This window comes from Triticum urartu, chromosome 5A (genome assembly GCF_056163025.1).
Source record: "Triticum urartu cultivar PI428250 chromosome 5A, HENAU_Tu73, whole genome shotgun sequence".
In the NCBI taxonomy this organism is placed as follows: Eukaryota; Viridiplantae; Streptophyta; class Magnoliopsida; order Poales; family Poaceae; genus Triticum; species Triticum urartu.
In genome coordinates, this window is record NC_141877.1 from 215808690 (window position 1) to 215880778 (window position 72089).

Below are 72089 nucleotides of genomic sequence, written 5' to 3' on the forward strand. Positions count from 1 at the left end.
CACCCGTCCAGGACACGGCACAACGGAGATACAGGCGCAGACGTGCAGCAGGGACCCGCCCAAAGGTTTCTTTTTAGATTAAGACCCTGTGTAAACCTTTTTTACTGTATCTTGTTGCTCACATCCTCTGGATACTCCACACAACCGAGAAGGATGCTGGCGTTATTGGCATGTGGACATGCCAAAATTTTGCACGTACCTGGACATATGGGGTTTCTTATTAAGGGCATTATTTAGCCCGGTATATGTTATAAAGACCGAACACCTTAGGGAGTGTTCGGTGTCGCGAGTTTGGCCCTATATGCATCAGCTCCGAATCATGTCTTTGGTCAAATGTTGGGTTTGCCCGGCTCCCACATTTTGGTACCTTACGTTCCGTTATATCGGCTAAGGTAGCACTGGGAGAACTACTGCGATTGTGCCCTGGTTCATTCGGGTGAGCACCTCAGTAGAGAAAGCCAAAAACTGACTGTCATGATATAGCAAGAGACTGGTCAACCACTCGATGACTCATCGGAATCTTCGGGATTCCTCCACATTAACGAAGGGCCGTTTCCCGGTCATGTACATACGTGACCCGTATTTGAACGAGCGCAGAAGTACCATGGGCTATATAGTAGCCCCACTGTCAAACTCCTATGGCTAAGTGAAAGTGTTAAAACAATATAGTCTGATTGCCTCGTTCACTGCGCTATCACCTCCTTAACGGACCAAGACATTGGATCAAGTGTGGATATGCATCTTTTGCGAACACCCCCGCATTATATGCGTGGGGGCGGAAGGCGACGACTGCAAACTTTCAGGTTATACACATATATACATAAACGGCCGCACAGGAGGCATCATAGTACTTTCGGGCAAAAGTATAAATACAGCCTTGATAATTCAATAAAACATTGTTTTTACAATAGGAATACATGTCACTTGAACATAACATTCTTCGAGCACTGAGCTTCTATTGAACGAGCGCCTTCAAGAACTTCTTCAAAGTAGTGCTCGACAGCCACTCGGCCTACGGCCAAACCCTGTGTCGCAACAGTGGTGGCCTCCATCTCCGACCAGTATGTCTTGACACGGGCAAAGGCCATCCGCGCACCTTCTATGCATGCCGATCTCTTTACAGCATCGATGCGTGGCACAGCACCAAGGAATTGTTGCACTAAGCTAAAGTAGATATTCGGCCTTGGCCCTCCCGGCCACAGGTGATCCACAACGAACCTCATGGCAAGTCCGGACAATCTATGGAGCTCGGCCCACTCGGCCAATAGCTCATTCAACAGCAGCAGACGGACTGGAGCGTGAAACTATGACCAGAACAGCTTTTCCACTTCGGGACCTTTCTGATCCTTTAAGTACTCGGCCGCACTAGCAGCACTTGCAGCCAAATCCATGTATGTGTCTGCAGAACTCCATAGCCGGTATAGAGGAGCATACTTCGGATCTCCGAACTTAGCTCGCAACAAGAAGGGCTTCCCAGACACTATATCTGCAACTTGATTCAGCTCCTCCTTCGTTGCTCTAATTTTGGTGCGGGCTTCCTTGGCAGCCACCCGGGCCTTCTCCAGGTCCGTCGCCTTCGACCGGTTTTCTTCTTCAAGAAGCTGGTAACGGTCAGCGGCATCTTTTAACTCTACATCCATCTTGGCTATTTTTTCCTTGCTCTCACAATGCGCGGCCTGTTCGGCCCTTAACTCTTCGGCCGCCTTTAAAGCGGTCGCATTGCAACTCCTTGCTTGCTCCTTGGCTCGGGCAAGCTCCGCCCGAAGGTTCTCCATGATGGTAGCTCCATCTGCAGTCACAACATATTAAAGATACTAGCATCATGCTACTCTTATTATGTGACGATCACCAGAAAAATCACTCACCCTGTGCCTCGTCAAGCCGCTTGTTGACAAGCACGATGTCGGCATCTGCCGCATGAAGTTGCCGCTTTAGCTCGGCAAACCCATCAGTCCGGCTAGCCACCGGAGCTTCAGCCACCTGCACATAAAGGCGGTCTAGTTATTACCTGGTACTATGATCCTCTATTTGCCGCCATTTTCGATGACAACCAGAGTCTCAGGGGCTACCATCTGCATAGGGGATATCTAACGTATGCGGTACTGTTAAAAACATACATTATTTCACGTACCTCGAAGCCTTTCAGCAGACTCATAAATGCTTCATGCAAACCCCTTTTAGCGGATGAAATCCTTTCAATTACCGTGCCCATTAGCGTACGATGCGCTTCCGAGACGGCAACTTGCCCCAGAAGATCCTTCAGTGTGTCCGACCACACACTGTACGAACCCTTGCTGTCGCTCTCCTTAGGATCCGGATACTGACATCCGGAGATACCCTTTGCGACGACACTTCAAGGTCTCCCGCTTCTTGAGCCGTGGTGTCCAGGGGAGGCGTTTCGCTCTCCATCATCTCCGGAAGAAGATCCCCCGAAAATGAACTCTGTCGAGAAGGGCTGCCATCCGGACTACAATTTATAAGCATCGGTTATTGTCTTCGGAAGTAAGGTAGGATGTTTTCACTATTAAGTACTTTTCGATTACTTACAGCTCGGTAGAGGGCTGATCCCCGCGGGCACATTGTGCGGCAAGAATACCCTCCGAGGCAGGACCCTCCGATGAAGATTTCTTCTCCCGTTTGGATACCTTGGTTTCCAGATATTCATAGGTAGTCCTCTTCCTTCCCCGGGGAGAGAGAATGTCAGATTCTTCCCTTTGATCGTCCTCCCTCGTGGAGGTGCTACCCCATTTACATATAAAGTTTGTTAAAAACCGAGTTACGGTTATTTAGTTATGAAATAAAGCATTTTAGCATGGCATTAGGAAAAATAATGCAAACATCATTTTAAACATTTTAACATGGCAAGAAAGTTGGATATTATTAAACTAGACAAGATTCTAGACATATTACATATAGAGATCATTTTAATCCGGTGCACGGTTAATTAGTTATTAAATGCATGAACTTGAAGGGCTTTTCTATAACATAGCCAAACAACGGTTTTCTAGGACAAGGTGGGTTAGAGGCTTGGTTCAACAATATGGGAGGCATGATAAGCAAGTGGTAGGTATCGCAGCATAGGCATAGCAAAAGAGCGAGCAACTAGCAAGCAAAGATAGAAGTGATTTCGAGGGTATGGTCATCTTGCCTGAAATCCCGCAAGGAAGAAGAATGAGTCCATGAAGAAGACAAACGGACGTAGACGAATGGGTCCTCACAAACGCGACGTTATCGGAACCAACCCGAAGAAGCAACACCGGAAATAAGCACACAACATAGTAAACAACCAATACATGAACATGGGATGATGCACAACCAAGTATGATGCATGTCCGGTTTAATGAAGCATGGCATGGCAAAGTGCACAAACAAAACTACAAGTTAAATGGAGCCCAATATGCATCGGGATGCATATTGGCGGAACACCACATCAATTATTTAGTTCTCTCTTGGTTATGTACCCAACAAGATTAAATGTTGTTAGCATGGCAAGAGAGTGAAGCAAAGCAAAACTACCTATCTAGTAAAGTTTAAATGAGGCCGGAAACAACGAACAACAATTCCGGAAACTCCTCATGAGCATATTTTGGTTATGGTACTGTTCTGCCCCTAAATCAAATTTTATAGTTGTTAAACATGCAAAGAGATGCCACCATGTTAAACTAGGCAAAATTCTACCCCATTTACATATAAAGTTTGTTAAAAACCGAGTTACGGTTATTTAGTTATGAAATAAAGCATTTAGCATGGCATTAGGCAAAATAATGCAAACATCATTTTAAACATTTTAACATGGCAAGAAAGTTGGATATTATTAAACTAGACAAGATTCTAGACATATTACATATAGAGATCATTTTAATCCGGAGCACGGTTAATTAGTTATTAAATGCATGAACTTGAAGGGCTTTTCTGTAAAACTGCATTCTCTGGAATAACAGCTAAATTCCCAGATCTGAAAAAAAACACAGCAGGCTGAAACTGGGCGGACTGGGCGCTCACCATGGGCCAAGCCCAGTTAGTGAGGGAGGTTGGCGGCGGCCTCACGGGCAGGCCGGCTTAGGCGCGCAGCTGGCCTCACCATGGGCCTCGGCCCAGTACTGTGGAGAGGTGCCAGGAGGCCTTCTGGTGCGGCTGCTGGGCCGGCTCGCAGGTTGCGGCCCAGGCGATGGTCAAAGGGAGCGAGACAGCGGTGCGCTGGGCTTGCTCCTAGTCGTCTCCTCGCACGGGCACTCGAAGCAGGAAGCGGCGGCGGGGCACGACAGCGGCCACGACGGGTCTTGGCAGAGGGGTCTTGGGGCTCCGGCAGTGCCGGAAATGGCGAAGATGGGCGGATCCAGGAAACGGCGGTGTGGACGAAGCTTAGGGGCGGCTCGACGAGCGTCCATGGCGTGGGACTTGGAGAGCTTGGATGCTGGGCTCCGGTGACGCGGAGAAAGGCAAGGGAGGCCGGAGGCTGGCCGGGGATGGGTGGATCCGGTGGGTCGGTGCCAGGTCAGGGCAAACGGCAGCGCGGAAGGAGGACCTCTTGGGCGGAGCTGCTTGTGTTTCCCCATGGCGGCTCCTGCGAGGAAAACAGCAAGTGGAAGCGAGATGTGAGAGGAGAAGTATGGGACAGGGAAAGAAAAGGGAATGGAGAGGGAGAGATGGCGCGACGGAGGGTGGAGGCGCACGGGATGCAGTGGAGATCGAGCAAGAGTGGCTGGCGGCGGCATGTTCGAGCGGGGGAGGAGCTCGAGTTTGTCTGGTGTTGAAAACGAGAGGGATTTGGGAGGGGGTGGATTTGGATCGGGAGGAGATCCCGAGGAGGAGGAGATAGTGGGCTGGCCGCGGCGGAGGATGGGACAAGATCCCTAATTTCTGGGGTTGGACAATATATATATATACACCAGGTGGATTAGGTTAGGGGCTACCTCATCCCTACGACTGTAATCGGACGGTCGCGAATAAAATAGTTAGGGAGTCCAAATAAGAAAACGGTGATGTTTTGTAGATGTTTGGGGATGATCCGGACACAACGATGACGACCGCTCGGGTCGGGTTCGGGGGGAGTTACGGACGCGCGCGCGAGGAGGGTCGCGGGATGACGAGAGAGGTTAGGTAGGGCCTGGCGGTGAGAAGTGGACTGTGTAGACGGACTAGAGAGGAAAGAGAGGGAAAACCCGGCAACTGTTTTCGGAGACCGAAAACGTCCGACGTTAGACCGGCTACTATTGCCGCTATATTTATCCGTTGGGGCGTCAAACGGACTCCGAATGCGATGAAACTTGGCAGGCGGTCTACTGACAGCAAAACAACATTGCATGCCAAGTTTCAACCCATTCCGAGAACATTTTCCGGCCACTTATAAAATACTATTTCGGACATGCCGCGGGCGCGTGCAAGTGTGGTTGGACTCAGAACGGACAACGGAGAGAACTCGGAGAACCCGGACGAATGCAAGTTTTAAAACATGATGATGCAATGCACATGATGACATGATAAGATGCAACACCCAAGCAAATGACAAGGCAACAACATCGAATAACTGGCGGACACCTGGCACATCGGTCTCGGGGCGTTACACAATGCCCTTAATGAGAAATCCCATGTGTCCAGGTACGTGCAAAATTCTGGCATGGCCACATGCCAATAACGCCATCATCCTTCTCGGTTGTGTGGAGTTATCCGAAGGATGTGAGCAACAAGAGACAGTAAAAAAGGTTTACGCAGGGTCTTAATCTAAAAAGAAACCTTTGGGCGGGTCCCTGCTGCACGTCTGCGCCTATATCTCCGTTGTGCCGTGTCCTGGACGGGTGTAGCACAATTGTCATCTGCAAAAGGAAAGAACTTAAGTGAAAGTTGCCGTGCCAAAAAGAAGAATTGGTTATGGTCAATGAACTATCAAAATTCAAGAGAAGCCTAGTTGATCCGTGCTGGCCCTGATTACATGCGTGAAGCCCATGGTATCATTTTATGAGGGTTCGAAAACAAATCCCATGTATATATGATGGAACCGTGTCCGTGGTCTTGACGACCTGCCATTTTTTCTGGTTGGTGAGGTCGTCTAGTTAGCGGCTGTTAGAGTCGCCGCGTCCTCTTCCGTATGTAAAAAATGTTCGGTATTTCCACTAACTGTGATGATGCCACGTGGACCAGGCATCTTGAGCTTGAGAGAAGCATAATGTGGTATTGCGTTAAAATGAGCGAAAGCCGCTCTTCCGAGTAGTGCTTTATAATCACTTCGGAATGGAGCGATGTGAAAAGTTAACGTTTCTCTTCGGAAGTTATCTGGAGAACCAAATACCACCTCTAGTGGTAGAGAGCCCGTACAACGGGCCACTTGGCCTGGTATTACTCCCTTGAAGGTAGTATTACTGTGGCTTATTTGTGTCAGGTCTATCCCCATTTTGCGGACCGTGTCCTGATATATCAGATTGAGATCACTGTCGCCGTCCATGAGGACTCTTGTGAAATGGTACCCATTTATTATTGGGTCTAACACCAAGGCCGTCAGTCCTTCGCGCCGGACATTTGTATCATGATCCCTACAATCAAAAGTGATCAGGCAGGCCAACCAGGGGTTGAACCTAGGGGTGACGGGCTCTATGGTGCGTGTGCATCGGAGTGCATTATTGCTTCTCCTCTTTGTCACATGGATCACATTTACTGTTTTAACCTCTGGTGGGAACTTTTTCTGTCCTCCGGCGTTTTGCTGGCAAGGTTCATCCTCGTCTTCGCTTGGTGTCTCTTCCCCTTTGTGTTCGGCGTTTAGCTTACCGGCCTGCTTGAAGACCCAGCATTCTCTCTGGGTATGATTTGTAGGTTTGTCTGGGTGCCGTGAATCTAACAGAGTTTGTCAAGAATTTTGTTTAGGCCAAATTGTCCTTCTCTGCTGCATTTGAAAGGCTTTTTCCGCTAAACTGGTCGGGAGCCCCTGAATCCGGCGTTTACTGCCGTGTTATCTGGGCTACCTTCTTTATTTCGACCCTTGTTTTTGTTGCGTCGTTGTTTACCATTGCCATCCCTGACTTCGGATGTGCTTGGGTCACAGGTGCTGCTACGGGCCAACCAGCTATCCTCGCCCATGCAAAAGTGGGTCATGAGGCTTGTTAGGGCTGCCATTGTTCTCGGTTTTTCTTGACCGAGGTGTCTGGCGAGCCATTCATCTCGGACGCTGTGTTTAAAAGCTGCTAAGGCTTCGGCGTTCGGACAGTCGACGATTTGGTTCTTCTTGGTGAGGAACCTGTTCCAAAGCTTTCGGGCGGACGCTCCAGACTGTTGGATTATATGACTTAAATCGTCTACATCCGGAGGTCGGACATAAGTCCCTTGAAAATTGGCCCGAAAAGTGTCCTCAAGCTCCTCCCAACTTCCAATTGAGTTTTCGGGGAGGCTTTTCAGCTAGTGCCAAGTTGGCCCTTTAAACTTGAGGGGCTAGTATTTAATGGCGTGGAGATCGTCTCCATGAGCCATATGAATATGGAGGATGAAGTTCTCTATCCAGACTCCAGGGTCTGTGGTTCCGTCGTACGCCTCTATGTTCACCGGTTTGAATCCCTCCAGGAATTCGTGATCCAGCACCTCATCAGTGAAACATAAGGGGTGTGCGGCACCCCTGTATTGGGATGTGCCATGGTGTTCGGACGGTTGTAGTATTCGGTGTTGGTTGTGTACCATAGCGCGCTTCCTAGATCCATAGATAGATCTGGTCGCGCCGGATTTTTGACGCAAGTTCTCACATAGATCGTGTGTTGACTTATGCGCGACTTTGTTAGCCGCTCTATTGTGTTCACAGGGTGGTGGATCCGGCCGGTTGGCTGTATCACTTTTCGGCTGTATGGGCTCTAAGGCCTCATCGTCGAATTCCGGTAATAGCTTGCGCTTTGGATAGCTATTTTTATGGTAACTTCCACCATACTTTGTTTCTTTGTTCCACTTTCTGTTGAGCGTATCTTGTGTGACCTTGAGCGTTTGCTTCTGTTTCTTCAGGCTCCTCGCTGTGGCAATAAGCCTTCTGCGGAGGTTCTCTTGCTCCAAGTGTGTTTTCTTCCCTAGACGGGGATTGATGAGGCTTATCTTTGGCGTTATCGTGTTCAGACGTTGGATCCGTACTATGTTTGCAGTTTGCATCTTGATCGTGTTCTGACACCGGGGTGGTGCAGTTGTCGTTTCTTCCGGAGTCGCGTGGACTATTATTTCCTCTTGCGCTGTTATCGTTGTTTTTGCTATGGCGGGACTTAGCGCGGCGCCGCTGACGTCGGCGCTTGGGTTCCTTTGAGGGTGCATCCTGCGTTGTCTCTTCGCCATTGCCCTCTCTGGGTGCATCCACCATGTATACGTCATGTGATGAAGTAGCGGTCCAGCGCCCTGTGGGCGGTGGTTCCGGTTCGTCTCCTGCATCGTCGTCCATACCATCGATGTCTTCGGGGTCGAAGTCAAGCATGTCGGTTAAGTCGTCGACAATGGCTACTAAGTGGGTGGTGGGTGGGCAGCGAATTTCTTCGTCATCCACATCCCATTCTAGCCGGACGTAGTTCGGCCAAGGTTCTCCAAACAGGGAGAGAGACATTAATGAATTTTGCACATCTCCGAAAGGTGAGTTCTGAAAGATATCCGTGGAGGTGAACTCGATGATCGGCGCCCATTCGGATTCGATGGGCACGGATGTGAATGGCTCGGAGTCCATGGCCGGGGATAAATCCAGTGGTTTGGCGACGCGGCTCTCGAAAGGGGTGACGTCAGTATCTGGCTCTATCGCCGCTGAGAGTGCGGTCTCCAAGGTGGGGTCTATCCCTCCACTCTCGGATGGCGCGATTTGCTCCGGATTAACGGCCGGAGTAGCTACGGATGCGATTTCCCGAACACTGACTGACAGCAGAGTTACGTCTTGCTCGTCGCGACTGTGCGGCGCGTCCGACATGGGCTCGAATCCGTCGAAGGTCAATTCTCCGCGAATGTCGGCCGTGTAGTTCAAGTTTCCAAATCTGACCTGATGGCCAGGGGCGTAGCTTTTGATCTGCTCCAGATAGCCAAGCGAATTGGCCCGCAGTGCGAAGCCGCCGAATACGAAGATCTGTCCGCGGAGGAAAGCCTCACCTTGGACCGCATCGCTAGCGATGATCGAAGAAGCCATCAAGCCTTATGGTGACGACACAGTGGAACTCTCAATGAAAGCACCAATGTCAGTGTCAAAACCGGCGGATCTCGGGTAGGGGATCCCAAACTGTGCGTCTAAGGCGGATGGTAACAGGAGGCAGGGGACACGATGTTTACCCAGGTTCGGTCCCTCTTGATGGAGGTAATACCCTACGTCCTGCTTGATTGTTCTTGATGATATGAGTATTACAAGAGTTGATCTACCACGAGATCAAAGAGGCTAAACCCTAGAAGCTAGCCTATGGTATGATTGTCTGTTGTCCTACGGACTAAAACCTCCGGTTTACATAGACACCGGAGGGGGCTAGGGTTACACAAGGGAGGTTACAAAGGAGGAGATATACATATCCGTATTGCCTTGCTTGCCTTCCACGCCAAGTAGAGTCCCATCCGGACACAGGACGAAGTCTTCAATCTAGTATCTTCATAGTCCAACAGTACGGCCAAAGGATATAGTACGGCTGTCCGGAGACCCCCTAATCCAGGACTCCCTCAACCATTGATAGGCTATCCATGGACAAGCTCTTCATTCAGCATAGAACATAATATTAACACCAAAGTGTACTCCAAGATGATATTTAACTTATGCGCACAAATGAAAAATGAAGATTACAAAAGTGTACATGGATAATATATAGTACCTGAATCAGTGTGGAGCCAAACACCATCATGAACCATTTAAACGGATCACGAATTACACCCAAGGTGTCCAGTTTAGGCGCAGAGACCACAGTTATTTGCGAAGGTTGATAACAAGAATCATGGAGCAATCTTTGTAGTGAAGGGGCATCTTCAATGGTGAGCTCCTGTCCTTGGAAACGAATTACAATGCTTACAAGGTGAGGCGACTTAATTTTGAGACAAGGGATGTAGATTCCTATTCCAAAAACAAGCACCAAGCACTCTAGGGCAGGGCAGCTGGAGTGGATGATGTTGTGCAGTGAGTCCTCCGACAGATCAACTACCATAAGCGCAAGTTTTTTAGAAGTGGGATTCGAAGCATTTGTACCAGATTGTCCGCTAGATGGCACTGGGTGAAGGTAGCGGTGGGAGAGAGAGGAGGAAAACCATGATATGGTCATTAGTGGCGAGGGCACATATGCATCAGTTAGTTGTATGTTATTTTCATATTTATGGTAGAACTCGAGCCGCAGGAGTTTTCCGAATTGATGGGATGTCAGCCAGGCATCCACCATCCAGGGTATGTCCAGCAGATAGCATGCTAGGATGTAGAGGCATTGAACGAAGCCCTGATGGGATAAGATGATGGCTCCGGGGAGTTTAGAATCATCACCGACAGATAGCTGACAACATTCAAGATTAAGAGGCGCGGCGCGCCACAGAGTGCACCACTGAGATGCGAGGACTTGTGTGTAGTGGCCATCCTTGGTGGGGAGAAGGGAGATGATCTCCCCAAGGATGGCATCCGGGAGATCCCTAATGTAGTCCTCCCGAGATTCTATGGGTTCCTCAGACCCAGGGGTACCATTGTCGGTGTCAAAACCGGCGGATCTCGGGTAGGGGGTCCCGAGCTATGGATCTTGGATCAATGGGGAATAAGGGACGAAGGACACGATGTTTACCCAGGTTCGGGCCCTCTCCAATAGGTAAAACCCTATGTCCTACTTGAGTATGTTGAAGTGTATAGGATGATTACAAAGTCAATCTACCACAAGATCAAATGAAATAACCCTAGGAGAATAGGATGATGGTTGTTGTTCTAGCCTCTACAGACTAAACCCTCTGGTTTATATAGATACCAGGGGTACTAGGGATACACATAGTTTGCTACAAGGAAGGAATAATCATGCCGTCTCTTCTTATCTTGACTTGGAAGACACACCAAGGCACAAAAAACTCCTATCCGGATACAAAGCCGCCTCACGGCCTTCTAGCAGTTGCAGTGCGGCCCACCTGTCTGGCCCATAAAAGATAGGTTAACGCCTCGAGAGCCCCCTACTCCAGGACTCCCTTAGTAGCCCCTGAACTAGCCTCCAACGATGGCGTCTTATAGCTTCCTGAGTTCTTAGTGTACCTGAAGTCTCCGGCTTGCGGGGCGAGTTCTTCTCCGCCTCTATGTTCGGATTAGCTCCCGTTAGCCAAGTCTCCAAGAGTTACTTTAGCTAGGTTCGGGTATGTGTTGACCGGGTTGTATTCGGGACCCGGACTGTAGATATTACATAGCTTCAAAGGCCAATCTCCCAAGTGTGAGCAGTGCCTGATAGCTTTTAGCGAAGGGTCATAGCCGATCACCAATATTGAACAGTTGTGCAAACTAGATTCGCGGTTTGAGGTAGTGCCTCCATTGGCATGTCCCATCAACATGGACATCGTGCCCGTTTTTTAAGAGATATGATCAATGATTTTGGTTATCCCACTCGCATTTAACATCATGATTATATCGGGAAGTGGCATGGCCCACAGCGCAGTAAAAGGACCCTTGGTATTACAGTAGCTTATAAAAGGGGGACAACAATCGCTATATATGTACGCCTTCTCCTTCCTCTCCCCATCACTTACCCAATATCCAGAGCTCCAACACCCCAAACCATCTCTCCTCAAGTACTCCTCCTCATCCACTCCCGCAATTCGGCCATGACCGGATCTGGTGACAAGGGCAAGTGGGAGGCCTCCATCGTCAGCAACAAAGATATCGAGGACCTAAAGCACGTTGGCTACCTCCCTGCCAAAGTCGTTCACCAGGCCTCGGAGGAGGGCCAGGCCGTCCCCATGCCTCGACCAAGCAAGAGGATGGTGTTCGTCCCACTATTGCAGGATGCTGCTAATGTGACACTACGATCAGAGACCCTTCGACGAAACTATGTGCGATGCCATAATCGCAAATGGTGGTGTAAAAACCGTCAAAAAAGGTGCAAAACGTTTGCGATGGAGGATGCATCAAACATGGTTCAGATTTTAGTTGCATGTGCGATGCAGGGCATACGGTTCAGCTCACTTAACTATTTGCGATGAGCAGGAACAAAAGAAATGGGCAGCCAGATGAAGGTGTGTGCAATATACAGCATACGGTTCACTCAGATGAACTCTTTGTGATTAGGAAACACAAAAGAAACGCGAAGCCAGATGAAGGTGTGTGCGAGATACGACATGCGGTTCACTCAGATGAACTATTTGCGTTGAGGCAAGATAACAGAAACGGTTCAATATAACAAGATGTTTGTGATACACGGCAAACAGGTCTGCAATCAGAAATGTGTGCGAATAAAGATAATAACAGAAACGGTTCCCTAGTGTGGTCCGTGTTCATCTGATCATGATCTCCTTCTTGTGCTAGATCGATGTTCCTTCTATGTTAAGTTTCTATTAATTGATGGCGTTTAATGAACACGCCACCATTTCCCACCATTTCCTCACATGTTTCCCACCACCCAGCGATATTGCCCAGAGGCGGCCACGACGCACGGAGGCGACAAGTGCAGCCTGTAGCACATCCACCTTTTCCAAGAATGCCAACCCACCAAAGCGTTGCCTTTGCCATCAACCTCGTCGACGAGGAAAACGAGCAGGTGCCATGGCCTGTCGAGGCCGAGGCGCTCCCCGGCAACACGATGGATGATGGCGTGATGTGCGTCATCACCAGGGTTGAGCAGACCATTGGCGCATGGTGCTTGAGCGCCGCGGTTCAAGATAGGCATGTCAGCGCCGAAAGGATGCAGCTCGCCGCACAACATGATCGATGGCGCGCCGCAGAGCAAGCTAGGCGCGTCCGCGGTGATAGGCTGTGGCTCGCCGCACGCCGAGACCGTTGGAGCGCCGCAGAGGGAGAGTCGCTGCAGGCCGCACAGCAAGAGCGGATCCACCAGTGCTTGCCTGCTGTCGACACGGTGTCATAGCTGGGTACACGTACGGTCATTACCCCATTCCTCGCCAGGAGTGGGCAGAGGCCCTCAGTGTCATACTTACACCAGAGGCCGGCCGCGCCATACTTGCACCAGACGCCCGCTGCGCTGTTCGCATGGGTGCCGCCGTTCGCCTTCTCTGTGGTCCACTGGATGCCAACGCGCTGGTCCATAGGCTCGACCGCCTCCTTGGCCCAGGTTTCTACTTGGGTGCAGTAGAGGAACATGGTCGTCGCATCCTCGAGCTGATGATCTCCGATGAAATAGCCAATTTGGAGCTTGAGATCGGGATCCAGATGTACCGCAAGCATGTCGACTACTTGGATGAACGCCTGCACGAGTTCAGGCAGAGCCAACAGCTTCTGTAGGCAAGGGCCGCTGGTCATGGTCTCATGAACGCGTTTTATTTTGAAAAGTCATTTCAATGTGGATAGCTATGTATTCACAGCAATCATAATATTGCTCTGTTTATTGCCCTGTTTCAATGTGTGTACTCCGTTTTCCATTCTTATATGTTCTGTTTCAATGTGTGTATTTACGTTTTCCATTCTGTATATGTGGATGATAACAGCTTGATTCAAATTAGTATACAAAAACAGGTAGAAAATGGAATTCATAATATATATATTAAATGTTAATTAGTTCATCATAGAATATATATATATATATATATAATATCATTACATATACGTGATGATACTTAACTACTAGGTACAATGCATAAAATTGAAAACGAACAATACTAAAACTAATAATCCCTCCAGGGGCCAGTATTCCGGTAGCCCCTCGCCAACAGCTCCCTGGTGCATGGCGTCTTCCCAGTGCGGAGGCAGTACTGGGCCTCCTCCGCCTCGCAGTGCTTAATGTACCGATCTGCCTCTTGCTGGTGGACACGCATGACCGATCTAGCCATTTCGTTGGGCGCCCATTGGAGCTCCTCGTCGGTGGCACACTGCAGCTTATTGGCCCACCTCCACGCAGCGACAAGGCGCGCAGTGCCTATGACCTTCCTCGCGAAGTACCCGTCTTCGTATACCTCCTCGGCACGACGACGCGCCCACCCCCAAAGCTCCGCCGCCTCCTTTTCCCAGGCGGCATCACGGTCTTCACATGACGCCTAGTACCTGGCTACCTCCTCCGCCATCTCCTTCTTGAACGCCACTTTCCTGGCTTTCTCAGGTGGCGGCAGCGACTTCCACAGACAAAGATTGTACTGGCCCCAAAACCAATCCAAAGTTGGGGGGGGGGGTCCGGCGCAACCTTGTCAGGCGGCATGTAGGGGTCCTTGTCGCTGCTAATCGAGTGAGCATCCTCGAGGGGCGGCTGAAAGTGCAACTATCCCTAGGTGGTTTTGGTAATTCATAACAACATATAGCTCATTGAGCTAATGCTATTCCAAGATGATTATTTCAGGAAAGCTCAATGATTGGCATGGCATGGATGTGAAAGTGGAACCCTCAAAATGCTAAGGAAAAAGGATTGGCTCAAGCTCAAAAGCTCAAGACTCTTCATTTTATATTTTAGTGATCCAAGATCACATTGAGTCTTTAGGAAAAGCCAATACTATCAAGGAGGGATGAGGTGTTGCTTAATGAGCCTCTTGCTTCATGTGCTTAGTGATATGCTCCAAAAACCCTCAACTACTTTCCCATATCCACATTTGACCTAAACCCTAAGCCAAACTCGGTCCTACCGATTCTTCCTATCCGGCGCCACCGAGTTTCACTTGTCATAAGCCACTGCCAAACCCTAGCAATTCGGTTCTACCGATAGGGATCTCGGTCTCACCGAGATGGGATTGCAAACTCTCTGTTTCCCTTTCGTTACTTTTCGGTCTCACCGAAAGAGCGAATCGGTCCCACCGAGATTGCAATGTAAATTCAGTGTTTCCCCTTTGTAACTTTTCGGTCTCACCGAAAGAGCAAATCGGTCCCACCGAGTTTGCCTGACCAACTCTCTGGTTAGCTAATTACCAAATTCGGTCTCACCGAGTTTGTGTAATCGGTCTCACCGAGATTACGTTATGCCCAAACCCTAACCATATCGGTCCTACCGAGTTGCATGTCAGTCCCACCGAAAATCTCTAACGGTCACTAGGTTTACATTTTCGGTCCGACCGAGTTTGTGATTCGGTCCCACCGGGATTGGAAAACTGTGTAACGGTTGGATTTTGTGTGGAGGCTATATATACCCCTCCACCCCCTCTTCATTCAAGGAGAGAGCCATCAGAACACATACACCATTCCAACTCGTATGTTCTGAGAGAGAACCACCTACTCATGTGTTGAGACCAAGATATTCCATTCCTACCATATGAATCTTGATCTCTAGCCTTCCCAAGTTGCTTTCCACTCAAATCTTCTTTCCACCAAATCCAAATCCTATGAGAGAGAGTTGAGTGTTGGGGAGACTATCATTTTGAAGCACAAGAGCAAGGAGTTCATTACCTACACACCATTTGTTACTTCTTGGAGAGTGGTGTCTCCTAGATTGGCTAGGTGTCACTTGGGAGCCTCCGACAAGATTGTGGAGTTGAACCAAGGAGTTTGTAAGGGCAAGGAGATCGCCTACTTCGTGAAGATCTACCGCTAGTGAGGCAAGTCCTGTGTGGGCGATGGCCATGGTGGGATAGACAAGGTTGCTTCTTCGTGGACCCTTTGTGGGTGGTTGCTTCTTCGTGGACCCTTCATGGGTGGAGCCCTGTGTGGACTCGCGCAACCGTTACCCTTTGTGGGTGGAGCCCTCCGTGGACTCTCGCAACCGTTACCCTTTGTGGGTTGAAGTCTCCATCAACGTGGATGTAGGATAGCACCACCTATCCGAACCACGGGAAAAACATCCATGTCTCATATTGTGTTTGAATTCTCCAAACCCTTCCCTTTACATTCTTGCAAGTTGCATGCTTTACTTTCCGCTGCCAATATACTCTTTGCATGCTTGCTTGAATTGTGTGATGATTGCTTGACTTGTTCTAAAATAGCTAAAATCTGTTAAGAACTAAAATTGGGAAAAGGTCAAGTTTTTATTTGGTCAAGTAGTCTAATCACCCCCCTCTAGACATACTTTCGATCCTACAAGTGGTATCAGAGCTTTGGTCTCCATTTGCTTTGATCTCCATAGCTTTGGTGGTCGTAGCCTTGGTTTCACAACCTAGGAGAGTATGGCGTCTAGCGAGGGAAATTACCACCGTAGAGGTCCCTACTCTGATAGTACTAATTTTGCTAGTTGGAAGCATAAAATGAAAATGCATATTCTTGGACATAACCCCGCCGTTTGGGCTATTGTGTGTGTTGGTTTGCAAGGTGACTTCTTTGATGGGAGAGAACCAAACCGTGAAGCTACCGCGGATGAGTTGAAGATGTTGCAATACAATGCTCAAGCTTGTGATATTCTCTTCAACGGATTGTGCCCCGAAGAATTCAACAAAATCAGCCGTCTTGAGAATGCGAAGGAAATTTGGGACACTTTGATTGATATGCACGAAGGTACCGACTCCGTCAAGGAATCCAAGTTGGATGTGCTTCAAATCCAACTTGACAAGTTCAAGATGAAGGATGGTGAAGGTGTCGCTGAAATGTACTCTAGCCTTGCTCTCATCACAAATGAGATTGCCGGCTTAGGAAGTGAAGAGATGACCGACATATTCATCATCAAGAAGATTCTAAGAGCCTTGGATGGAAAATATGATACCGTGTGCACATTGATCCAAATGATGCCCAATTACAAAGATCTCAAGCCAACGGAGGTGATTGGAAGAATTGTTGCTCATGAGATGTCACTTAAGGATAAAGAGGAACTTCACAACAAATCAAGTTGTGCCTATAAAGCCTCATGTGAAGCCCCTACATCATCAAGTGAGAAACAAGACTTCAATGAAGAATTGAGCTTAATGGTGAAGAACTTCAACAAGTTCTACAAGAGTAGAAGCAAAGATAGAAGCTTCAAGTCAAGGTCCTACAATGACAAAAGATCTTCTAGTCGAGAGCGAAACTGCTACAGTTGTGGAAGACCCGGACACTATTCCAATGAGTTTACGGCTCCCTACAAGAGAAGGGAAGATTCTCCAAAAAGAAGAAGCAAAGAATCACCACCAAGAGAGAGGAGGAGTAGAGATGATCGTTATGAACGAAGATACTCACGGAGAAGCAAGGATTCGGAAAGGAAGGAAAAATCATCAAGGAGCTACACAAGACGAAGACATCAAGCTCATGTTGGTGAATGGGTATCCGGCTCCGACTCCGATAGCCACTCCGAGAGAAGTTATCACTCCGACTCCGAAGATACTCAAGATGAAGGTGTTGCCGGTCTAGCACTTGTGTCAACCAACTCCTACGACATATTTGACTCACCAAATGAAGGAATTGGAAGATGCTTCATGGCCAAAGGTCCTAAGGTAACACACCCCGAGTATGTTGATTTCAATAGTGATGGAGATGACTTGTTAGGTGATGATTTGCTTGTTGACAACTCTAGTGATGAATACTATGATGAAACATCAATTAAACATGCTAATCAAGATAAAACGAATGACAATGATAAGGAGAAGATTGAGGCTCTAACTAAAGAACTAAACACTCTTAAGTTAGCTCATGAAACTATCTTCGAAGATCATCGAGAACTTTTAAGAGCTCATGAGAAATTACGCTTTGAAAAGCTCAATCTTGAGCAAGAGCATGAGTTCTTAAAAGCAATCAATGATGATCTCCGCAAGAAAAGCTCTTATTACATTGCCAAGCGTTTACTCTTATCCACTTACATGCCTCAAGTCAAGTCTAGTAACAAGAACAAGAAAGATTCTTCCTCTAGCAGTAACAATGATCATGCTCAATCAAATATTGTTGCTTCTAGTAGTTCTCTTGATTCCACTAATGATTCTCTTAGCCAAGTTACACTTGAGCAAGAAAATAGTTTATTGAAGGGAATTATAGAGAAAGGAGTGTACAAAAGCCTTGCCGGGAGTAAGCAATTCGAGGAAATTGTGCGCAAGCAAGGAATGCACCAGAAGAATCAAGGTGTTGGTTTTGAACGAAAGTTCAATGCCAATGGAGTTGAGTGGGAAGAAGATCAATACCCCAAGACAAAGTTTGTTCCTCAATAAGAGAAGTATGATACTTCTTTCAAGGGGACATAAGCTCAAGATGATCTTCCACCACAAGACTACAAGCAAAAAGGCTAGGACAAGCTTCAAGAGGAAATTGACGCATTTGAAGAAGCTCCTAAGACCTTAGTCAAGTGGATTCCCAAGACTACTTCAAGTTCCACTTCATCAAGTACGACTACAACTCCAAGGATTCCCATCAAGATGATGTGGATCCAAAAGAAGAAGAACTAGAGAGTTCTTGAGGGTGACTCCGCCAACATACTTCACACTTACCATTTTGGCAAGAACAAGTGCAATCAACTTCCACATCTTGCACTAGTTCAAGGAGTCACAAACCCTCTTGTTGGTAAGACAAGGGACAAGGTAACCTAAAAGTTTTCGTGGACATTATCTTGTGTGTGCATCACTCTATGTCTATGGACATCCTTGTTTGTTCCTTGTGGGACTAACCCATGTAGGTATTGAAAGTGCAATTCACTCAAATGGATAGCTCCAAGTGATCTACATCAACATTGAGCGTCCACATCTTCAACATCTACATGAAGTCATCATCGACAAAACCCAAGGTTAGTTCATCCCTCTTAGGGGGGATATCACATCTAGGGGGAGCTTTACTCTAAGACTTGAGCTAAAGCAACTCTAGAGATGTGAACACAAAAATGCTTTATGTAAAAGTGGTAACCCCACTTGAGCTTAAACGGTGAGTATGACCTATGATCAAGTGTTCTCACTTGACTCCTAAGTCAATATACTCATATATAGATGACCTTGTCATCGCAAATTGCTTGATAGATGCTAGAATTGGTTGTGCATGCCTTGCCACATATTTCATTTGCCATCTTATTGTGTGAGCATGCTGGTTGCATATTTTACTCATTCGAGGACATCCACTTGTTGTTTTGATTGTTTGGTTTTATTTTCTTTTGCCAAGTGGATGGACAAGAATTCCTAAGTACCTCCTCTAGCTATCTATGCTTTTCTCGTCTCAAACTCTATTCATGCTGCATCACAAAATTTGATCAAGTCAGATTCGAACCACTCTGTGTGAGGAGCGCTCGAAGTCCCTGATTCGTCATAGACTTAAACTTCCAAAACCTCTTTATGATTCTCGGTCTGACCGATACCCCACTTTTGGTCCTACCGAGATCATTAAGTTGATCTAGGTTTTCGATCTCGGTGCAACCGATTTGAACATTTCGGTCCCACCGAGTTTCAGTAACTGCCTGCAGTTATGAATCTCGGTGCCACCGAGTTGTTCCACTCGGTCACACCGACAGGGTCGGGCTATATATAGTCACGGGCAAAATTTGGAAATTTCTCCAAACCCCTTCGCCCGCGCGATAGCCTGCTCTGCCAAAGTGGTCTCCGGATCGTCTTCTCGCCGCCAGCCGCCTCTAGTCGCTGGTCTCCGTCACCGTCAATGGGAATTCTGCCCCGCCGTTGTCGCCGTAGCGAGTCTCCGCCGAGCTAGGGTATGGACTCGATCTTTGTGCTATTCTCCAATCCAATTCTCAGCACATTGTGATCATCATGATTCTTGCCACGATTGAAACACTCCTATCCAGTCAATACGCCCGTAGATTAGCTTTGATTCGAAAATTTTAGGGTTAGGTTTCCGCCGAAACCATCTCGGACCCACCGAGTTGAAAAACTCGGTCCCACCGATTTGGCCTATGCCATTGCACAAGTGAGACTCGGTCTGACCGAGAATTACTTATCGGTGTGACCGATTTTGGAAATCTGTGAAACCCTAGAAGTCTCGGTGCCACTGAACTGTGACTCGGTCCTAACGAGTTCACTAGTTTAGGTTCCAAAACTGCTTCGGTATCACCGAGTTTGAAAATCGGTAGATCCGAGATGATTTCAGTGGGAAACTAAAACTAAGTTTTTGGATCATTCTTTTTGCAAAAATCTCTGCATTTTGTGATGCTCATCTTTTCTACCTCATCTATAAACTGTTCATAGGGTCAGCAGTCAGAGTTTGCAGCATGTCTGATCAAACTGACAGCCAGAACATGTCAGAGCAGCAGGTGCACATGAGTGAGGGCACTAGTCCCTCCAGCTCTTCAGATGAGGGCAGCAGGAGCACCCCTAGCAACTTGCCAAAAGCTGCCACCAGACAGAGGAAGAAGAGAACTTCTGATTCTGAAGATGAAGATTATGTGGCAGAGGAAGAGGCCACATCAAAGAGAGTTGAGCCAGCTCAAGGCACAAAGCAAGGGCTGAAAATCAAAAGGCCAGCAGGCAGGCAGCCCATGTCAAAGGCAAGAGCTTCAACTGAGAAGCCTGCACCCAAAGAGCCAGTTGCTGCTGAGGGAAAGAAAATAAAGGAAAGGGTCAAGAAGACCGTAGCCAGAGTCCTAGGAAAGGCTTCCATCATGGAAGAGGAAGAGGAAGAAGAGGTAGCTGCACCAGCACCCAAGGCACCCAAGCTGATGGGTGATGCCATAAGATCAGGGGCTACTGCATCTAAGCCCAAAGCTGCCTCCAAGCCAAAACCAAAGAGGAATACAAGGAGCATTCCTGCAGCTGAGAAGAACAAGGCCCCAGTGCCTGAGACTGTTGCCGAAGAAGAGGATGAAGAGCAAGTTCTGAGAAAGCTCAAGCCCAAGATCCCAGACCACAATGATGCGCATCCTGTGGCTAAGGACATGAAGCTCAGGAGAGATTCAGAGCTGAGGAAGTGGAGAGAAGCAGACCCGTATGCTTCAAGGAGGAGGACTGCTGTTGACTACAGGTTCCACACTAAGGAACAACATGATTTCTATGAGACATTACTGCTTGATAAGAAGCCAATAGTCTGTGATATGAGATGGGTTGACTGGCAGTACATCAAGGACAATGAGGAGCACTATCCTGGAGTGCAAGACAGCTTCATAGCTTGTGGAGTAGCTGACTTTGTTGGGCAGAAGCTCACAAAGTGGAATGAGGAGCTCATAATGCAGTTCTACCCCACAGCACATTTTTATTCAAATGGGAGGATCACATGGATGTCTGAGGGTACAAGGTACCAATCCACAGTTGCTGAGTGGGCACAGATCATTAATGCCCCAAAAGAGCATGATGATGATTTGGACATATATGCCAAGAAGAAGATGGACCATAACTCTATGTCCAATATGTACAAGGAAATTCCAAATGAAGCACTTGACACATTCAAATTTGGGTCTGTGCATTACCTTCTGTCAGGGCTGCCAACTATCAATTGGATCTTGAGGCACACCTTATTGCCGAAGTCTGGAGATCACAAGATGATCAGAGGCCATGCTATCAACTTGCTACATGTATTTGATGTGCCTCAGAAGTTCAAGGTGATGAGCCTCATAGTGGAAACTATCAAAAGGACTGCAACAGATCAGAAGAGGAGTTGCGGATATGCCCCTCAGATCCAGGAGCTCATTAACTCCAAGATGGGCACGGGCATATATTTATTGGACAAGGATCACCTGCCCATCCGTCCAGATTTTGAGGACAATCAAGTTGTCATGACTGAGAACGAGCCATCATCTGCCCAAGCATACGCAAAGAAGGAGAAGGCAAGGAAGGAGAAAGCTGCCAAGATGCCAACTCAAGAGGAGGCATCTGAGTATTTCTTGAAGACCAAACAAGAGCAGCTTGGTTACCTGATTGCATCCACCCTACGGATTGAGCAAGGACTAGCCACCCTAACTCAAAACTAGGCAAGCCTAGAGAGAATCATGGAACAAAAGTTCTATGACTTGGATGTCAAGGTAACGGAGATTCAGTATGCAGTGGAGCAGCTCCAAGATGATATGCAGGAGAGGAGAGGCAGGACTACCACTCATGCCTTTGCCAGAGTGCCACGAGGTCCGAGGTCGTCTGCCGTGCCAGTTGCTGACACAAGAGCCACCACCTCAGCACCAGCTACAGCCTCAGTTCCACCAGCTCCAGCATCTACTTCAGCTCCAACTCCAGCGTCCACTTCAGCGTCTACAGAAGCCTTCGTCATTGGAGTGATCCGGACTCCACCACCACCAGAAGATCAAGCCTGAGCATCGATCTAGTACTATGCATTTTCTAGGAACTTTTTGGTAACTTGTTGCCAAAGGGGGAGAAAAATGTATAGATCATAGGCTTCGAGAGAGAGAGTGTTGCTTTTCTCTCTTGCTTTATTTGGTGGTTTTTCGAACTTGTTTGATTTTGAGTGCTTGAGATACTATGTCATTGCTTGTGAGACATTGATGATCATGTGTTTGATCATAAGCTACACTTAATGCTTGCTTAATGCTATTATCTTATCTATCTTATGTGATCTTTCACTATTCTTGGTGACGAGTGCATGTATTTCATTCTTATCATTTTAAGCGCTCCACCAAGATGTATGTGACATGGAAGAGTAACCCATGACTCTAACTCCTTGTGCATTTGCAGTCCAAAGAAAATTTTAAATATGCACAAATTTAGGGGGAGCTCTTACTTATCACATACTTCTCAAAGCGACGATATATTTCATGCTTATTATCATTTGTCGAAGCTTTGATCTATATGTTGTCATCAATTACCAAAAAGGGGGAGATTGAAAGTGCAACTATCCCTAGGTGGTTTTGGTAATTCATAACAACATATAGCTCATTGAGCTAATGCTATTCCAAGATGATTATTTCAGGAAAGCTCAATGATTGGCATGGCATGGATGTGAAAGTGGAACCCTCAAAATGCTAAGGAAAAAGGATTGGCTCAAGCTCAAAAGCTCAAGACTCTTCATTTTATATTTTAGTGATCCAAGATCACATTGAGTCTTTAGGAAAAGCCAATACTATCAAGGAGGGATGAGGTGTTGCTTAATGAGCCTCTTGCTTCATGTGCTTAGTGATATGCTCCAAAAACCCTCAACTACTTTCCCATATCCACATTTGACCTAAACCCTAAGCCAAACTCGGTCCTACCGATTCTTCCTATCCGGCGCCACCGAGTTTCACTTGTCATAAGCCACTGCCAAACCCTAGCAATTCGGTTCTACCGATAGGGATCTCGGTCTCACCGAGATGGGATTGCAAACTCTCTGTTTCCCTTTCGTTACTTTTCGGTCTCACCGAAAGAGCGAATCGGTCCCACCGATTGCAATGTAAATTCAGTGTTTCCCCTTTGTAACTTTTCGGTCTCACCGAAAGAGCAAATCGGTCCCACCGAGTTTGCCTGACCAACTCTCTGGTTAGCTAATTACCAAATTCGGTCTCACCGAGTTTGTGTAATCGGTCTCACCGAGATTACGTTATGCCCAAACCCTAACCATATCGGTCCTACCGAGTTGCATGTCAGTCCCACCGAAAATCTCTAACGGTCACTAGGTTTACATTTTCGGTCCGACCGAGTTTGTGATTCGGTCCCACCAGGATTGGAAAACTGTGTAACGGTTGGATTTTGTGTGGAGGCTATATATACCCCTCCACCCCCTCTTCATTCGAGGAGAGAGCCATCAGAACACATACACCATTCCAACTCGTATGTTCTGAGAGAGAACCACCTACTCATGTGTTGAGACCAAGATATTCCATTCCTACCATATGAATCTTGATCTCTAGCCTTCCCAAGTTGCTTTCCACTCAAATCTTCTTTCCACCAAATCCAAATCCTATGAGAGAGAGTTGAGTGTTGGGGAGACTATCATTTTGAAGCACAAGAGCAAGGAGTTCATTACCTACACACCATTTGTTACTTCTTGGAGAGTGGTGTCTCCTAGATTGGCTAGGTGTCACTTGGGAGCCTCCGACAAGATTGTGGAGTTGAACCAAGGAGTTTGTAAGGGCAAGGAGATCGCCTACTTCGTGAAGATCTACCGCTAGTGAGGCAAGTCCTGTGTGGGCGATGGCCATGGTGGGATAGACAAGGTTGCTTCTTCGTGGACCCTTTGTGGGTGGTTGCTTCTTCGTGGACCCTTCGTGGGTGGAGCCCTGTGTGGACTCGCGCAACCGTTACCCTTTGTGGGTGGAGCCCTTCGTGGACTCTCGCAACCGTTACCCTTTGTGGGTTGAAGTCTCCATCAACGTGGATGTAGGATAGCACCACCTATCCGAACCACGGGAAAAACATCCGTGTCTCATATTGCATTTGCATTCTCCAAACCCTTCCCTTTACATTCTTGCAAGTTGCATGCTTTACTTTCTGCTGCCAATATACTCTTTGCATGCTTGCTTGACTTGTTCTAAAATAGCTAAAATCTGCCAAGAACTAAAATTGGGAAAAGGTCAAGTTTTTATTTGGTCAAGTAGTCTAATCACCCCCCTCTAGACATACTTTCGATCCTACAGCGGCGACTCCTCATCGGAGCATGGGCAGACCGGCGGCACCATTGCAGAGATTTGAGAGAGAGGGAGAGACAGGGCGAGTGAGGGGAGGATGTAGATGAGAATCCAGGCGAGACGACGTGAGAAAGGTAGTATTTATTGGCGGCCGGAATCTAGATCGACGAGGACAGTACACACGCCAGTCGCCGGAATTTACGAATATTGTAGTTTGAATTACACACGATTCCCAAAGCAAAATCCGTGTGTGAACATAATAGCCAAAATCCATGTGTGAACATAATACTTTACAGTTTGCAATGCAGAACCGTGTCTGATTAATGATCCCCGCCACTCACCTACCAAACCTCAAGCCGCGAGATAGAGTGCCAATCGTGTGGGGGCCGGTTGTCTTGCCAAATCTTTGCATTTTCTTTTTTGAACACCAGATGTATTACTTAAATGTCTTTAAAAGGTCAAATGACCCCTGAAATTTTCCAAATTTTCACATGATAGTTGTATTAGTGCATGTTAAACATAGAAAAAATTTGGAAGGCCATAAGAGGAAGCTACCTCCCGTTCGTCATCAAACATGCATTGTTCCCTCTCAGAACCACGAACCTTCTAGTCAGTTGCTCCAGTTTGTGAGGGTTGTGTGTCCAAACTTTCGTCAAACATGCCAGTTTTTTTACCACATCATCTTGGTGGCATGGCATTAAATCAATCAAGGTTTCATGTTTTCTGATCATTTTTTAATTTTTTGGAATTAAATGCCATGGCACTCCATGCATGTGTGCCCATGCCTCGAGACCAATATTTTTGAAAATTCCTTCTAATTTACTGCACATGGAATTAACTCACACAGAAATACACAAAAATATGATTTTTCAACCCGTTATGGTTAGGCGTTGCATGTAGATGTAGTTCAAATTTGAATTACGGTCATTAAATGGTTAGAAAATCACTTAAATATCTTTAAAAGGTCAAATGGCCCCTGAAATTTTCCAAATTTTCAAAAGACTTAGTGCATGTTAAACATAGAAAAAAATTGAAGGCTGTAAGACGAAGCTATCTCCCGTTCGTCATCAAACATGCATTGTTCCCTCTCGGAACCACGAACCTTCTAGTGAGTTGCTCCGGTTTGTGAGGGGTGTGTGTCCAAACTTTCATCAAACATGCCAATTTTTTTACCACATCATCTTCGTGGCATGACATTAAATCAAGCAAGGTTTCATGGTTTTGTGATCATTTTTTAATTTTTTGGAATTAAAATGCCATGGCACTCAATGCATGTGTGCCCATGCCTTGAGACCAATATGTTTCAAAATTCCTCCTAATTTACTGCACATGGAATTAACTCGCACACAAGTACACAAAAATATGATTTTTCAAACGTTAGGGTTAGGCGTTGCATGTAGATGTAGTTCAAATTTGAATTATGGTCATTAAATGGCTAGAAAATCACTTAAATGTCTATAAAAGGTCAAATGACCCCTGAAATTTTCCAAAATTTGACATGACAGTCGTATTAGTGCACATTAGATGTAGAACAAAATTGAAGGCCGTAAGAGGAAGATATATCCCGTTCGTCATCAAACATGCATTGTTCCCTCTTGGATTTGTGAGGGTGTGTGTCCAAACATTCGTCAAACAGACCAAAATTTTTTACCACATCACCTTGGTGGCATGACATTAAATCAACCAAGGTTTCATGTTTTCCTGATCATTTTTTTAATTTTTTGGAATTAAAATGACATGTCACTCCACGCATACTTATGCATGTGTCCATGTCGTGAGACCAATATGTTTGAAAATTCCTTATAATTTACTGCACAAGGAATTAACTTGCACACAAGTACATAGATATGATTTTTCAAACCGTTTTGGTTAGGTGTTGCATGTAGATGTAGACCAATATGCTAGAAAATCACTTAAATTTATTTAAAAGGTCAAATGACCCCTAGAATTTTCAAAATTTTCACATTACAGTTGTAGTAGTGCACGTTAGACGTAGAAAAAAAATTAAGGCCGTAAGAGGAAGCTATCTCCCGTTTGTCATCAAACATGCATTGTTCCCTCTCGGAACCACGAGCCTTCTAGTGAGTTGCTCCGGTTTGTGAGGGGTGTCTGTCCAAACTTTCGTCAAACATGCCAATTTTTTTACCACATCATCTTGGTGGCATGACATTACATCAACCAAGGTTTCATGTGTTTCTGATATTTTTTTAATTTTCTGGAATTAAAATGCCATGTCACTCCATGCATACATATGCATGTATCCATGTATTGAGACAAATATGTTTGAAAATTCCTTCTAATTTACTGCACATGGAATTAACTCGCACACAAGTACACAAATATGATTTGTCAAACCGTTATGGTTAGGCGTTGCATGTAGATGTAGTTCAAATTTGAATTAAATGGCTAGAAAATCACTTAAATGTCTTTAAAATGTCAAATGACCCCTAGAATTTTCCAAAATTTTACATTATAGTTGTAGTACTGCATGTTAAACGTAGAAAAAATTGAAGGCCGTAAGAGGAAGCTGTCTCCCATTCGTGATCAAACATGCATTGTTCCCTCTCAGAACCACGAGCCTTCTAGTGAGTTGCTCCGGTTTGTGAGGGGTGTGTGTCCAAACTTTCGTCAAACATGCCAACTTTTTTTCCACATCATCTTGGTGGCATGACATTACATCAACCACGGCTTCATGTGTTTTTGATATTTTTTTAATTTTTTGGAATTAAAATGCCATGTCACTGCAAGCTTAATTGTGTCATAGCCTTGAGACCAATATGTTTGAAAATTCCTTCCAATTTACTGCACATGGAATTAAATCGAACACAAGTACACAAAATATGAGTTTTCAAAACGTTATGCTTAGTTGTTGCATGTACATGTAGTTCAAATTTCAATTACGGTCATTAAATGGCTAGAAAATCACCTAAATGTCTTATAAGGTCAAATGACATGCGAAATTTTCCAAAATTTGACATGACAGTTGTATTAGTACTACAAACTTTCTCGTACATTTAAAACACCATCTGTTGCCACTGTACTCCAAATTCGTCTTTCACAGCTAATAAAAAATATCTACAACATCACACACAGTTGTTTTCTAGAAACCGTTTGCGATGAAAATATCTGGGTCTATTTAAGTCTCCCTCCTTAAGCTTCGTCGGCTCGTCTGCTCCAGTGCCGGCAACCCCCGAATCCACAAATCCCGGCCCCCATTCCTGCACCCCTTCTTGCAAAGATGACACTGTGGAAACGCTTCGTGAAGGCCCATACGATGGTTGCGTCCCCCCTCCCCCCCGAGCGCCTCCGCCTGCGCCGAGAGTGCGGCCGCCTATGCCAAGAGTGCCGCCGCATCCACATTGAGCACGGCTGCTTCCGCCCACAGGGCATCTACGGCAGCCGACAGGGCAGCTACAACATCCGAGACGGCTGCAGCTGCTGCTGCGATGGTGGCTACAAACGCCGAGAGCACTCGAGCTGCCTCCCGTGCCGCTGATGTTGCCCTAGCCCGGGTCAAGGCCATCCACGCCAAGATCGAGGATGCACACGCCAAGATATTCCAGGCTACCATGGACTCCATCATGCAACCCACATCTGAAAAGGCGGCGGTGGCCATGGAGCACCTGCTTCCTCATGAGGTCGCCGAGCGGGAGCTGGAGATGCAAGAGGCGGCAGAGATCGAGGAGCGCCGGGAGGAGGAGTTGCGCGTGGCCGAGGTCGAGGTAGAGAAGAGTCTGTCCATCGAGGAATTGGTGATGTAGTACCAAAGCGAGCTCTAGAGCAGCCACTACTACGAGTACTACAACCTTGAGGATGGCCCCGAGGACGAGGACGAGGACGCAGTCGACTTCAGTAGGGGGACGGGGAGTCCACCAACGGCGGCATGTCGCTAGGACAAGTCATCGACGTCATATCTCACACCGGCAATGCATAGGCCAGCGCGGCGGCAGATTTGTTAAAATTATGCATACTTAGGCTTTGTTTTTAATGCTGGTCTTTTGTTAGAGCAATATTTAGGTCAACTGGCTTTGTTTAATTACTAAAATTGCTTGATTCAGTAAGTGTGCTCTGTCTGCTGTACGCTCTTTTGTGTGCCCAAAATAGCAAGCGATGTTAAATTATGCAATGACGTACCTGGGGAAATTTCCACCAAAATTTGAATTATCAAACTCATCCCATGCGCGTAAAGCAGAAGAATCGTTTGCGATGCACACAATCGTTCAAAGTGGATGGTCTGGCGGCACCGCACGCAAAGTTCCCCTCCACATTTCCAAAAATTTGGCCTACCGCCAAAATATCTACCCCCGCCCCCTTCCCCCTTCCCCACCCCCTTTTCTCCCTGACCACAAGTCACATTTCCCCTGCTTCCTCGTTCCTTCCTTCGATGCTAAGTTATAGCCGCTTCCTCGCTCTTGCCGTCTCGCATCCTACCGCCAGGGTCGCCAGGATCTTCTTCGAAGACCTCTCCAGCGGTTCCTCCTCCGGCGACTACTCCTTCAGCACCTGGGTATTCCTTTCATCTCTCTCTTGGGCTATGACTTGGAATGAAGGATTTTTACCAGGCGGTCAATTTGAGTCATTTCTTCCTCTTGTAGCTCCCTAAGACCATAAGCGACAACAAATGGAGCGGGGTGGCTGAAGATCTATCTGCTTGTTGTGACCATCAATCTCCATGCGTGAAGCTAGTTTCGTTTGATTCTATGGACAGTGGGGGGATGTTTCTGGCATGTCCAGAGAAGGTTAGACCCTCTTTCGTTGTTACAAATCATTTGTTAGATGTGATTCAGACATTGTCATGGTCCCAACCCATTCATACCACGCCTTCAACCAAACGCATCCAAAGACAGTGTCACAGTTTGTACCTAGTATCTTAAATTGTTGCCATCTCATCACCGGTGCCATTAGAAAATTATTTGGCACTGCTTCAGTAGGTTGTGCAGCCAACTTTGGTCCACACATCCGAGCAGCCAAGCAGTAAAATACTAAATCTTTGTGGCACGAAGGAACTGGGCATCAGAGCAACTATGTGCTCCGGAGTCCGGGTCCCTGATTTTTTCCGCTGCATCGGCTCGCCAGTGCTATTAGTTCTATGTTACTAAATTTGTGCATGTACACACCTATTAGTATCAATTTGTTGTTATCCAAACACTGTCGCTATGTTGTTGCAGTTACATTTACCTTCCTCATAAAATGTTCAATTTGTTATTTATTGTACATGCGTAAGAACTTGTAGCATCGTTGTAGTTAATTGTAGCTTCTGATGTTCCAGAATTTGGTTGTTGTCTCAATGCCAATTATATCATTTGCACATTGATCTTTTTGAGAAGATGTGTCATAATTAACATGTTTCTTCAGTTTTTCAAAATAAGCATTGGTGATTTTCTATGTTGCTATAAAACCATTTCCCCTACAATTGTTACTGATCTAGTTTTAATATTATAGGATGAACGGAAGTGTTCTTACTTGGATTGGGTTGATCAAGAGTGGCCACAGTCTTTGAAGATGTGCCTGGTGAAGCTCTGGAGCATGTATGAGGAAGAGAACACACGTTGGCTTAGAGAAAGTGTTGTCAACGCTGAAGAAAATTTCAAGATGCAAGATAAAAGGTTGAAGGTGGAGAATGAGCTGAGATTTTTTAAATCAGACTTTGCTAAGATGGTGTTGGCGGAGGAGGAGGCACTTTCCCAGTTGGCCCGTTCAAAACGGGTTCTTACTGAACTGAAAGCAGAGGTGGATAAGACGAGCCTGGATGATCTCGATTAGGGAAATGAATATATTGTTCTTATGAAGTTGAACTAGCTATATGTTGTATTGTGATGTTTTCATTTAGCTATCGTACCATGATGTTATAATATATTTATGTGCCTGCTATGAAATTGGCAAACAGTTGTTCAATATGAAATGTGAATTTGCGTAATACTGGAATTATTAATTGAAACTAACAAACCTGCTAAATGTGTCATGGACTTTTGCAAATGGTTCTAGCAGAAAAAGCGCTTGCGATGGATAGACCAATGCCACACAGTTTTCTTCATCAAATCGTGTGTGATATAGTTGACAAAAGCAAACAATTAACCATGGAAAACCGTGTGTCATAGTTACACCTTTCACACACGAGCCTACACATAAAACTGTGTGGGATGTACGTCCGAATGGAAACGTGTTCCCTGGATTGACTGTGTGGGATGTACATAAGAACGAAAACGTATTCCTTGGATTGACTGTGTGGGATGTACATACGAACCGGAATGTTTTTCTAGGATTCACCATGTGGGATGTACATACCTACGGAAATGATTTTCTCGGATTACCGTGTGGGATGTACATACTTACGGAAATGATTGTGTTTCGATGCCTTGCCTGATCGCACACGGCCCCAGCCTGGGTCCCAGGAGGGCCTATCCCCGATGATTTCTTGGTCGTGTGCGAAGGAAACCCTATCGCACACACTCACTTGGCGATGGTTCCAAATGCCGTCTCGGAAAGGGGTTAAAAACCGTTTGTTTAGGACCGACGCGCACCAGTGTCCCCCACTTCGTCTGGGGACTGGGTTTCCCGCTCCACCCCTTCATTAGGGGGCTGATGTTCTTCTATGAGTTAGATTTTCATGATCTGGACCCAAACTCTTTTCTTCATATCTCGGCCTTCATCGCCATCTGTGACGCCTTCTTGCGGGTCCAACCGCACTTCGGCTTGTGGATGAAGGTCCTTATTGTCAAGCCGAAGATAGTTAATGGCAAACATGCGGATTGCGGCATGGTGATGATTAGTAAACTTGCCTGGGTCGAGTGGCCGGAGGGCATCTTCACAGAAACCGTCAAGGTCTGGCAAAAGGAGTGGTTATACATTACAGAGCCACACGAAACTAGCTGGTTGGCGGTTCCTGAATTCAGATCCAGACCCCCCACATGACTAACCTCTTGGACCAAGAAGGGCCTCGACTGGGGGTCGTCCATAGAGATGGAGATGCTGCAGAAGTGCATCTCCAAGATGATAATGGCGGGCGCTAAACTGACCAATGTGGTTCAGCTTATGCTTTGCCACCGCCTTCTACCCTGCCAACAAAGGGCCGCCACTTCTATGGCACCACCCACGACAAGTTGGAAGGTCTTGTTCAAACCCAGAAGGCGTGGCCAGCCAAGGAGGAAGACATCGGCCTCGAAGCCGCGCACCCTCCTAAGGAGGTTATGAAGTTTTATCCGTTTTATGTTCAGATGTTTATATTTTAGGAGATTTAACTCCTGTTCTCTCACCGCCACAGGGTAGGCTGGAGAAGGCCAAGCAGATCAACAGTCCAGCCCTGCTGCCCGAAGACCCTAGGCCAGCTCTGCTGGAGGAGATGTTGACCTCGGTGCCGTAGAATGCGCCAGAGAGGAAAGAAAATAAGAATAAGAATGAGGTGCGGGAGGCCAGGTGAGGCCTCCGCCCAAGAGTGCATCCGGCCACCAAGTCCGGGGACACCAACGCTCCCTCCGTTCCCAAGGGGGGGGGCAGGAAGAGGACGAGGAGGATAGAGACTCCTCCAACCTGAGGAAGAGGGCGGCGCCAGACGACGCTGACGAGGAGCGGCCTCCTCACACCCTGAAAAAGCAGTGCAGTCCCAAGTTGGTCCTACCTGATGACAATTCGAACTCTGACAAGGAGTCCACAACGTCCAAGGAGGTTCCAAAGAGGAACCCCAGGGTCAAGCCCCCCAATGAAAGGTACGCATTTGAAAATTCCACAGGCGCATGTTTCATTAGTCATTTACTGATAGTATATGTGCATTTCATGTTATAGCCCACCATGCGACCCCCCGGTGATCAAGTCTCAGAGAGGACTTCTCCACCAGGCAAACCAGCGGAGAGTGGGACTACATCGCATTCTACACCTCCTCCGGTCATCGGGGAGACTGGGAGGTGCTGTCCCAAAGGACCCCTCCTGGCCAGGACACGGGAGGTGGGAGTGACGACATTATGGCCGAGGTTAACACCTCGGTCGCCAAAGACCAGGAGGAGGGATCCCTCCTGGTGAACAAGGAGGGATCCCTCCTGGTCAATCCGTGCCTTTCCGAAAGACGATTCTGGAGCACCCAAGGCCCCCGGAGGCATCAATTCTGCCCTCCACCGAGGGGGAAGTCGGGGCCCCGCCGCCCATGCTGAACACGGGAGATAGGGTTGTGGCTGGTTGGCCGGACATGATGGAGGAGGCCATGAATAGCTCCTCCATAGTCGTGGAACACCGCGCTCTATTGGGCGCGGTTTTGCAAGGTATTTGGTCTGTCAATAGCGGACTAAAGGAAGCTTTTGGTGGCCTCCTAATAGGCTTCGACGTAAGACATGCGATATCCTTTCCATAGATCGGATTTTGTGAACAAAGTTTGAGCAGTATAGCAGCCCCCGAGACTCTGTCAGGATTGAAAAACCTGACGGAGGATCGTAAATCATTGAATTGGGAGTCTGAATGATGTGATCATTTTGTTATTGTAGGCATCGTCTTTAGCGGCAGCTGCCAATGCCGCAGAGCTGGCCGAAATGAATCAGAAGCTCAAAGGCTCCAATGAGGAGCTCGACCATGTGAACAAGCGGTTTGATGAAGCGCAAGGTTAGTCCAGCTAAGACTTAGTAATTTAGATTTTTCCTTGTTTGGCAAGGTATTCGGAGTTATTCCTAAGCAAGAATTACTTAATTATGACTGCACCTGTCGCTGCGGAGGTTGAGGGCCTCAAGGCCGAGACGATGAAGTCCACGGTAGAAGTGAGTGAACAAAAAGCGGTGGCTGCCGAACTCACGACAGAGAAAACCGTCAGCGACAAGCACGAGGCTAGAGTGGCCGAAGTGCAGCAAGAGCTCAAGGATGCCATCAGTAAATATGAGGACCTTGAGTAAAAAAATAAAGATCAAGCCACCAAGCTGTCCAAGATGGGGCAAGAGATCTAGGAGGCGAGGACGAAGGTGCTGGGCACCCCAGAAGAGCTCCGTCAAGTAAAGCAAATTGCAGATGGTAAGCCATACACTACAAAAAAAAGACACATCCATGACATTTTGGGCCGAACGATTTTTTCCGGTCATGCTTATGACACTTCTACGAGCATAATTGTGACAAGACCCGGTATCATCATAGCTGTGGTGGGATCCTACTTCTATGAAAAAAGATCATGACAACAAATGGCATTTTCGTCCTGGGCGGGCTGGAGACGCAGCTGCATGACATTCTTTGGGACGTCCATGACAAAAAACCGTGGTAGAAGCGATGGCGAGGAAAATATCGAGGAGTTCCCGGTTACGGTGGGTGGTCAAGGCCGAGCGATGCATAGAGGGATTGCGCATTTCTCTCATACACGTACGTGCGTGGGTGCGAGGAATTGGGCTCTAACTGAACCCGAGTGAGGCGTTCACCTACTGAACGTGAGCGATTGCACTGGCTACGCGTTACTGAACCCGAGCGATCGCTCGATCCCTGGTTGTTAACTGAACCTGATCGAGCGAGTCCTTCGTTACCGCCGCTACCTGAAGCTGATCGAACCTGCCACCTCTTGATGAACAATGAGCGTTGTTGGGGGGTGGATGAACAATTCCTGGCGGGGGTTGGATGAACAGGACCCCATGGTAGTAGAGGCCGTTGCCGCTGAATGAACAGGACCCCGATCGAGCCGGTTGGGGGTGGATGAACAGGACCCCATGGAGGGTTGGTTGAACCGTAGCCAGTGGAGGGCTGGATGAATAGCAGCCTGTGGAGGGCTAGTTGAACAGTAGCCGGTGGAGGCTGGATGAACAGTAGCTGGTGCAGGCAGGAGGGGGGCGCCATGGATGAACATTCACAGGTGGAGGCTTGAGGAGGTCGACGGTGGATGAACAGTAGCCTGTGGAGGCTAGAGCGTGGAAGTAGAATGTGGATGAACAGTAGCCCGTGGAGTCCCGTTTTGTGGTACACCACACCCCTCCCGATGAACAGGACCCCCGTTTCGACCGTAGGAGGTCAAAGAGAAGTCTGTTTCCTTCATTGTGCGGTACGCCACACCCATCCCGATCAACAGGACGCCGTTTCGACCGTAGGAGGTCGACGAGAAGTCCGTTTCCACCGTTTTGTGATACGCCAGACCCCTCCCGGTGCACAAGATCCCGTATTGTAGGTGGTCGAACAGAAGGCCGTTTCCTCCGTTCTGCGGTACGCCAGGCCTTGTTTCGGCTGTTCCGTCCAAGCCGGTTGGCTCCTGATGAATAGGACGCATTCCATTGCCTCTTGACGAATACGATGCAGTTTTTCTGTTTCGACCAAGCCGGTTGGCTGCCAATGAACAGGACGCATTTTGTTGCCTCCCGACGAACACGATGCAGTTTCTCCGTTTCGACCAAGCCGGTTGGCTATGGATGAAGAGGACGCAATCGCCGCTCGCTGCTGCCTCTCCATGTACACGAGCCCTGGCCGTATGTATGCGCGAGTAGGCGTTCGAGACCCCACCCGTATGTACGTACAAGGCCGTATTTACTTTCTTGCACCCTGGCTGTCTGTACGTGTACACGATATTGATGGGACTGCATGACATTCTACGTTCGCGCCTCTACTACGACACGTGCCCTTCCTTACTCGGCCATGGTTCATCACTGCAGCCTGCAGACAGACCGATTGACCAGTATGTACATACACGTTCGCGACCAGACAGACAACCCTATGTACGGTTCGATCGTGTGGGTCCCAGCTGTCAGGGAGGTAAGGAGGCACTTCCTTGCATGCGAAGATATAGCTGCTGGGTCCTAGCTGTCACGGGGAGAATCATATTTTTTGCCCGTAATATGGACGCACTTCCTTGCGTGCGAAGATGTAGCTGGTGGCTCCTAGCAGTCAGGGGGAAACGTTTTTTCATGAAATACGATGGCCTGTCCGGTGGGTCCCTGTTGTCAGGTGGAGGAATCATTATTTTGCGTGTAATAAGGAGGCACTTCCTTGCTGCAGCTGTGGACCCAGCTGTCAGTCTCTCCATGTACTGTACTCTTCCAATGGAAGTCATTCCTTGACCACATTGACCACGCCGTGCTGAGAGCACCAAGGCAGTGGATGACGGCAAGGCCTAAGAAGGGGACGACACGGAGCCGGGGAAGACACGACAGTGGATGCCCACGCGGAGAGGAGTACGAGGGTTGACTGGTTCGGTTGCGGTGTGAGGCTATCGTCGCTGTAGAATAACAGGGGTTGTGGGTGAGTAGAGGGATGGCCTAGACAGAGGTTGGAGTAGGGATGGGCAGTTAGGCCTATGCGGCAGCAGAGCCGACCACGGGAGGGAGGAGTAGGTGGCACGACCGGTGCTGGTTTGGGTGGCTGGAGCAAGAAGACCAGAAGTTGAAGAAGCACTACGCCCATTGGATGTACATAGTATGGTCACTGGAGCTAGAATCATCCATATTTACTAAGTTGACAAAGCCCTCCGTCCATGTCAGTAGGCCCACAAGTCAGCCTCCCACTATGGTGGGTCCCAGCTAGCAGCAGGAATATTCATTTTTTTGTAATAAGGAGGCACTTCCTTGCATGCGAAGATATAGCTGGTGGGTCCAAGATGTCAGCGGGGTGAACGTATTTTTTGCGAAATACAGAGGCCCTTTCGGTGGGTCCCAGCTGTCAGGTGGAGGAATCATTATTTTGTGCGTAATAAGGAGCATTTTCTTGCGTGCGGCCGTGGACCCAGCTGTCAGCCTCTCCACGTACAGTCCACTTCTAATGGATGTCGTTCGTTGACCAAGCCGTGCCGAGAGCACCAGGGCGGTGGACGATGGCGAGGCCTAGGAAGGGAATGACATGGAGCCAGGGAAGACTCAGCAGTTGTTTCCCACACGGAGGGGAGTACGAGGGGTTACAGGTTCGTCCGTCATCGCCAGAGAATAACAACATGTGTGGGTGAGTAGAGGGATGGCTAGACTAGCAATGGGAGTACGATGGGGTAGTGAGGCCTGCGCGGCAGCACAACCGACCGCGGGAGGAGGGAGTAGGCGGTCCTGCCGGTGCTTGTTTGAGCGGCTGGAGCAGGAAGAGCAGAGATTGAAGAAGCACGACGGCCGTTGGATGGACATCCAACAGTCATTGCTCTCGTGAGTTGACCAAGTTGACATGGCATTGCGTCTGTGTCAACCTTTTTTTAGGAAAGCATACGCGTCAACCTACAGTAGGCGCACAAATCAGCCTCAAATGTGTGGAAAACAGCATACATCCCATCTGCCATTACTTATAATAATTTATAGCCCATTTGCTAATTCTTAAGGATTTTTTGGAGCCCATCTTCTTTTTGTTAGCATTACAGCCCATATTGTGGCCGCGGTTAAAAATTATACTAAATTTTGCATATTTCAGTGCGGTCAACTATTTTTAATTCCAAAATTTCGAGTCACATTCAAACTAATTTGAAAAATAAATTTATATAAATATATAATCCAAATAATTGTCCACGCATGAAAATCAATGGAATTTAAAATCTTGAAATGAAAAAAATTGAAACTAATTCCCGGTTTGATGTGTTTTAAAGATCTATAGCCCATTTCTCATTACTGATAGCCCATTCTTAGGGCAAGCTGAATGAAACTCTCCTCGTCTTAAAAGATTTGCAGCCCAGCAGGGCTGACAAAGCAAGTAGGCCTCGTTTGGGTATTTCGTTAAAAAAAGTATAACCAGGCTAGCCATTTTCAGCAAGATTAAACACAACTGGGCTCATGATGTGGGAAATATAAATAAAACCCTGGCTAGACGGGTAACAGCCCCCACACAGCCCTATTGTTAGCTTGATCCGTCTCTAAAACTAGTATCAATAACAACTGCTTGTTCCTAAAAAAGAGAGTAAATAACAATTGCGCGACCTGCTGGGTCCCTCGTGTCAGCCGCTCGTTGTGTAATTCTCTCGTTTATTGACTATGTTGACAATGGCGTGCGCCCCAGATGTCCGACCATTAGGAGGAACAATTTTTTGGGCTTGTAATAACGAGGCACTTGCTTGCGTGCTGCCATGACCCTGGTGGATCCCTACTGTCATCCTCTCCACGTACAGTCATCTCCTTGTTCCTCTCTGTTGTTGACAGTGTTGACAACTCAAGAGGGCGGTGCACCGCGCACGGAGAGCAAACCAAGGTGGAGGTTGACCGTAAGGCCTCAGACAGAACGAACAGGAGCTGTGGAAGATGTGTCGGTCTAGTCGCAGGCAGAGGGGAGTACGAGAGTTGACTGATTCGGGTGTGGGTGCGTGATGGGGCTGACATCACCGGAGAATAACATGACGTGTGGGGGAATAGAGGGAGGGACTAGCGGGCGTTGGAAGCTACGATAGGGTGGCGGAGGCGCAACCAGCCGTGGGAGGCGGCAGCCGAAGGAATCGACAGGGTGGTTTGGTTTGGGCGGCTGGAGGAAAAAGACAAGATATAGAAGATACACGACAGATGTTGGATGTCAATCCAACGGCTGGTAGGTAGAATTGTTTGTTGACTAGCTAGTAAGTCGACAACACCTTGAATAGGCTATTTCCTCGTGGGTCCCAAATGTCAGAATCCAAATCTGTCACGGTCATACAACCTTTCTTATGAAATTTTACAGCCTATTTGGTATGCTAGTTCAAAATAAGTTTGTGGGTGCTGGTGGGGGCTAATCACTTGGGTTCTGTAATGCACAGTGAGCTCAAGCAGCCGGTGAGAGTGATGTTATTTCCCTTGGTTGGTATTTTTTACAATATTTCACTCTTAATTAAACAAATGTCAAGCCATTTGGCTTGTTTCAAAGAAAAAATATGACAGTCCCAGTCGAGTTGAAAAGGGAAACAACATCTACCTCCAGCTTACAAACTGAACAAAAGCACGAGGGTTAATTGTTCATCAGGTTTAGAGAAAACCCAGATTAAAAAGGGCAACAACATCTAACTCCAGCACTGCTTTCGGCAGTCACAGTCAAATGGATAGGTCAGGTCCATAGAATGAACATCCTGGGTCGTAAAATTTACTGGATTATGACAACAAGATGTTGTGAATAGAAGCCCGACACGTTCAGAAGCTCTTTTGTCCACCTGAAACTCCTTTTTTTGCTCTTCGACATACCCATCCGTCAAAACCATGCTGCTGATAAACTTAAGCCTGATGGACAATAGTAACCTCGCATTCAGCAGGAAGAATGTGACAAATATAGTGTTTGCATGGTTGGCTACATATCATTCCAGGGTTATTGTCTTCAATCGAATGTCATGAGAAGTGAGAAATCCCGGTGCTTACGAATCCACTGAGTGGTTATAACTTTCTTACCACATCCCATTGCCTAAATAGACATGAAGATTCAAAATAGTTAAGGTCTAAAAAAAGAGTGTCGAAAGAGCAACAGCGGAACGGTTAATTCTAGTACACTATATGCGGGCTTCCAATGTGCGTCAAATTATCACCTTTATATACAACTTCTCCAGACAAGGAAAGCATTGCAGCAAGACAATAATCTTGTTCATATCAAAACTATTCATTTGGATATATAAGATCTTGACAAAATCCAGCACCATTGATAGGCTATCCATGGAGAAACTCTTCACTGAGCATAGAACATAATATTAGTACAAAATGTGTACTCCAAGATGATATATAACTTATGTGCAGAAATTTAAAATACAGCTTATGGTTACAAGTGTAGATGATAATATACAGTACCTGAAGAACTATGGAGCCAAACACCATCTTGAAATGAGCACATCGATCATGTATTACACCCAAGGTCTCCAGTTTAGGCGCGGAGAGGATGATTATTTGCGACGGTGAATAACTAGAATCAAGGATAGACCTTTGAAGTGAAGGGGCATCTTGGATGAGCTTCCTTCCATCAAAAGAAATTCCAATTCTTACATGGTTAGGCGATTTTAATTGGAGACAACCGATTCTAACTGTGAAAACAAGCACCAAGCACTCCAGGGCAGGGCAACTGGAGTAGATGATGATGTGCAATGAGGCCTCCGATATACGAACCCGCACAAGTGAAAGTTTTTTGAGAAATGGGAGTTGAAGGTTTAGTACCAGATTGTCTGGTAAGTAGCACAACGCAAAGGTGGCGGTGTGGAGAGAGGAGGAAAGCCGCGAGATGGACATCGGTGCTGAGGGCACAAGTACATGTCATTCGGTATCTGGTAGGTGATTTCCTGTGGAATAGTAGAACTCAAGCAGCTGTAGTTCTGTGAATTCAGGAGATTTCAGCCAGGCATCCATCATGCAGGGCATGGTAATCTTGCTCAGGTAGCATGACGGGATGCAGAGGCTTTGAACGGAGCCCTGGTAGGAGGAGATGATGGCGCTAGGGAGTTCAAAATCATTAAAGAGAGATAGCTAATGATAGTCAAGATTAAGGGGCACGTCGCTCCATAGAGGGCGCCACCGAATTGAGAGGACTTGGGTGCGGCTGTAGTCCTTGGTGGGGAGAAGCGAGATGATCTCCCCAGCGTTGGTGTCCAGGAGATCACTTTTGCGGTCCACCCGAGATTCTATGGTTCCTGGGATCCAATGGGGGCGGGCTCGCCGCTTCTCCCCGCACTGCCGAGTGTGGGATCTACAACAGGCATCGCCGCTGGCGGGAGCCTCATCTTCTTGGCGCTGGGGTCAGCCGACTCCATTTTCCGCGAGGGTGTCGCGTTGATCTCACAGATTTGAGCAGAGTAACGAATGACGAGCCTAGTTGTAGAGCGAGTGAAGAAGAAGCGGAAATGGGTTTTTTCTGTAGTAGTGAGGAAGAAGGGGAGCTGGGTTAGTGAGGTGAGGAATTTGGGGGTACGAGTGGAGCGAGCTGATGTGAGGTGGGTGGGAGTGAGGAGGAAGAAGAGCACCCAGGTTTTGGGGGGGGCAGTGTGCTGGGTAGCACCTCTCGTTAAGTAAATATATGGGCTTTTGAATTGATTTTATTATTTACTAGGGTGGATGGGCTGTTCTGTCTTGGGCCCAGAGAAACAATTACTACTAGTACAGTGGGGACACTACAGGTACCGAGAAAAACAATTACTACTAGTACAGTGGATACACTACCGCTTCTCACTCCTCTAAGGTCATCGAAACGTCTCCCTCTACTCAATGTCGTTTTCCTTTTGTTCACTGACATGCGGGCCATGCAGCGCACGGGCCCGAATGCCATCCACCAAATTAGAAGGCAGTATGCAGGCGAAGAGTCACCCCGGTCGTAGCACAGCAGTAGCGAGCCGTCATATCACAAAACCCCACCTCCCTGCAGTCTAAGTTTGACGGACGAAGCAACCATCATTTCTCTCTTCGCTGAATCCCCTTCTCCCTCACTGTCTTCAAGAAAGCCAACAAGGGCATCTGCCACTGTTCTTCTCTCCCAACGAAGGGAAGGTAAGCGGATCCGTGATGTTGGTATATTTTCGTATAGAAAAAAATAACTTTTGCAAAGCAGTAACCGATCCTCACTCTTTTTTTGTTTCATTTTCATTGCGATTGTGTTTTCCTTTCAGTGGTCTCCTAGTACTCGTCAGTTTCATGATGGACCAAGGAGAACTAGGCAGAGATCAGCCGATGTTGGAGCAGACGCGGGAGGCTGATCCCCATGAGACAAAGAGCTCCAAGAAGATGGTGGCAGCCACCGAGCCGACCCAGATACGATCACGGCCACTACTAAGATGGTCAATGCCCCGTTTGAGGTTATAGCCCCTGTGGCCCTGCAGGAGTAGTTTTCCCCTTTCGAGGATGTGCCCCCCCCCCTGCTGAGCTGCCCACAGTGATTTTCTTCTTTGCTGATCTCGATTGTGGTTTTTCACGTAAATATGTGGTGATATATAATGCAAAATTTTATTAGCTTCCCTGTCATGCATACTTTTGACTGTACAAAGTGGTTTAAATAACTTATGTTTCTTATACTGGAAAGTAATTCAGAATTTTTTTTCTATTTCAATTAGAGCCCTAATGCAAACAATGATTGTGTGGTTGTACATGTCACTCACGATGAGGCGGATGACCTAAATATATGCACTGGGAAAACAGAGTTCTTAGGCTGTTGGATCCTGGAAGCCATTTGCACTTATACCAATGTCGAGATGTATTCTAGCCTCACTGTTGTCTGGCGTGTTGTCCAGGGTGTACTGAACCACAAGAAGTTCAAAGCTACTCCTTCGTTTGTCAGGCATACTATTTTTGTCAAGCTTACAGAGGAAGATGACATGGCATGCCTCCATAAACAAGTTTATGAGTGGCAAGGACAAAAGGTTATCTTAAGAAAGGTTCACAGGATTTAGCTGCTGCCGAACGTCCTCATTGATGTTCATGGCAAGGTCCGCCTTGTGTCCATCCCAAATTAGATCGAGGCATGAAATAGTTGCCCCAGCTAGTGTTTAATGGTAGTTTGGATTTTTTCTAATTATCCAAACCTTGCCTATTATCGAGCCCTCTGGGCTAGTACTCTATTTGAATCCGTCTAAGGGAACTGCTGCTACTTTTGTGTGCCCGTGAATCATGTGAGAACCATCCTAATTGTTGCCGAAACAGATGCGTCCTCACTAGTTTTTTCATGAATATGGCATGGTAAGACATAAGTTGTCATGGTTTATCATACGAGTAGTGTGTGTTTGATGAAATAGAGTACTCGTTCGAGAACTGTGCGCCGACGTATACATAGGGTGCGTAAGGCTAGTTAAGTACTTGTAAACACTGTTGGTGCTACCCCACTTGCAAGCAGTTGTGTAACAACATGGCACATTGGCTCAGATCGATTCAACACTAGAAAAGTCGGCAATCGACTAGCTAACAATCAATAATTTGATGTCTAACATATAAGCAACTATGTATCTTGTTACAGTGGTTCATGCAGTTAACTGACGCCACAATGTAAATTCCAAACGTTCACACGCTAGTCCAACGTTCATGTGGAACATTCACATTAAACTCGGCTTCATAAAATAATTGAAAATCATAAGTTAAGCAATTTTATACATCTCAATGATTCATAGAACATAACAAACATATACTAGTTCACAGCAAAAGACAAAGTTGTGAGAAGGTTTACAAATCAGTAAAAATCAAGAAAGATTTCTCTAAGCAAAGTGCCTCCCTAGGCAGGCATTAATTTCCTGGAGTTCACTCTAGTTTTTCTTGTTGCCACCATCCAGGGTTAGGTTTTCTCATTCTAGAATAACCAATTCTAATTGTGTTCTCAGTTGGAATGCTGAACTGAACCATGTAGTGTACTGACCATCTAAACTTCTTATGCAGTTCCACTAAATTTAAGCACCGCTATTTGCATAAATAAGCAGACCACAATGCCTCTTGTCCATGCACATGTCCCAAAAACCTCCGTGTAGCCGTGCCGGCTAGTACTGGTCCATGGATGAACTGGGGGAAAGTGCATTCCATACTAGGATGAAGTTGTTTCGCTCGTCCCTGCACTGCAATCAGGAAGTAAAACATATGAATCAACTTCTTTTAGATTGCATTGGTTAGTCTACCTAGTTACTACCAATGTAGGAATACCTGGAAGACGGGTGGTTAGACGACGATATCTAGGAATAGCCATATCATTTTGTGCAGTTCTACTAATACTGAGGTGTGTACTTTTGATTGCGCAGATAGAAACGATATGGAGACATACATCCCTGTTTGCACAAGTATGAAATACGGTTATTTAAACAGTGATAGTTATTTGTAGTGGCATATGATTAACAATAACATCTATTGTGTTATAATTGGCACTACATTGACAGTATGAAAGTGCCCATGGACAAGAGGCATTAGTATTACTGTCATGAGAGTAGCACATGGTCGCTAAATGTGCAATCTAATTTGTGCAGTTCCATTGGGATGAAGCAATGTTAGCGGTGTGAGATTTAAGTGTAACTGCAAAAACACAACTCATGGGAAATAAAGCAAGATGGAAGCACTTCATAAAATAGTGGTGGCATTGCTTCAATTTATTAACGGCACTAGACCATTACTTAATAGTGATATTAGGTGGCATTGCTTCAATTTATCGACGACACTAGACCACTACTTAATATTGACAATAGGTGGCATTGCTTAATGCTTCATGTGATTTTACATTAACGGTAGCGATATGGGCATAGGGACATCATGGGCATAAAGTGGCGCGGTAGATGTGGTTGCCAAGTCGGCAAACACTTACACAACATGTCTGCATTTGTCCCATTTTGACCCCCAGACGCCGATGGCCTAAGTCACGTAATTCAGCAGCCAGAGGAATTGGCCAGGCAATTCTGGACACGGTTCCTAACAAAGAAAAATCAAATAGTCGACTGTCTGGACGCTGAGGCCCTAGCAGCCTTCAAGCACAATATCCATGACGAGTGGCTTGCCCGGCACCTTGGACAGGAAAATCCGAAGTCTATGGCAGCACTCACGACACTCATGACCCGCTTTTGCATGGGAGAAGACAGTTGGCTTGCTCGTAGAAACAATATGACCAAGACCCTGGTAATTCAGATACCAGGGAGAGTAGTGGCAGGTCGCGTCGCAACAAGCAGAAGCGTCGCATTAACGGCGACAATACTGAGGATACGGCAGTTAATGCCAGATTCAGAGGCTCTAAATCCGGTCAGCGGAAAAAGCCGTTCAAAAGGAATCCTAGGGGCCCATCCAATTTGGACCGAATACTCGACCTCTTATGCCAGATACATGGCACCCCCGAAAAGCCGGCCAATCACACCAACAGGGATTGTTGGGTGTTCAAGCAGGCAGGCAAATTAAATGCCGAAAATAAAGACAGGGGGCTGCATAGCGATGATGACGAGGAGCCTCGGCCACCGAACAATAGTGGACAGAAGGGTTTTCCCCCACAAGTGCGGACGGTGAACATGATATACGCAATCCACATCCCCAAAAGGGAGCGGAAGTGTGCGTTAAGGGACGTATACGCGGTAGAGCCAGTCGCCCCAAAGTTCAACCCATGGTCCTCCTGCTCGATCACCTTTGATCGAAGGGACCACCCCACTAGCATCCGTCATAGCGGATTCGCCGCATTGGTTTTAGACCCAATTATTGACAGATTTCGTCTCACTAGAGTCCTTATGGACGGCGGCAGCAGCCTGAACCTGCTTTACTAGGATACAGTGTGGAAAATGGGCATAGATCCCTCGAGGATTAAGCCCACCAAAATGACCTTTAAAGGCGTAATACCAGGTGTAGAGGCCAATTGTACAGGCTCAGTCACACTTGAAGTGGTCTTCGGATCTCCAGATAATTTCCGAAGCAAGGAGTTAATCTTCGACATAGTCCCATTCCGCAGTGGCTATCACGCACTGCTCGGGCGAACCGCATTTGCCAAGTTCAATGCGGTACCGCACTACGCATACCTTAAGCTCAAAATGCCAGGCCCTCGAGGAGTAATTACGGTCAATGGAAACACCGAACGCTCCCTCCGAATGGAGGAGCACAAGGCGGACCTTGCAGCAGAAGTACAAAGCAGCCTCTCCAGGCAGTTCTCTAGTCCGGCCATTAAACGACCGGACACCGTCAAGCGCGCCCGGAGTAACCTACAACAAGACCGCCTGGCACGACCGGAGCAGGCGTAGCAATGCGGCCCCAACCCCAGCCCTCGCAAAAATGCGATACCAGTACTTCGCGTACATAACTACGCTCTAGAAATACCATGGGTACAGGGGGAGGGGCACCATCACAGCATGCCCGAAACATGGCTTAAACCGCACCAGGGGTGGCTGATTTTTTAATTTTATCTTACTTTCAGGACTCCACTCTTCGGAAGGCCTGTTCGGCAGTTCAATTGCCGCACAAACGATGCAAGAACCAGGGAAGCAGACAAGCCACGCTGCATTACGGAACTCCCAGGTGGTCTCTATCACGAGCAGTATACCTGTTTCGCATACTATTCCACAGCTTGCCCCTAGAACGGACATGTTAAATAGTCCAACCTTTTGCTTATCGCATTATTTGTATCGTTCTGCTTTGATCGCAGCCCTCTTTAATAAACAATGCATAGCTTTTGTCTATTTTTGCATTACTCTTTTTTATATGTTCCTTAACGACATGTTGCACCCGTACACTTTGGTACGGCCAAAATACGCCAGGGGCTTCAGTACCCCTCAACATGGTGTGAGAAGTCCGAACACTTTAACAAGTGCGGCACCCCGAACTTATAGCATTATATGCATCGGCTCCGAATCATGTCTTGGGTCAATAGTTGGGTTTGCCCGGCTCCTATGTTTTGGTGCCTTACATTCCGCTATATCGGCTAAGGTAGCACTAGGAGAACCACTGCGATTGTGCCCCAGTTGAGCTGGGTCGAGCACCTCAGTGGAGAAAGCTAAAACTGACTGTCATGATGAAGCGAGAGCTGGTCGCTGTTCGAGAGGTTTTTTCGAGTCCTTAAAGACTTATGCCGCTTAGGGCGAGGAGTCGGCTCCCTCCGGCCAAGGCGTGGATAGCGCCCCGAACTCGGTCTTCCGAGTACCAGGGGCTTCGCCGAAATTTAAAATTATAGAATTCTATGGCTAAGTGAGAGTGTTCACGCATTATAGTACGATTGCCTTGTTCGTTGGGCTGAGCGCCTCCCTCGAAGGACCCAAACATGGGAAAAAGAGTGCTCAGGTTTATCCCCGAACACCCCAGCACTAGCGGCATGGGGGCAGAAGCCGACGACTCGCCATCTCTCAGAATTGATAAACAGCCGAACAGAAGGTAATATTTTAAATTCAAATAGCATTGCTTAGCGCATATGAACAAGTTTTCAACGCACAGGACAAAACGAGCGAGTTTTACTCAAAAATTACATCCCTAGGACATTCATCCACCACAAGGCAGGCACCCTTCAGAACATCCTTATAATAATTCTCGGGCTTGCGATGCTCCTTCCTCAGCGGTGGCCCATCCTTCACAAGCTTCTCAGCATCCAGCTTGCCCCAGTGCACATTAGCACGGGCAAGGGCCCTACGGGCACCTTCAATGCAGACGGAGCGCTTGATGACTTCGAGCCTTGGACAGGCCTCCACCAGCCGCCGCACCAGCCCGAAATAGCTCCCAGGCAGAGCCACTTCAGGCCACAGCCGAACTATGAGGCCCTTCATGGCCTGTTCGGCCGCCTTGTGGAGCTCGACCAGTTGCTTCAGCTGGTCGCTCAGGGGCACGGGGTGTCCGGCCTCAGCATACTGAGACCAGAAAACCTTCTTTGTCGAGATGCCCTCCTCGGCTCGATAGAATGCGGCGGGATCGGACACACTCCGGGGAAGATCTGCGAACGCTCCTGGAGAGCTCCGGATTCGGGTAAGTAACTAGTAACTCACGTTTATGTGTTTTCTTTGCATAAAGAATGCCTTACCCGCCGCTATCTTCTTCACCTCATCCAACTCCTGGAGGGTCTTCTGGGATTCAGCCTTGGCAGACTTGGCATTTTCAATAGCCGCCGCGAACTCGGACGCTCGCGTCTTTGAGTCAAGCTCCAAACTCTCATGTTTTGTCATGAGAACCTGGAGCTCTTGCTGCACCTTGCCAACCTGGGCCTCGTACTTCTCCCGCTCGGTGCGCTCCGTGGCCGCCCTCTTCTCGGCCTCGACCAGCACTTGCTTAAGGGTCGCCACCTCAGACGTGGCCCCTACAATAGCCACGATAATCCTTTCATTTTTTTTTGCAATTGCACCTTTTTATATTTATTTAAACAAGGTATTTCTTACCTTCATTGTCCTCGAGCTGCTTCTTGGCACTCCCGAGCTCTTGCTCGGACCGCTCGAGGTTCTGCTTTAGCATGTCCACTTCCGCAATCAGTGCCGCAGATGCAAGCAGAGAAGCCTGCATACGCATATTGACTCCTTTTTGTTAGACTCCTGCGAATTTTATTTGATCCTCTCTTCGGCTTTTCTTCCCGATCGCCAAACAGAGCATCAGGGGCTACTGTCTATGCAGTAATATTATTTACACATTCTTTACTTACCTCAAAGCCTGTCAAAAGGCTAGTACAAGCTTCAGTCAGTCCGCTCTTGGCGGACTGAACCTTCTGGACCACCGCACTCATAATGGTGCGGTGCTCCTCGTCGATGGAGGCGCCCTTGAGCGCCTCCAACAGATTGTCCGGCGCCTCCGGTTGGACGGGGGTCACCGGCACAGAGGGCCTGCTCCTCTTGGAAGAAGGTCGCCCGCCGGACTCCGGAACCTTTGAAGGTTCCGGAGTGGTGTCCGGCCTAGAGCCAGACTTGGAGCCCTGGGAGATTTTATCCCCTTCACCCCTGGAGTCCGGGAGGTCGCCTTGCGGCGCCTCCAGGACCACCTCCTCCTTGCCTGGAACCTGTTGGGACAACACTTCGGCGTCGTCCATAGGGCGGGGGGAGGAAGCTGTCGGAAGCAAATTTCACGTCCGACGAGTCCAGTGAACCGCTCGATGACGCGTCGAGCCGGTCTTTTGGTGGGCTGCATATTCATATTCGACATAAGGGAAAGTTGTGCGATAAAGGAATACTATGAATTACTCTAGTATCCGGATACTTACGATTTCTCCAGGGGCTTGGCCCTGGGCGGCCACTCCTCTTCGCCATCATCGGCGTTGGTGGAGTAGTCCGGGGGAAGGGTTCTCCCCTTTTTGGACCCTTCGGCCTCCCCAGTTGGGGCGGCCTTCCTTTTCTTCCCTTCCCCCGCTGGAGGGGGAGAGGTCTCTTCTTCCTCCTCCTCGTCTTCGCGGGAGGAGTGCGTCTTGGATTCGTTGGATGATGAATCCAACACCTCCGGGCGTCGGGCACTCTTTCGAGTCCCCGTGGCCTTATTCTTGGCCTTCTTATCCGGCACCACATAGGGTGCCGGAACCAGCAGCTTCGCCAAACGAGCGTCCGCTGGGCCTTCGGGCAAAGGAGCTGGACAGTTGATTTGTCCGGATGTCTCCTGCCAATCCTGTTAAAGGCAAGGGAGCTTAGATCCCGCATGGAGTCAAACTATGAAAAACTGGTACCCTACAGAAGGTATAAATAGCTTACCGCGCGAGCGTGACACTGCGTGCTGAATCCGCGATCCTCGGTAGCGGATGCGGGGGCCTCGGCACCTTTGAAAAGCACCTTCCAGGCATCTTCGTACGTTGTGTTGAAGAGCCTACTCAGAGTTCGGTGCCGTGCCGGGTCGAACTCCCACAGGTTGAAAGCCCGTTGTTGACACGGGAGGATCCTGCGGATGAGCATAACCTGGACTATGTTGACAAGCTTGAGCTTCTTGTCCACCAGGGTTTGGACGCATGTTTGGAGTCCGGTCAGCTCTCCTTTTTTGCCCCATGACAGGCCCGTCTCTTTCCAGGACGTGAGCCGCATTGGGGGTCCGGATCGGAACTCGGGGGCTGCGACCCACTTAGGGTCGCACGGCTCGGTGATGTAAAACCACCATGATTGCCACCCCTTTAGGGTCTCCACAAAGGAGCCCTCGAGCCAAAAGAGGTTGGGCATCTTGCCCCCCATGGCGCCTCCGCACTCCGCCTGGTTGCCGCGCACCACCTTCGGTTTGACATTAGAAGTCTTGAGCCATAGGCCAAAATGGGGGTGGATGCGGAGGAAGGCCTCGCACACGAGATAAACGCCGAGATGTTGACGACAAAGTTCGGGGCCAGATCGTGGAAATCCAGGCCATAGTAGAACATGAGCCCCTGGACAAATGGGTGGAGAGGGAAACCCAGTCAGCGGAGGAAATGGGGGAGGAACACCACCCTCTCATGGGGCCTAGGGGTAGGGATGAGCTACCCCCCTTCGGGAAGCCGGTGCGCAATGTCGTTGGACAAGTATCCAGCCTTCCTTAGTCTCTTGATGTGTCCCTCCGTAACGGAGGAGACCATCCACTTGCCTCCCGCTCCGTACATGGCTGGAGAAGGTTGAGGTGGGGAGTGCGGACTTGGGCGCTGGAGCTCGAGTGCGCGAAAATGGATAGGCAAAGGAGGAAGAAGGCATAGGTGAAAAGGTGGATCCTTATCCCCTTATATGGGTGGACGCAACTACGTGTCCCCACCAGCCTGGTAAAACTCGCTTATCTCCAAGCGCCGTAATCAATGGCGCGGTTGGGTTACCCACGCCCGTATTGATGATAATCTCGGAATAAGGGGACACGATCTCTACTTTAACAAGACGTGCCAAGGAAACCGCCTCACATGACGCGCTGAGGTGGGATAATGAAACGACTCGGATAAAGGCTTGGCCGTGGTGTGTCACACTACGGAATACGGCAGCAGATTAGATTTGTGTAAATATTATTCTCTCTATGGCAATATGTGGAAACTTATTTTGCAGAGCCGGACACTATCTTTGTGTTCAAAATCTTCTATGACGTACTTGGAGGAGGAACCCGCCTTGCAATGTCGAAGACAATCTACGTGCTGGACTCGTCGTCAGTGAAGCCTGGTTCAGGGGCTACTGAGGGAGTCCTGGATTAGGGGGTGTTCGGATGGCCGGACTATACCTTCAGCCAGACTGCTGGACTATGAAGATACAAGATTGAAGACTTCGTCCCGTGTGCGGAAGGGACTTTCCTTGGCGTGGAAGGCAAGCTTGGTGATACGGATATGCAGATCTCCTACCATTGTAACCGACTCTATGTAACCCTAACCCTATCCGGTGTCTATATAAATCGGAGGGTTTTAGTTCGTAGGACGACACATTCATACACAATCATACCATAGGCTAGCTTCTAGGGTTTAGCTATCTGATCTCGTGGTAGATCTACTCTTGTACTACTCATATCATCAATATTAATCAAGCAGGATGTAGGGTTTTACCTCCATCGAGAGGGCCCGAACCTGGGTAAAACTTCGTGCCCCTTGCCTCCTGTTACCATCCGACCTAGAAGCACAGTTCGGGACCCCCTACCCGAGATCCGCCGGTTTTGACACCGACAGGGAGGAAGGAGGGGAAAGGTGGTAGGTGGTAGGTGGCTGGCGACCATAGCAGTAGCGCGGGGAGCTAAAAGACGCTACTGCTATGTCAGCTTGCAAAATATCTACGGCTAGTGTTGCACTACCTATAGCGCGGTCTAGAGAAACATGCTACTGGTAAAATGTTATACATAGAAAAAATAGCAGTAGCGCGCTTATCTAAATAGGCACTATAGATCCAAAACTAACAGTAGCGCCGGTTGGACGACCAGCGCTGCTAATATTTATTGACCAAGGGGTGTGGTGTGTTACACTTAGCAGTAGCGTGGGGCTAGGTAACAAGCGCTGCTGCTAACACATACCAGTAGCGCGCTTTCTACCCAGCGCTACTACTGACTACTAGTAGCATGGGGTCATAAACAAACGCTACTGGTAAAATTCTATTTATAAGAATTTTCCTAGTAGTGTGCCTTCCATGTTTTCCGAGTTTTGTCGGGTGATTTGTTTTGTCTATTGCATTCATCTTTGCATCATGTGCATTGCATCATGTCATCATGCCATCTTGTCATTTCTTTTTTTAGAACTCAACTAAATAAATCGTATGGATCTTCGTTTCATTTAAATTGAGGGATATTCACAATGGTGATTTCTCTTTAGAACATATACTCCCAATATTATTAGGGACCTATATTAAATATTCCATTGTTTTGGAATCACGCATGAACCCACTTGCATATTAAATCCCTTGGCCTTTTCTTCTTCAAGTTTTGACTCGCTAGCCTTGCCAATAATTCTTTTACCACTTTCTGGAGCTCTACCAAAATTCTCAACATTTTTGGATACTCCTAAAACCAAGTCATAGTTCAAACCCATTTGAATTAAATTCAAATGAGTTTGAATTACATATTTCAATCATGCCTCTCCTATTTTTCATGGACCGTGCACATTTTTACGAGTCTGTGAAAATTATCCCCATGCCCAGATTCCACCTCTACCTACTCTCTCCTTTCTTTCTCTTTTTCTGTTTTGTTTTAAAATGGAAATGGAATGTAGAGAGAGAGAACCCAGCCCACCTAGGCCCAGCTGTAGCCAGGCCTACCCACCATGGGCCAAGGCCCATCTCTCTCTCCCTTCTAACCCTAGGCCCGACCGAACCCTTGTCCTCTCCCTCGTTCCCTTGCGCGACCTCTCCCTTCTGCTCGATCTGTCCCTCACCTTCTCCCCTCACGCTGTTAGAGGAGCCCCTCTCCTCGCCCTTCACCGCTCGTCCTCCAGGCAGCCAACTCCGGCGGCCCCATCGCCCGTTCCTCCCTCCTCTAGCTCGCCTACACAACCAGATCAGGCCGCCTCCGCCGCCCTTGCTCGATCCCGGCTGGACCCCGCCGGCAGGGCCCCGTCACACCTCCGGAGCGCCAAGCTCATCGCCCTGCAGCCGCCATGGGCCAGCGCCACCTCCAGCCTCCCCTCCGTCTACATCGTCTCCTGCTCCTTGCCTTGAGCACCGGCGCTCCAAGGTCGGCCTCCTATGGCTCGTCGTTGTCGGGGCTCCCCACCACCAGCAATCAGCCGTGCCGCCGCCGTTTTGCAGGAGCTCAGCCTCCCTGCTTCGCCTTCGCCTGCATGCCTCCTGCTCGCCTCGCCCCTCCTCTGCCATGGCTGGCCCGAAGCTCCTGCTGTAGCCGCTGCTTCCCAGCTCCTTCCCTGCTTCGCCAAGTCCAGCGACGACCGCGCCGTTGACTCCTGCGATGCCTGCTGCTGCCGCTGTTTTTCCCCTATCAAACGAACGAGCAGCGCCTTCAGGGTGTTTCGCAAGTCCCCGCTCCGATGAACGTTTTGGAATCGCCAAGTCAAACTTCAACGCGAAGACCATGTACAACTACTGATCCCATGGATGTCACCAAGTACCTCTACCAACGACCTGAACATCTACGTAACATGTACCACTACCGCCGTCTTTGGAATCGCTAAGAACGACAAGTACCTTGACGCCCGATGCATAGAACAACTACCGTCACCGATGAACCGGGTAGTAGAAATGCCAAGTACCCCTTCGAATTGATGAGACCGGCAAGTTCGAAGACCCCAAGTACCTCTTCAAAACGACCGAGTACCACCACCGTCGACCCTCGAAGACCTCATGGACGTCAAGTTCCTCGTTGTGACCCCGAACACCTACGGAGTCTGTACAACTATGAAACGAGAATGACTACTTCCACTACGAACGTCCCGAGAACATCTACTTCCTCTACTTTGCACCGAACGAGAACCGTCCCGTTTGCATGCTTTAAAGTTATACCGCCGAGAACGACCGCCCGTGGACGAATGCATATGTTGTATGAAATGCTCGCGTTTGCACCATGCCCAACGTGTTTCTTGAATGTTCCCCGTTGCCTTACCTTCATCTCGTGGGACACCCAGTTACGGGGGTCAACCCACCTTCCTTGCATGACACGCTCCCGCCACACTTGTTCCTTTGCACCAGCATCTCAACTAAGTTGCCGGATCATCGGAATGTTGCCGTGGTAACATATCCATTTCGCCGTGTGGCACCCCTTTTCCTTCCGTCCTGGCGACAATGCTTCATATCATGTTCATGTCAACCTTTTCATAAAATTGCATAAAACTTGCATATGTCATCCGCATCATGATAATAACATTTAAAATGTTGAAAATTGTTTTTGCATTAAATTGCTAAATGCATATGGGGATTTACCGGAATTGTAGTTTGATGTTTCCGTCCCCATTTAAATTGTTTAGATTGTGTAGTTTACTTTTGCCTCACCTCTTGCCATGTTTAACAATATTTAATATTGTTGAGTAGCCTAACCGGGAGTGAACTAAATAATCGAATGTGGTGTTTCATCAATATGCATCTCGTTGCATATTGAGCTCCACTTAACTTGTAGTTTTGTTTGTGCACTTTGCCATGCCATGCATATTTAAACCGGACATGCATCATACTTGATTGTGCATCATGCCATGTTTATGCTTGTTAGTTTACTATGTTGCTTGCTTCTTTCCGGGTTGCTTCTCTCATTAGCTTCGGTTTCGTTCTGGAGTGGTGAGGTTCTGTTCGACTACGTCTGTTTGTCTACTTCTTGGACTCGTTCTTCTTCCTTGCGGGATCTCAGGCAAGATGACCATACCCTCGAAATCACTTCTATCTTTGCTTGCTAGTTGTTCGCTCTTTCGCTATGTCGCGCTACCTACCACTTGTTTATCATGCCTCCCATTTTGCCATGTCAAGCCTCTAACCCACCTTCCTAGCAAACCGTTGTTTGGCTATGTTACCGCTTTGCTCAGCCCCTCTTATAGCGTTCTTAGTTGCAGATGAAGCTGAAGTTTGTTCCATGTAGGAACATGGATATGTTGGGATATCACAATATCTCTTATTTTAATTAATGCATCTATATACTTGGTAAAGGGTGGAAGGCTCGGCCTTATGCCTGGTGTTTTGTTCCACTCTTGCCGCCCTAGTTTCTGTCATACCGGTGTATGTTACTTGATTTTGCGTTCCTTACGGGGTTGGGTGTTATGGGAACCCCTTGACAGTTCGCGTTGAATAAAACTCCTCTAGTAAGGCCCAACCTTGGTTTTAACATTCACCACCTAAGCCTTTTTCCCTTGGAATCTACAGAGTCAAGGGTCATCTTTATTTTAATCCCCTGGGCTAGTGCTCCTCTGAGTGTTGGTCCAACCTGAGCGATGTCCGGCGCCCCCTGGGCAACCAGGGTCTACGCCAACCCGACGTTTGGCATATCCGGTGTGCCCTGAGAACGAGATACGTGCGACTCCTATCGGGATTTGTCATCACATCGGGCGGCTTTGCTGGTCTTGTTTTATCATTGTCAAAATCTCTTGTAACTGGGATTCTGAGACTGATCGGGTCTTCCCGGGAGAACGAATATCCTTCGTTGACCATGAGAGCTTGTGATGGGCGAAGTTGGGACACCCCTGCAGGGTATAAACTTTCGAGAGCCGTGTCCGCGGTTATGTGGCATATGGGAATTTGTTAATGTCCAGTTGTAGAGAACTTGACACTTAACTTAATTAAAATGCATCAATCACGTGTGTATCCGTGATGGTCTCTTTTTGGTGGAGTCCGGGAAGTGAACATGGTTCTTGTGTTATGCTTGAATGTAAGTAGTTTCAAGATCACTTCTCTATCACTTCTAGCTTCTCGTCCATTGCGTTGTTTCTCTTCTCGCTCTTATTTGCGTATGTTAGACACCATATATGCTAGTGCTTGCTGTAGCTCCACCTCACTACCTTCTCCTACCCATAAGCTTAAATAGCCTTGATCTCGCGGGTGTGAGATTGCTGAGTCCTCGTGACTCACAGATACTTCCAAACAGTTGCAGGTTCCAATGATACCAGTGCAGGTGGCGCAACCCATCTCAAGTGGGAGCTCGATGAAGTTCTTGTTCGTTGTTTTGTTTTGTTTCCTGTTGATCAGTAGTGGAGTCCAGTTGGGACGATCGGAGATCTAGCATTTGGGATTGTCTTCTTTTATGTTGGTTCCGTAGTCGGACCTTGATTGTACTCTGGATGATGTATGTTTACTTGTTAATTGTGTGAAGTGGCGATTATAAGCCAACTCTTTATCCCTTTCTTATTGAATACATGGGATTGTGTGAATATTACCCCACTTGCGACTAAACCACCATGCGGTTATGCCTCTAAGTCATGCCTCGACACGTGGGAGATATAGCCGCATCGTGGATGTTACAAGTTGGTAATCAGAGCCATCCCCGACTTAGGAGCCCCCTGCTTGATCGAATCGCTGACATTGTTGAGTCTAGAACAAAATGTTTTGAGTCTTAGGATTATATATATCGGAGAGTAGGATTCTTTTTACTCCTCAGTCCCTTCGTCGCTCTGGTGAGGCCTCCTAACGTAGAAGTTTTGACTTTCCTGTCCTCAAATTTCACGAATTTTTTTTAGGATCACGCAGGTATTTTGGAATCGTTCCAATATTCTTTTGACGAGAACATTGTTCTTGGTGCCTCCTAACATTTAGGGGTTGTGGCAGTGTCCCGGGGAGTAGAGCTCCAAGGTGTTGTCATCACAATTTTATCATTGCAGTTCTGGAATACGTGAGTTTCGCCGACATCGAAAATCTCTTTTATGCAGTTGTTGGTGAGATAACCTCGACGCCACCCAGTACTGGGGTGGGAGTTCAGGAGTATTGCCAAAACTCGTATAATGGATGCTTTTCGAAGGTTGAGGTACATGATTTCCGAAGGTTTCTTGGTTATGTGCTGAAGGATGGATACAGCTGGATGTAGGGATTGTTTAGTTTGGGTGAGATATATTGCTTCCCCTGTATCCCCAACACCTAATTGTATAACTAGACAGTTTCAGGAGTTTATAGGTGGGAATTCAAGTAGCTCCTAGAATATCTTTCCAACAGACATATGATACGATATGGGATCTATCATATGTTTGTTTCCGGTTTATTCTGCAAGCCAAATCCTTTGTTTTGTTTTGAGTTGTGGTATTCGAGTTACTTTGATGTCAAGTGTTGATTCCATACCTTTCCTAAACGTTGTTCTCATATTCCTATGTGTATATTAATCCTTTCGATCATCAAGTTTTCCATCTCAATTTCTTCTCAACCGGCGTGCTTCTCTTCAAGTGGATCCGATCATTCCTACATTCGCAAGATCAATTCTAAGTCTTTCCAACGGTGTTTGTTTCATCCGTGCCAGTTGTCTTTGTTTTTTCCCACCCTCCCACCCTTTATCTTCAAGGATTCAGATTTCTTAATCAAGTATCCATTTTATTCATGTGAACTTTCTTCATGCCTTTCCTTCAATGTTCTTAACCGGTGATTTCTCATGGAGATGCTCACGAGCGTCAAGTTCAACATTCGTCGTTCTCATTTTTTCTCTCCGATGGATTCAATGCAATATTTTGGTGTTGCTCATATCCCTTTTCCTTGTTTCAAATGATTTCTCATGCCGGTGCACCTCTTAATCATTCACTTCTCGCTATTCATTTGTTCTGGAGTGCTGAAGATATCTCAGAAGGCTCATCTTTTCATTCAAGATCTGTTCAACCTATTTTGAGGTTGTTATCTCATTCAAGCCATTTAATTCAACCAGCGAAATCTCTCTTTCAAATCGTTCAATGGTGTATCTTTTGAGTGGGCCCTAACCCACAGGTCTTTTCCCAGGATCTTACCTGACTCTTCTATTTTCCCGGAGCTATTCCCAAAATCTTTTCAATGTTTGCCATAAGAATGAGTTATCATCAGTCAAATGTCTTTCTCCAAGATCTTTCAAATTCTTTTCCTTGTTGGTTTAACCTTTCTAATTATCATTCCGGAGTGCCTCAACAATTCACGATGGTGTTTCTCATCATCATTCTCTGCATTTGAAGACCGAAAAAGAGTTTCTCCTCCAAATCTTACCCATTCTTCCAAAGATGCCAACTTCAAGCTTGTTACCATCCTCTCATAATTGTTTTCGATTGTGAGAATTCTTTTCACCCATCCGGAACATTTCAGGAGTTGTTTTCGTTTTTCTTGATCATCCAAAGGCCATCATTTCAGAAGATTTATTCATTCGAGCTTTCAGCTCTCGTTCTCAAATTCAGCTGGGGCATTGTTCAAGTATTCTATAATCAGCTCGTGATCTATTCATTCGCTTGTATCTAAATTCTCTCAAGTATCTTCGTTCTTTTTCTAATTCTTCCCGGTGATTCATTCACTTTTCTTCAATTGATTTCAGTTCTTACGGTGGTGTGTTCAAGATTCCTCTTCCTATGTTCTCACAATAATTCATTTGTTCTTTCCAATCCTAACGGTGGTTTGTTGAAGTCCTTCTCAAGTTTGCGCTATATCTCTCTTAATCCTTTCTACAATAATAAGTAGTATGCCAAATCCGTTGCTTGTCATCAAGTTAAATTGGTGAAGGATAAGCATAATGTAATTCATATTCTTGTTTCGTCGAGTAAATTCAATTCCTTCTTCCGGAGTTTGTTCATGAGGAAGAAATTCTTGGTTCCAAGTTGCTTCATCTTTTCTTTTCTGGAGTTCCATGTTTTCTCGGTTATATGATCGCGAAGCTCCATCTAATCATTTCAAGGATTCATCTTATCCTTTTCAAGCTTCATTTCTTTGCAACCATCTTTTTATCTATCCAGAGTTCTTCAGAGTTTCTACATGGCGGTTCGTCAAGGATTCTTTTCATTCTTCAATTGTTCTTCAAGATTTCTCTCGAAGCTAATATCCGCCAAGCTATACTCCAAAATAAATGTGGTGCTCAACACACGTTTTGTTTTGGTAGATCAAGTGTTTCTCTTCTTGCACTTGGAAGTGAAATTCATTCTACCTTGTATTTTGACGTGGTGTTATGTCATTTTTGACAATTGCTTTGTGTTTCATGATTCACAAGTTGTCTGGAATGACATATTTTAAACCCATCATTTTCAAGTCGTTCATGAGATCCTTTGCAACCCATCAATCTTTTCATTGGAATTATCTTGGGTTATATTTCACCTAAAGCTTTCCCTAAGGATTGTTGCTACTTATGGTGCTTATAAATGACCCAAGTTCTTCATTTATCCTCCCGGTGAAATAAGCTTCTCGTCTCCTTGTTGGTATCAATCCAATCTATTGTTTCCGTTAGTGACAGAATTTCACCTCAGTTTTGAGATGTTTTCCATAAGCCCACTACAAGCTTATTCGTCCCGTTGTTGGTTTTTCCAACAACTCGGTTCAATCCTTCCTTGCAAGGATGCTTCTCAATTCAGTTATGCTGGTAGTTGTCTTTTGTTCCCCCTTTTCTTTTCCTTTCAATGATTTAACTTCTATTCTTTTGTTCTGGAGGCATTGTGTTGTTGCTCTCATCAAGTATCATCTTGTTTGTCAAGATCATGTTCTTTTCCTTGCTTATCCGTTTAGCAGGAGTGTTGTGTCCTCTGCTCAAGTTCTTTTCATCTTATCAAGTCATGCATCTCTTGTCAACCGGAGTGTTGTTCGAATTTGTTCTTCCTTGTTCCTTGTTTATCGCGTTTCAACCAGAGTGTTTTCAATTCCTTCTTCTCCATTGTGCTCAGCATTCATAGTTTTGCAACCTCCAAGGTTCACATGGTGTTCCTTGTTCCTTTTTCGTAATGGAGTGTTTTCAACTTCGTTCATCTCCGTTGTTTTTTCTCTTCTTTCCAGTTTTCAACCTCTCAAAGTTCGTGGTTTCACTCTTTTGTCAAGAAGCAACTTTGTTTTACCTCTTCCTCTTCCATGTCTCTCCGGTGCCATCCTAGATCTTGGGACGAGATCCTCTTATAGTGGTGGAGTGTAGTGACGCCCCAAGACCGACGCTTCAGATGCCTTCCATGTTTTCTGAGTTTCGTCGGGTGATTTGTTTTGTCTGTTGCATTCATCTTTGCATCATGTCATCATGCCATCTTGCCATTTCTGTTTTTAAAAATCAACTAAAATCGTATGGATCTTCGTTTCATTTAAATTGAGGGATATTCGCAATGGTGATTTCTCTTTAGAATATATACTCCCAATATTATTAGGGAGCTATATTAAATATTCCATTGTTTTGGAATCACCCATGAACCCACTTGCATATTAAATCCCTTGGCCTTTTCTTCTTCAAGTTTTGACTCTCTAGCCTTGCCAATAATTCTTTTACCACTTTCCGGAGCTCTACCAAAATTCTCAACATTTTTGGATACTCCTAAAATCAAGTCCTAGTTCAAACCCATTTGAATTAAATTCAAATGAGTTTGAATTACATCTTTCAATCATGCCTCTCCTATATTTCGTGGAACATGCACATTTTTACGAGTTCGTGAAAATTATCCCCATACCTAGATTCCACCCATACCTTCTCTTTCTTTTCTTTCTCTTTTTTGTTTTGTTTTAAAATGGAAAAAGAATGTAGAGAGAGTGAACCCAGCCCATCTAGGCCCAGCCGCAACCAGGCCTACCCACCATGGGCCAAGGCCCATCTCTTTCTCCCATCTAACCCTACGCCCGACCGAATCCTTGTCCTCTCCCTCGTTCCCTTGCGCCGCCTCTCCCTTATGCCCGATCTCTCCCTCACCTTCTCCCCTCACGCCATCAGAGGAGCCCCTCTCCTCGCCCTTCCGCGCTCGTCCTCCAGGCAGCCAACTCCGGCGGCCCCATCGCCCGTTCCTCCCTCCTCTCACTCGCCTACACCACCAGATGAGGCCGCCTTCGGCGCACTTGCCCAATCCCGGCCGGACCCCACCGGCAGGGCCCCTCACACCTCCTGCGATGCCTGCTACTGCCGCTATTTTTTCCCTGTCAAACGAACGAGCAGCGCCTTCGGGGTTTTTCACCAAGTCCCCTCTCCGATGAACGTTTTGGAATCGCCAAGTCAAACTTCAACGCGAAGACCATGTACAACTACTGATCCCTTGGTTGTCACCAAGTACCTCTATCGACGAGCTGAACATCTACGTAACATGTACCACTACCGTCGTCTTCATAATCGCTAAGAATGACAAGTACCTTGACGCCCAATGCATAGAACAACTGCCGTCACTGAGGACCCGGGTAGCAGAAATGCCAACTACCCCTTCGAGTTGACGAGACCGACAAGTTTGAAGACCCCAAGTACCTCTTCGAAACGATCGAGTACCACCACAGTCGACTCTCGAAGACCTCATGGACGTCAAGTTCCTCGTTGTGACCCCGAACACCTACGGAGTGTGTACAACTACGAAGCGAGAACGACTACTTCCACTATGAACATCCCGAGAACGACTACTTCCTCTACTTTGCACCGAACGAGAACCATCCCGTTTGCATGCTTTAAAGGTATACCGCCGAGAATGACCTCCCGTGGACGAATGCTTATGTTGTATGAAATGCTCGCGTTTGCACCGTGCCCGACGTGTTTCTTGCATGTTCCCCGTTGCCTTACCGTCGTCTCGTGGAACAGCTGGTTACCGGGATCACCCCACCTTCCTTGCATGACACGCTCCCGCCACACTTGTTCCTTTGCACCAGCATCTCAACTGAGCTGCCGGATCACCGGAATGTTGCCGTGGTAACATTTCTGTTTCGCCGCGTGGCACCCCTTTTCCTTCCGCCATGGCAACAATGCTTCATATCCTGTTCATGTCAATCTTTTCATAAAATTCCATAGAACTTGCATATGTCATCCGCATCATGATAATAACATTTAAACTATTTAAAATTGTTGTTGCATTAAATTACTAAATGCATATGGGGATTTACCGGAATTGTTGTTTGATGTTTCTGGCCCCATTTAAATTGTTTAGATTGTGTAGTTTACTTTTGCCTCACCTCTTGCCATGTTACACAACATTTAATATTGTTGAGTAGCCTAACCGGGAGTGAACTAAATAACCGAATGTGGTGTTTCGTCAATATGCATCTTGTTGCATATTGAGCTCCACTTAACTTGTAGTTTTGTTTGTGCACTTTGCCATGCCATGCATATTTAAACCGGACATGCATCATACTTGATTGTGCATCATGCCATGTTTATTCTTGTTAGTTTACTATGTTGCTTGCTTCTTTTCGGGTTGCTTCTCTCGTTAGCTTCGGTTTCGTTCTGGAGTGATGAGGTTCCGTTCGACTACGTCCGTTTGTCTACTTCTTGGACTCGTTCTTCTTCCTTGCGGGATCTCAGGCAAGATGACCATACCCTCGAAATCACTTCTATCTTTGCTTGCTACTTGTTCTCTCTTTCGCTATGTCGCGCTACCTACCACGTGTTTATCATGCCTCCCATTTTGCCATGTCAAGCCTCTATCCCAGCTTCCTAGCAAACCGTTGTTTGGCTATGTTACCACTTTGCTCAGCCCCTCTTATAGCTTTGTTAGTTGCAGGTGAAGCTGCAGTTTGTTCCATGTTGGAACATGGATATGTTGGGATATCACAATATCTCTTATTTTAATTAATGCATCTATATACTTGGTAAAGGGTGGAAGGCTCGGCCTTATGCCTGGTGTTTTGTTCCACTCTTGCCGCCCTAGTTTCTGTCATACCGGTGTTATGTTCCTTGATTTTGTGTTCCTTACGCGGTTGGGTGTTATGGGAACCCCTTGACAGTTCGCCTTTAATAAAACTCCTCCAGCAAGCCCCAACCTTGGTTTTAACATTTGCCACCTAAGCCTTTTTCCCTTGGAATCTGCAGAGTCAAGGGTCATCTTTATTTTAAACCCTTGGGCCAGTGCTCCTCTGAGTGCTAGTCCAATCTGGGCGATGTCAGGCGCCCCCTGGGCAACCAGGGTCTATGCCAACCCGACATCTGGCACATCCGGTGTGCCCTGAGAACGAGATACGTGCGACTCCTATCGGGATTTGTCGGCACATCGGGCGGCTTTGCTGGTCTTGTTTTACCATTGTCAAAATGTCTTGTAACCGGGATTCCGAGACTATTTGGATCTTCCCAGGAGAAGGAATATCCTTCATTGTCCGTGAGACCTTGTGATGAGCTAAGTTGGGACACCCCTGCAGGGTATAAACTTTCGAGAGCCGTGCCCGCGGTTATGTGGCAGAAGGGAATTTGTTAATGTCCGGTTGTAGAGAACTTGACCCTTAACTTAATTAAAATGCATCAACCGCGTGTGTAGCCGTGATGGTCTCTTTTCGGAGGAGTCCAGGAAGTGAACACGGTTCTTGTGTTATGCTTGAACATAAGTAGTTTCAGGATCACTTCTTGATCACTTCTAGCTTCTCGACCGTTGCGTTGTTTCTCTTCTCTCTCTTATTTGCGTATGTTAGCCACCATATATGCTAGTTCTTGCTGCAGCTCCACCTCACTACCTTCTCCTACCCATAAGCTTTAATAGTATTGATCTCGCGGGTGTGAGATTGCGGAGTCCTCGTCACTCATAGATACTTCCAAATAGTTGCAGGTGCCGATGATACCAGTGCAGGTGGCACAACCCAGCTCAAGTGGGAGCTCGATGAAGTTCTTGTTCATTGTTTTTTTGTTTCCTGTTGATCAGTAGTGGGGCCCAGTTGGGATGATCGGGGATCTAGCATTTGGGGTTGTCTTCTTTTATTTTGGTTCCGTAGTCAGACCTTGATTGTACTATAGATTATGTATGTTTACTTATTAATTGTGTGCAGTGGCGATTGTAAGCCAACTCTTTATCCCTTTCTTATTCAGTACATGGGATTGTGTGAAGATTACCCCACTTGCGACTAAACTACCATGCGATTATGCCTCTAAGTCATGCCTCAACACGTGGGAGATATAGTCGCATCGTGGGTGTTACAATATGGATATATATAGGAGGAATAACTAGGTCGGTAGAGCTATGAGGGGCCCACGAGGGTGGGGGGCACGCCTCCCGGCCTCGTGGCCTCCTCGTTGAGTTCTTGACGTCCACTCCAAGTCCCTTGGATCACATTTGTTTGAAAAATAACTCTCCCAAAGGTTTCATTCCGTTTGGATTCCGTTTGATAATCCTTTTCTGTGAAACACCGAAATAGGCAAAAAAAACAACAATTTGCACTGGACCTTGGGTTAGCAGGTTAGTCCCAAAAATAATATAAAAGTGTATAAATAAGCCCATTAACATCCAAAACAGATTATATAATAGCATGGAACAACAAAAATTATAGATAAGTTGTAGACGTATCAAGCATCCCCAAGCTTAATTCCTGCTCGTCCTCGAGTAGGTAAATGATAAAAATTGAATTTTTGATGTGGAATGCTACCTACCATAATTCACAATGTAATTTACTTTATTGTGGCATGAATATTCAGATCCGAAAGATTCAAGACAAAAGTTTAATATTGACATGAAAATAATAATACTTCAAGCATACTAACTAAGCAATCATGTCTTCTCAAAATAACATGGCAAAAGAAAGTTCATCCCTACAAAATCATATGGTTTGGTCATGCTCCATTTTTGTCACACAAGAATGATCTAATCATGCACAACCCCGATGACAAGCTAAGCAATTGTTTCATACTTTAGAAATCTCAAACTGTTTTCAACTTTCACGCAATACATGAGCGTGAACCATGGATATAGAACTATGGGTGGAATAGAATAATGATATGGGGTTATGTGGAGAAGACAAAAGAGAGAAAGTCTCACATCGACGCGGCTAATCAACGGGCTAGGGATATGCCCATCAATTGATGTCAATGCAAGGAGTAGGGATTGCCATGCAAGGGATGCACTAGAGCTATAAATGTATGAAAGCTCAATAAAAGAAACTAAGTGGGTGTGCATCCAACTTGCTTGCTCACGAAGACCTAGGGCATTTTAGGAAGCCCATTGTTGGAATATACAAGACAAGTTCTATAATGAAAAATTCCCACTAGTATATGAAAGTGACAAAACAAGAGACTCTCTATCATAAAGATCATGGTGCTACTTTGAAGAATAGGTGTGGAAAAAAGGATAGTAGCATTGTCCCTTTTTATTTCTTTTCTTTTTTTTTCTTTTTTTGGGCCTTCCTTTCTTTATTTGGCCTTCTCTTTTTTTGGGACAATGCTCTATTAATGATGATCATCACACTTCTATTTATTTACAACTCAAGGATTACAACTCGATACTAGAACAAAATATGGCTGTATATGAATGCCTCCGGCGGTGTACCAGGAAGTGCAATGAATCAAGAGTGACATGTATGATAAATTATGCATGGTGGCTTTGCCACAAATACGATGTCAATGACATGAACATGCAAAGCAATATGACAATGATGAAGCGTGTCATGAATGAAACGGTGGAAAGTTGCATGGCAATATATCTTGGAATGGCTATGGAAATGCCATAATAGGTAGGTATGGTGGCTGTTTTGAGGAAAATATAAGGAGGTTTATGTGTGACAGAGCGTATCATATCACAGGGTTTGGATGCACCGTCAAAGTTTGCACCAACTCTCAAGGTGAGAAAGGGCAATGCACGGTACCGAAGAGGCTAGCAAGGATGGAAGGGTGAGAGTGTATATAATCCATGGAATCAACATTAGTTGTAAAGAACTCACATACTTATTACAAAAATCTACAAGTCATGAAAAACCAAGCATTACGTGCATGCTCCTAGGGGGATAGATTGGTAGGAAAAGACCATCGCTCGTCCTCGACCGCCACTCATAAGGAAGACAATCAAAGAACACCTCATGTTTCAAATTTGTTACACAACGGTTACCAGACGTGCATGCTACGGGACTTGCAAACTTCAACACAAGTATTTCTCAAAGTCACAACTACTCAACTATCACAACTCTATTATCACCATCTTTATACCTCAAAACAATTATCAAGTATCAACCTTCTCCTAGTACTCAATGCACTTTTTATGAAAGTTTTTATTATACTGATCTTGGATGCCAATCATATTACAACTAGTTTCATAACCAAAGCAAATTACCATGCTATTCTAAAGGACTCTAAAAATAATATAAGTGAAGCATGAGAGATCAATAATTTCTATGAAATAAAACCACCACCGTGCTCTAAAAGATATAAGTGAAGCACTAGAGCAAAATTATCTAGCTCAAAAGATATAAGTGAACACATACAGTATTCTAATAAATTCCAATTCATGTGTGTATATCCCAAAAGGTGTGTAAAGCAAGGATGATTGTGGTAACCTAAAAATCAAAGACTCGAATCATACAAGACGCTCCAAGCAAAACACATATCATGTGGTGAATAAAAATATAGCCTCGGTTAAAGTTACACATAGAAGAAGACGAAAGAGGGGATGCCTTCCGGGGCATCCCCAAGCTTAGGGTTTTGGTTGTCCTTGAATTTTAACTTGGGGTGCCTTGGGCATGCCCAATCTTAGGCTCTTGCCACTCCTTATTCATAATCCATCAAATCTTTACCCAAAGCTTGAAAACTTCACAACACAAAACTTAAACAGAAAATCTCATGAGCTCCGTTAGTATAAGAAAACAAACCACCACTTAGCAGGTTAGTCCCAAAAATAATATAGAAGTGTATAAATAAGCCCATTAACATCCAAAATAGATAATATAATAGCATGGAACAATCAAAAATTATAGATATGTTGGAGACGTATCACACATCTTGGACACAATACTGTAGGGAGGAAGAAGGGGTCAGAGGCCCTCCCGAGCCGGCGCTGTCTCGGAGAGAACAGCACGGCCGCTGATCGGGACGCGTGGGCAGTTGTTGGTCTGTGATACGTCTCCAACATATCTATAATTTTTTATTGTTCCATGCTATTTTATTATCAATCTTGGATGTTTTATAGTCATTTTATATCATTTTTTGGTACTAACCTATTGACATAGTGCCTAGTGCCAGTTCCTATTTTTTTCCATGTTTTTACATCACAGGAAATGAATATCAAATGGAGTCCAAATGGCACGAAACTTTACGATGACTTTTTATGGGCCAAAAGGAAGCAGATGGGCCCTGGTTGCACCCGAGGGTGCCCCGAGGGGGGCACAACCCACCAGGGCACGCCAGGAGGCCCTGGCACGCCCAAGTGGGTTGTGCCCACCTCGGGCGCCCCCCGAACCGCCTCTTTGCTCTATAAATACTCCAATATTCCCAAAACCCTAGGGGAGTCGACGAAATATTCATCCAGCCGCCGCAGAGTCCAGAAACACCAGATCCAATCTAAACACCATCACAGAGGGGTTCACCACTTCCATTGGTGCCTCTCTCTCTCTCTTGATCCTCATACCAATGGTCTCTTGGAGATCCATATGATGTAACTCTCTTTGCGGTTTGTTTGTTGGGATTGATGGACTTCGAGTTTATGATCAGATCTATGTTTTTATATCCATGAAAGTATTTGAGTATCTTTGATCTCTTTTATGCATGATCTCTTATAGACTCATATTTCTTCTATGATATTTGGGTTTTGTCTGGCCAACTCGATCTATTTATTTTGCAATGGGAAGAGGTGCCCGGTAGTGTGGGTTCGATCTAACGGTGCTTGATCCCAGCGATAGAAAAGGAACCGACACGTATGTATCATTGCTACTAAGGATAAAAATACGAGACCTATATCTACCACCATATAGACAAACGGATCTTTTCTACATCATGTCATCATTCTTATTGCATTACTCCATTTTTCCATGAACTTAATACATTAGATGCATGCTGGATAGCGGTCGATGTGTGGAGTAATAGTAGTAGATGCAGGCAGGAGTCGGTCTACTTTTCTCGGACGTGATGCCTATATACATGATCATGCCTAGATATTCTCATAACTATGCTCAATTCTGTCAACTGCCACTAACAGGTGGGTCTTTTTGTCAACTGCCACTAACAGGTGGGTCTTTTTGTCCTTGGATTTCTTAAAGGGTCCAACCATATCGAGCCCCCAAGTTGCAAACGGCCAAGTGATTGGAATCATTCTCAACTCCTGAGCCGAAACATGAGCGCGGCGTGCGAATTTTTGACAACCGTCACACCTTTTGACTAAATCCTCTGCATCAGCATGAGCTGTCAACCAATAGAAGCCGTGACGAAAAGCCTTAGCCACCAAGGATTTTGAATCGGCGTGATGACCACAATCTCCTTCGTGGATTTCTCGCAAAATCTCATAACCCTCTTGAGGAGACACACAACGCTGAATTCCTCCTATAACGCTGTAACGATGTAACTCCCCATTGATAATGGTCATTGACTTGGATCGCCCGATTATCTGCCGGGCCAAGGTTTCATCCTCCGGTAACTCGCCCATGTAAGCCAAGTACAAGACTGTCCAATCCGGTATAACTTGCAAAGCTGCCACCAATTGGGCCTCTGGGTCAATAATAGCCAACTCCTCCTCTGTGGGTATCTTGACCGACGGATTATCCAGTACGTCGAGGAAGACATTAGGTGGCACCGGTTTATGCTAAGAGCCTAGGCGACTTAAAGCGTCTGCCGCTTCATTCTTTCGCCGGTCTATATGGTCAACTTGATAACCCTTGAAATGACCAGTCACTATGTCCACCTCTCGTCGATATGCAGCCATGAGTGTCACTAGGTCCGAGTCACCGAAGCACATAACCCGGCTTAAGTTCATCTCCTTAGCCATCCGAAGACCGTGGAGTAAGGCCTCGTACTCAGCTGCATTGTTAGTACAAGGGAACATTAAGCGAAGAACATAACAAAACGTGTCACCTTGTGGGGAAGTTAATATGACTCCAGCCCCGAGCCCTCCAATTGCCTGGACCCATCAAAGTGAATAGTCCAATAAGTGTTATCTGGCTTTTCCTATGGTGCCTGCAACTCTGTCCAATCATTGATGAAGTCCACAAGTGCTTTATAACACCCTCGATGCGACTATAGCTCCCACGTGTCGAGGCACGACTTAGAGACATAATCGCATTGAAGGCATATGTCGCAAGTTAGGCAATCTTCACAACATCCCATGTAATATGATAATAAAAAAGGGAGATAACATAGTTGGCTTACACTCGCCACGTCAATCAAGTACATAAATAACATTACATCATCCAAAACACTCATGGCCCGACTACGGCGCCAAAATATAAGAGAACCCAACATGCGACAACGGTCCCAATCACCCCCAACTGGGCACCACTACTGATCGTCGGGAAAGGAAACATAGTATCGTTGAGAGTCTTCGTCGAACTCCCACTTGAGCTCATACGCGTCTCCTGGAGCGGAATCATCAGGCCCTGCATCTGGTGTAATAGTAATCTGTGAGCCACAGGGACTCAGCAATCTCGCACCCTCGCGATCAAGACTATTTGAGCTTATAGGTAAGGCAAGGTAAAATATGAGTGGAGCTGCAGCAAGCGACTAGCAAGTATGGTGGCTAACTTATTCGCAAAGAGAGCGAGAAGAGGAGGCAAAGCACGAGCGAGAAGCTAGAGAACAACCTGCGCAAACATTACTCCAACACCGTGTCCACTTCCCGGACTCCACCGAGAAGAGGCCATCACGGTAACACACTCAGTTGATTCATTTTAATTAATTAAGGTTCAAGTTATCTACAACCGGACATTAACAAATTCCCATCTGCCCATAACCGCGGGCACGGCTTTCGAAAGTTCAATCACTGCAGGGGAGTCCCAACTTAGCCCATGACAAGCTCTCACGGTCAACGAAGGAATAGACCTCCTCCCAAGACGTTCCGATCAGACTCGGTGTCTCGGTAATTCAAGACAACTCCGACAATGGTAAAACAAGTCCAGCAACACCACCCGCTGTGCCGACAAATATCGATAGGAGCTGCACATATCTCGTTCTCAGGGCACACCGGATAAGCTAAGCGTACGGGAGCCAACGTAACCCAAGTTGCCAAGGGACGGCCCTGCACGGTGCTCTAGGTTGGACCAACACTCAGAGGAGCACTGGCCCAGGGGGGTTAAAATAGATGACCCTTGAGTCCACGAAACCCAAGGGAAAAGGCTAGGTGGCAAAGGGTAAAACCAAGGTTGGGCATTGCTGGAGGAGTTTTATTCAAGGCGGACTGTCAAGGGGTTCCCATTATAACCCAACCGCGTAAGGAACGCAAAAATTCGGGAACATAACACCGATATGACGGAAACTAGGGCGGCAAGAGTGGAACAAAACACTAGGCGAGAGGCCGAGCCTTCCACCCTTTACCAAGTATATAGATGCATTAAGATAACATAGCAATATAATGATATCCCAACAAGTAAATAAATGTTCCAACAAGGAACGGCCTCCAATCTTCACCTGCAACTAGCAACACTATAAGAGGGGCTGAGCAAAGCGGTAACATAGCCAATCAACGGTTTGCTAGGACAATGGTGGGTTAGAGGTTTGACATGGCAATTTGGGAGGCTTGCAAGCAAGTGGTAGGCATCGTAGCAATGGCATAGCGAAAGAGCGAGCAAACTAGCATAGCAAAGATAGTAGTGATTTCGAGGGTATGATCATCTTGCCTGCACAGTTGTCGGAGTTGACTGGATCCTCAAAAGCAAACTCAACGGGCTCCTCGGTAGCGAACTCGTCTCCCGGCTCTACCCAAACAAGACAAACAAGCAACAAGGACACAATCAACCACGTGCAAACTCAAACAACACAATGCAAAGATGATATGCTATGCGGGATGCGATGCGGGATGCAAAATGCAAGATATGACAGGAAATGCATGAACCTGGCCTCGACTTGGAATTCCAAGGGTGCCACTGGAAAGATGAGATGAAATCGCTTGAAAATGATATAAAGAACGCCGGAATTGGAGTTACGGTTTGGAAATGGCAAGCGATTCAAAAATGACACCGGTCTGCGATTTACAGCAAGTAGGCATCTAAACGCAATGAGATGAACATGCTACAGCACCCAAACAAGACAACAAAATACATGGCAGGGATGCACACAAGATTCTTAACAAAATCCTAGCACTGAGCTACGGCCAATTCATCCATTAGGAGGTTCAAACAAGCATGGCAAAAATGCAAATGGTAAAACATATCTCAGACTTAGTGAAATTAACACTTGTCTGTAAATTCATCCTCGGGCTCCGCGCCCCCCGATCCAGATCGGATCCGAGACGGCTACAGTAAACCCTAATTTTCTATGTCCGGTTCCCTTGATTGCTATGTCCGGTTTGATTGCCTTGAAATCCTGAACCGAAGTTGCTGCCTCCATAACCCGGCCAATGAAAACCACCTCCTGAACCGCCGGGCGGGCCATTGTCGTATTGAAACATATTGGAGTTCTTGAACTCTCGCATGATGTAACAATCCTTCCAAAGATGTGAAGCTGGCCTTTCCTTTGATCCATGCTTTGGACAAGGTTCATTTAACAGGCGCTCCAGATTGGGGCCTGACCCTCCTCCCCTCTGGGGTTGTTTGCCCTTACGACGCTGACCATTATCCCGAGCATTGGTGTTAGCCACAAAGTCCAAACTATTGTCTGCTTTGCGCTTACCATTATTCCCAGGACCTGCCGGGTTATGCCGTTGTCCCTTGGTGTTGCCGTTCTTCTTCCCTTTTCCCGGTTTATCCTCCTCTGAGTCAGGGTCTTTGGTACTATCTGAATCGGCATATTTAACCAAAGCGGCCATCAGCGTTGACATGTCATTGCAGTGATGTTTGGGCCTTCCTAACTTCAGTTTTAACGGTAGAAACGGGCAATTACCCTCCAATGTTAACACTGCTGTATCCGCGTTGATGCGATCTGGCGAATGCAGAATAGCTGAGACCCGCTTCACCCAATGGATTGTAGACTCCCCATCCTCTTGAACACAAGCGGCCAGGTCCACAATCGACATAGGCTGCTTACAAGTATCTTTAAAATTCTGGATAAACCGGTGTTTTAACTCAGCCCATGACCCGACAGAGTTAGCTGGTAAGCTCTTTAACCAAGTACGAGCTGTCCCCTCCAACATCATGGTGAAGTATTTAGCACACACTGCTTCATCCACACCCAACATCTCCATTGCCATCTCATAACTTTCAACCCATGACTCTAGATGCAAATCGGCGGTGTAATTGGGCACCTTATGAGGGCCTTTAAAATCCTTGGGTAGTTGTACATTACGTAAAGCGAGGGTAAGACACGGTACCCCTAAAGAACTGAAGACCATGCCTGGCTCCATTGAAGCGGTAGGGTGAACCGGAGTAGGTTAACGAGCTACATGCAGAGCTGCTAACTCGGCTTCTCGACGTGCACGACCATGATCCACCACATCCTGCGCATTAGCACCACCACCTGTCGGGTTATGCCCTCGCGGCGAGTTACGGTGACGTGCACTGCTTGACACGGCCGGTTCGTCCTCAACATGCCTACTATAGCTCCGACTCGGGCGGGGGGTAGAGTGAATCCTCTCACGACTATGCGAATAAGCCTGCTGCTGGTTTAAAGCTGTCTGAAGGAGCTCTCTAGCCCGTTGTGTCTCAATCGCCACTGGTGATTCGCCGTCCATCGGGAGGGCTGCCAACCGTGAAGCGGCGACCACAATGTTATCCAACGGGTTGGAGTAATGCCCCGGAGGCGTCAGAACATACTGTGGCACAATGTTGTTCTGACGAGGGGGGTCCATCATGCGCGGCTGAACCGGTGCTCCTGTTCACGGTGCCTCAGTCTAGTTTCTGACTGGCTGGTTACTGGTTCCTGCTCCTGGTGTGTTGAAGAGATTTCTTGGTTCATAACCTGGCAGGAGGTGCGACCGGTAGCTCCTTCTCATGACATCATCTTAGGCACTCTGATCCAGCCTAAGCCGGTAGGCCTGAGCTTCCAACTCGGCCCGTTCTATAGTCATCCTGGCATTCTCTGCTGCCAGGTTTGCCTTAGCCTGAGTTATCTGATCCTTCACCTTTGCAATCTCCGCATTGTGCTGATCACGGGCTGCGGCGTCCACTTCTGCTGCCATCAATGTTGCCAAAGCATCAAACAAATCAGACAAAACTTGAGCCGGAGGCGGCATAGAGCCCCCTGCTCCCGCTGGCATTGCTGTTGCTGAACCGGAGAGCATTGCCGCAATGGTAGAAGAGTGCTGCACTGGTTGTGTACCGGCATGAATACAGCGACCCGGTTTGGCAGATCGAGAGGGTCCGGAATACTTTTGCCATCGGAACCTGCACTAATCCGGCCGTCCTGCAACTGATACAGCGACTCGGTCTCTCTGTTTGAAGACTCGTCATCAGAATAGACAATGGTTTCTCCATCAGATGCCGGTCCATCCTCATGTTCCGCTCCATGGATGACATCTATGAAAACATGCCTTGTTGCAGGCTGAACCGGGGCAGGGCTTGCACGCTGAGCCGTCTCGATGATGTCGGTCTAGGTGTCCAGCTCAGGGCCCGGTTCGCTGATCTTGCCGATGAAGACGTGAATCCCACCAAAGGGGACCCGGTACCCGTATTCGATTGAACCGGCCTTGGGACCCCATCTTGTGTCGTCGATGTAGAGCTTGCCGCGATGACTTTTCATCATTCGGCCCACAGCGTATCCCTTGAGCCCTTCGAAGTTTCCCTTCAAGAACTCGAAACCATTGTGCGATAGCCCCACGGTGGGCGCCAACTGTCGTGGGTTTGTCACGGCAGATTTCCTCGTGAAAGGACTTAGT